The 72089-nt window shown below is 32.3% G+C and overlaps 3 protein-coding genes and 1 long non-coding RNA gene across 4 annotated transcripts; 2 read left to right on the top strand and 2 right to left on the bottom strand.

Annotated features, from left to right (window-relative positions):
* Positions 1–2788: 2788 nt before the first annotated feature.
* Positions 2789–7559, top strand: LOC131640911 (auxin response factor 9-like). Its single transcript, XM_058911270.1, has 13 exons — positions 2789–3417; positions 3573–3668; positions 4070–4126; positions 4238–4390; positions 4492–4576; positions 4701–4791; positions 4919–5083; positions 5162–5281; positions 5427–5499; positions 5589–5739; positions 6133–6701; positions 6786–6973; positions 7131–7559. The coding sequence occupies exons 1-13, from the start codon at positions 3292–3294 to the stop codon at positions 7261–7263; spliced, it is 2007 nt and encodes a 668-aa protein (XP_058767253.1). The 5' UTR covers positions 2789–3291; the 3' UTR covers positions 7264–7559.
* An 11073-nt stretch (positions 7560–18632) lies between these two features.
* On the bottom strand, positions 18633–20248 carry LOC131640919 (oxoglutarate-dependent flavonoid 7-O-demethylase 1-like). The gene is made up of 4 exons (XM_058911276.1): positions 19994–20248; positions 19622–19869; positions 19218–19542; positions 18633–19028 (listed from the first exon to the last, which is right to left on the bottom strand). Exons 1-4 carry the CDS (start codon positions 20246–20248, stop codon positions 18780–18782), a joined length of 1077 nt encoding a protein of 358 aa, XP_058767259.1. The 3' UTR covers positions 18633–18779.
* Positions 20249–21131: 883 nt separating this feature from the next.
* Positions 21132–22681, bottom strand: LOC131640920 (oxoglutarate-dependent flavonoid 7-O-demethylase 1-like). The gene is made up of 4 exons (XM_058911277.1): positions 22307–22681; positions 21986–22203; positions 21469–21793; positions 21132–21383 (listed from the first exon to the last, which is right to left on the bottom strand). The coding sequence occupies exons 1-4, from the start codon at positions 22562–22564 to the stop codon at positions 21132–21134; spliced, it is 1053 nt and encodes a 350-aa protein (XP_058767260.1). The 5' UTR covers positions 22565–22681.
* Positions 22682–44224: 21543 nt separating this feature from the next.
* Positions 44225–44996, top strand: LOC131640913 (uncharacterized). Its single transcript, XR_009295381.1, has 4 exons — positions 44225–44332; positions 44413–44462; positions 44580–44634; positions 44717–44996. It is a non-coding gene; the product is annotated as an uncharacterized LOC131640913 (long non-coding RNA).
* The last annotated feature ends 27093 nt before the right edge of the window (positions 44997–72089 follow it).

Here is a 72089-nt window from a genome sequence, read left to right as displayed (position 1 = left end):
GCTTGTAGCAATGAGTCCGGGGGTCAGAAAAGCTTGCTAGATGCTCTTCGACTCAAAAAGCAGTGAGGAGTCAGTTGGGGGGAATTCTCTGGTGAACCACTCTGGGTCATGTCACCTATAAGCGAATGGCGCCAAGTCAGGAATGAATCTGGTGCACCTGAAAAACAACATGTATTTTTCCATAGAAAACTCCATGGAGAGACCTTGGTCATTGGGTGTCATAGCAGCAAGACGATGCCCCTCACTAGTTCGCCTGCTGAAAGTAGTTTCTTACGCCTCATAAAGCTCGATCTTCAGAGTGTGACTGAAGGTGGCGTTTAGCCACAGTTGGAGCAGCCAAAAAGGGCCAGCAAGTAAGTAGTTACCTCCTGGCTTTTCAAGTTCAGGAGTCATCAGGTGAACACCTTCACTCAGGGACTCGTAGAGAGAACCTAGGAGCAGTTCGCTCAAGCAGATGTCACGACCCTGATGAAGTTGATGATCCAGGGAAATGAACCTCTTTGCCACCTTCAGAGAGCGACAATAAGAGACGCATTTCGAGAGCCATAGAGCCAAGAAAGCAATGTGCTCCTCATCAAAGACTGAGTTTGCCTTCTGATTATGATAACGCTCAATATACTTGGTGAAGCCAGCACTGTCTCTATCGAACTCAATGATGTTTTCGTCAGCAGCAATGGGTTTGAAGGATTCGCCAGTTGGTCGCAGGCCAGTAATGGCTGCAATGTCGAACAGTGTTGGCGTAAACATGCCACATGGGAGGTGAAAGTTGTTGATCGAACCTTCCTAGAAGTAGAGGGAAGAGACCAAAAAGTTGAAAAAATAGGTGGGCCCAACCCTAGAAAGTTGAATCAAGTCGAAGATACCATGTTGCTTCCAGATGCCACCTTTCACTTTCTCAATCTTGTTCAACCAAGCAATGAAGTCCTGTTTAATAGCAGGAGTAGAACAAAAAATCCTGATAGTTTTGTAGAAAGGGATGAGATCAATGGTTTTCTTTAGGAAGACAGGGGGTCTGGTTTGAGAGTGAATGGGAAAACATTTCTTTATTTTCTTAACATTTCTGACTTCATCAAGAATAGGACCCCGAAGGGCATGAGCATTGTTCTTAAGGAGAAAAGGGATTAAAACTTGCGAGCGGGAGATATGCATTTTTGCCTTCAAGTGCAAGAGGAGGTTCTAGCACAAATGGCTGCTGAAGGTGCAGTAAGACGTCACTCATGATAGAAACCAGAGGAGTAGTGTCAGGATTTTGGAGTTATTCAGCGATTTGGTTGGAGGTAGCCATTGAAAGTTACGAAGGTTTGATAAGGAAAGTAGCAAAAATTCTAGGTGCTTTGTGAGTTTTGAAACGGAAGCTTGAGGATATAAAGAGAGTGTAAAAAGGAAACTGAAGAAATGAGGAGAGTATTTTTACTACTAAAAAACTTAAAACGTTTAGAAAGAAAGTGTGAAAATTGTGGTTACATGGCGAACACGTGTCAGGTGAGTAGCAACTGATTGATGAAGGTGTTGAGATGGGGGCCACGTTTATCCTAGGAAGTTGAAGCTAAAAAGTAGGGAAATGGTTGCATGCTTGCAGACGTGACGTCTAAGGGAAAGGTCGTGATTAAGATGACGCCAGTACGCACTGAGAAAGAAAGTCTAAAAATGTCAATTTCTCCCATTCCAGTCGAAAAGGACATTTTGGGGGGCATTTTGTTGGCTGGGATTTTCAACAAAGACTAAAATCCAGCCAAAAGAAAGGAATCCTAAGGGTTCGACTTTGAGAGAGAAGTACCCGAGTCGACCATAACTCTAGTCGACCAAGAAAGACTTCATCAATAGTCAATTGGGCCTGAAAGCGCCAAAAACCCAAGACTAAACAAACAATTCTGTTCATGAGAGTAAGGCTTTTAGAGGGAAAGGAAATACGAATAGAGAACGTGTGTCTTCATGGAGGGAAGTTAGAAGGAAGGACGTGGAGTTCCAGCAGGTCGAAAACCACCATGAAGTAGTTATTTTTCTGTATTATAAATAAAGAACTTTGTACATAGTTTTACGGGTTCAAACTTACAAACACCTATACGCTAAACACTCAGAGTACCCAAGCGAACGAACGAAATGAGTCAAGCAAGATCTATGTATGTTTGAATCACCTACTTTTCCGCAAATTTTAATGTCATGTCATTTACATTCAAACTTTGTTATTTTCTTTGCATGCTTATGTTTAATTTTTCGTTTTGATCTTTCACAACCATTTGAAAAAACACCAATTTCAACGTTGAGAGTGTTTGGCACCGTGTCGAGCACCTCCTTTTCAAACAACAATACTTGAAAACTCTTGCGATAACTCTTTGAATCAAAAGCGTTGTTCTGAGATTCCCTAGTCTATCTCACAAAGTAACCTTTAAAAAGTTATTAGTGTTGTTTACCAATTTTCAAGACAAACAGGTGTATATTTGATACATATTTGAGCCATTCTAATAATGTTAATTATTTTTATTTTAAAAATGTAACGTTATTTCTTATAATATACATATGCATTATACAACCCAAAAAAGAATACATATACATTACTCATATTTGATTGGATGTCTTTACTTCATAGTACTTTGACTCAGCATATGCACTCACTCATAAGGTAGTAACACCTTACCTTACCTTACCTTACCTTACCTTACCTTACCTCCTCTTATTATTACTATTATTTATTACTAATATAGAAAATTTATCCATTAGAAGAGAAAGTCACCCTCTTTAAAGAGAAAGCATTACTTCACCTTACACTACATTTTCCCTAATGAAATAGTAAACAAACAGTATCCTGGTTTTAGTAGAGGACAGAAGAGACACACACAGTTGTGACACAACACTAAGAATAAAATATTCAACACAAAGAAAGAAGAAACAAGACATGGTCTTTTTTTGTGTTATAAAAATGGAACCAAACCAAAGAAGCTGTTATTATTAGTATTATTGTTATGTGTTGTGAGAGTGATTCACAGATTCCAACAAACGCCGTTTCCTTTCCCTTACACAAAGAAAGAAAGAAAGAGAGAGAGAGTGTGTGTGAGAGTCTGAAAGGTTCTGTAACGTTTGCAGAAGCTATAGCATAACAGACACGATTTTAAAAGCTGCTTCAATTGTCCCTCATAAAGCTCAATCATTCAATTCTCTTAAATTCAGACACCAGAACATGATGATGAGTACTTTTTTCATTACCTTGGAGTAATGGTGTGGTAATGATGATGAAGACTCAAATTTGATCAGATTGGTGAAAATACTGGGAAGCTTTTGGTTGGTTTAAGGTGAATGATGTTGAATTCTGGAGAAGATGAACTGTATGAACAATTGTGGAAGGCTTGTGCTGGTCCTCATGTTGAAGTTCCTCGTGCTGGACAAAGGGTGTTCTATTTTCCTCAAGGACACATGGAACAGGTTTGTTTTTTTAGTTTTTTGTAAATTTTTTGGAGGGTCATAGGTTATTGTCTGAAAATGTGTTAGGATGCTTGGAATTTGGATATGCTTTGATTCTGTTTTGTGTATCTTTTGTTTTGATGCTCTTTTTGCTTTATGTTTTTATGTGGTTGTAGTTAGAAGTATCAACAAATCAGGAACTAAATCAGAGGATTCCTTTGTTCAAACTTCCCAACAAGATCCTTTGTCGTGTTGTCAATGTTCATTTACTGGTAATTTTCTCCTTCATCCTATTTTTCTTTTCTTGAGGGTGAAATGTTCATCTGGGTTTTGTAGTTTCTAGGTTAATTTTTTCACTTTGGGGTCTAGTTCCTAATTATTGGTAATCTTCTCTCTGAGCCGTCTTTGAGTGCGTGTAAGACAGACTCGTGCACATGGTCTAAATTTGTCACAGTTAAATTGTATCTAGATAGGGCTTCATAAATCTATCACCGTTAAAACATAGTTAAATAGGATCTCTAATTGTTTTGTTATGGTTGATACGAGACTAACCTACATAGAGTTTCCAAAAATTTGAGACGGCTCTGTTTCTCCCACTAATTGTAATGATTAACTAGGTTTGACATGTTTTGGTGAGGGAAGAAGCTTGACTTGAGTTTTGATATGTTTATAGGCTGAGCAAGAAACAGATGAGGTTTATGCACAGATAACTTTGGTACCAGAATCTAATGTAAGGATATAGCTACAACTTTTTGATTCAGAAGTTTTTTTTTTCTTGGTCAATCTTAGATTGTTTTCTTTGATTGTTTGGATTTCTAATGGACTGATCGAATGTGTTTAGCAAACTGAGCCTACGAGCCTTGATCCTTGTCCTGCTGAGCCTCCGAAACCAAGAACTCACTCCTTCAGCAAGGTCTTGACTAATTCTGATACCAGTACTCATGGTGGCTTTTCTGTTCTTAGGAAGCACGCCACAGAATGTCTTCCGTCATTGGTATTGATACTATCTTTTTGGTTTTATTTTTGCTGAATTTGTGTTGACAGATCTAGGTTTCTTTGTTGATGTTTACTAAATTATGTCTGGTTTTTGTTTAGGATATGTCACAATCTACTCCAACTCAGGAATTGGTTGCTAGAGATCTTCACAATTATGAATGGCACTTTAAGCATATCTTTAGAGGTAAGTGACTTTTGAAATTTACCGATTTGTGTTTTTTTATAGACAGATGATATTAAGTTTGTAGTTATGTTAGTTTCTAGGGTTTTGAATCCTAAACCTTGCAAGTTCTCCCCGCTCTGTTTAGGTCAACCACGTCGACACTTGCTCACAACTGGATGGAGTACTTTTGTGACTTCCAAGAGATTAGTCGCTGGAGATACCTTCGTGTTTCTGAGGTATATGTTTCATACTTCTCTCGTTCTTAGTTTCCTTGGTATGGTTCAGAAGATCATATACCATAAAATCATACGAGTTGTCTGTTTCACTATGCAAACATTAAACTAAACAAGATTCTGTGTATAGAGGGGACAACGGGGAATTACGCGTTGGAGTGAGGCATCTGGCTTCTCCACAGAGCTGCATGCCTTCGTCTGTGATTTCCGGTCAGAGCATGCATATTGGTGTCCTTGCGACTGCGTCACACGCTGCTGCGACTCAAACTCTTTTTGTAGTATACTATAAGCCAAGGTAGAGCTTTTTCTTGTGAAAACAACTAGAATCTGTCTTTTGTTGATGAATCATGATGGGTGAATTTTGTTTCCTTAGGATGAGCCAGTTCATTATAAGTGTGAATAAGTATATCGAAGCTATGAACCAGAAATGTAGTGTTGGCATGAGGTTCAAGATGAGTTTTGATGGGGATGATGCCCCTGAAACCGACAAAAGGTACTAAATTTTATTGTAGTTTGCAACATGGTCTATTCATTAGTCATTATAAGTCTGTTTGAATAAACAACTTAATTAAGCGCTTATAGCACAAACACTTATCATATAAGTGCTTACGTATTAATTCTAAGACATGGTTCATCAGATTTTCTGGCACAATAATTGGACAAGAGGATATATCTTCACACTGGTTGAATTCAAAATGGAGATCACTCAAGGTATTCTTATTTGATTTTGCAATAGTCGACCTTATTTCATGTGATTGTATTGTATTCGATATTCATCCGTTCTTGTAACATATTCCCAGGTTCAATGGGATGAGCCTGCATCTGTTCCAAGACCTGATAGAATTTCACCATGGGAGATAGAACCGCTTATGGCTTCTGTTCCTTCATCGGTTCAACCTGCGGCTGTAAAATATAAAAGGCCTAGACTACCAAGTGAAATTCCAGATCTTGGTAAGGAAGTAGAATATCCTATATCCTATAATCGCCTTCATTTCAAATGAATTCCGACTCGGTTAAGGCTCAATTTTTAACATTCGTTTGACGTTTGGTCTATGTAGCTGACTTCACTTAGTAGGGTTAGGCTTAGGCTTTGTTTGGATAAACAACTTAATCTTAAGCGCTTATCATATATGTATTTGAACTTCTCTAACGAAAGATAAAATAAACTCAAACTCTTCTCGTATAACATATAAATTGTTCTCATTAGCTATCTGAAGAGTTTTTGGAAATAAGCTGAAAACAACTTATAGACTTATCATAGTTGCTTCTATAAGCTCTTTTAACCTCTTGGTGGTGGTTGTTGTCATTGTCGTTGTTGTTGACGTTTTCATTTCACTTTCAAAGGAGACACGACATTATGTGATTCTACTTACTGGGAACCTGGGTTGACACAATCCGATGTAACGCAAGTTAACGTTATGTCTGAAACCAAAAGGACTGAAAGTGTGCATATGTGGCATCATAAGCAAAATGACAATAGCAGCTGCAATGGTATATCAAGGAATCCGACAGACGGAAGTTGGCTATCTTCTCCTCACTCCAGCGGTCCTTCTCATTTGTGTCAAGACATGACCGACACTAACAAGAGTGTCACCGTCTCAGCTTGGCCTAGTCTAAAAACTCACTCAGAAATATTGAACAAAAATGATAATTTGATTGACCAAGTTGACAAGGAGAACAAAATAGAAACTCCTACAAGCTGTAGATTGTTCGGGATTGATCTTAATGATCCTCGCACAAATTCTCCGAATGCATCTGGAGTCACCTTTGAGAGATGCGTTGTCACTCCCGTGTCAAGAATTGAGGCTGACCAAAATATGTTTGATATCTCAAAGACTTCAAAAGAAAGGAAACAAGAACCATCTCCAATCGAAACACTAAGCAAGCAAATCAATAGCAGAAGTTGCACTAAGGTATATGACATATGTTATTTTCATAGTAGAGTTAATAATCTTTTATCTCATGGCCTACTCTGAATTGTTTCTTGTGTTCAAAAGGTTCAAATGCAGGGTGTTGCAGTGGGTCGTGCGGTGTACTTGACTGCGTTGGATGGCTATGATCAACTCATTGATGAATTGGAGAAGCTTTTTGACATAAAGGGACAGCTCCAACCGAGGAATAAGTGGGAAATCGTCTTCACTGATGATGAAGGGGATATGATGCTTGTTGGTGATGATCCGTGGCCGTGAGTATCTCTTTTATCTTTATTTATAGCAGAAAAAATACGGCCAATGCAGTTGAAACTGTAGTCGCAATTTAAAACCATGTTCACAATTATTCACATAACAAATCGTCGCGATTAACTAGAACACTACGTGCACGTTGGTATTATTATGTTGCAGGGAATTCTGCAATATGGTGAAAAGAATCTTCATTTGTTCAAGCCAAGATATGCACAAAATGAGCTCAGGGAACAAATTACCAATCTCATCAATGGAAGAGACTGTAATAAGCTCAGACACAGCTGAGACATGAAACAATTACTCTTGTCTTTTTCATTATTATTATTATTAGTCTTTAATGTTGTTGTTTGTTGCTTGTTTGAGTTAATGAATCTACTTCATTCCTTGCTATGCAAGTTTCATGTTACTAGATGTGAAACTTTGACTAATTGTAGAGACTCCACAACTTGAAGAAAAAAAACATGTTCTAATAAATTAAGTAGGTGAGGTGAAAATATTGGGCTTGTGGAATATGAACACATTTGTGTTGATGCATGTGTGAATGATGCTTGATGGACTTTTATCTTTGCAATTTAATGCTCATTGCCATTTGAGTATTTAAGTTTTTTATGGATATAAATTAGGTATCCTACCTTTGAAATACAAAAATCGAAAACACAACATCGACACTGACACGACACGTTGATATCAATGATAATTTAAAAAAAAAATAGTATTAAACGTAATTACAAATGTCGATGTTTGTTTTGGACACCGACACTGACACATCTTTTTCAGAGGTGTTTGTCCTACAAAGATTCCTACAATCTGGGGAGGCAAACTGCATGCCCGTCTAGCAAAAATCCCAAAAAAAAAGGTCGAGACAAGACGGGTATAGTTGAGGGTGCGGTGCTTGTAACCTTGGTCTGTCCTAAAAAAATGAGGGCGAGGCAGGGTGAGTCAGTAGACACTACACCTCTAAAACTTGAAAATTACAAAATTTTATGATTATACTCGCGTGCAGAAAAAGGCCAAGTAGACATATTAAATTATTAATAGATGCAGACCTAAAATTTTGGCCCGCTATACATTAAAATGTGCGTAAAACAAATTTGTAAGACGGGACAGAGCTCACGAGTCCTTTCCACCCTCATTATTTTGGGGCGAAATAAAATTTTAATCTAGTGCCCTCAACTATACCGGCCTTGTTTTGTCCCATTTTTACAAGATCTTGTATAACGATTCTAGACTACCTTCAACCAAATAGTGAAGAATTTTAATGATTTTATTACTTATTTATGTTTTTCCATTTGTATATTTGAATTTGAACTAGATGAATAGTTTGGAATTTATGTATAAGAGGTATTATGGTCCACTAGTTAACTGGTTCTCCTGACAAATGGGTAATGGGTTAAGACTGACAGAGTGGGGCAACCTGTAGATGCAGCTTTAAGACCCATACGTATCAAACTGAGTCAGCTGTTTGATTCATGTGACCTAGTTAGTACCTTTCATGTCTAAGATTTACAGATTGGGATCTTCAAAGATATTATAATGAGATTGTATTCAATTTGTGGGGATGATAATCTAGATTTTTAATACTGATTTTAAGATTTTAAAATATTTTATAAAAATTTTAAAATTTTAAAAGAGCCAATAAATTCTAAAATTTGAATAAAAATAGATAAAAACATATAAATGTTAATGTTAATTTTTTTAATAATAAACAAGTTTAATTTGAAGGCTTTATAAATAACATATTTTTTCAATACGAGTCCTTCATAATTTAGCACCTTTTTTGTTTATGCCCTTATTTTTTAATAACGCATTTATAGTTATGATTTTTGTGAATTGATAAGTGTAAAGATTTATCAGTAGATTCAATGAACTATATATTTTTTTTATGGGTCATGCTAACGAGTGCTCCAGGAGAAGCACTGGTTAAGCATTCCAAATTAAGAAAATATTCTAGATTCAATGCATTGAATACACCTAATCTTTTTTAGAAAGCTAATTATTTATATTTTCAATGCATTTAATATAGGGGTGTTCGCGGTGCGGTTTGGTTCGGTTTTGAGCATAAAAGTCATCCTAACCGCGAGATAAAAATGCATGCGGTTCGGTTTGGTTCGGTTAATTTTTAAAAAATCATCCAAACCAAACCAAACCAATGCGGTTAGGATCGGTTCGGTGGGCTGCGGTTTACACCATAAAATAAATATGTACTGAAATAAAAAAAGGAAAATAATTCATTCTTCCATACATATATTACATATATTACAATACCATTAAAAAGAAGTTTTTCATACTAATTACACCAAAATAATTCATTCTTTCATACATGTATTTTACACCAAAATTACTATCATATAAGTGTATCATGTATTTTACAGTACCATACTATATTACATATTTTACATATACTACATACTAAATTACTAATATAACTTCAGTTATTCATATTACATACTATATACAGTTTTTCATACTAATAAACTACATACTAACTAATAAACTACATACTACATATACAAGTATCAGATAACTTCAGTTCTAAATATTAATACAACATTACAACTTCAAGACTAAATATTATCAGTACTACATATACACCAAATGCTTCTCTAGAATGAGTGAGAGAGAAATCAGAGAATGAAGTTGAAATGTTGAATAGGAAGGAAGAATGAAGGAATAGTGATTCACGTGACGTGAGTGTACAATATTGCAATTGGATTGGAAATATAATAAATTAATTATAGAAATTCAAAAGTTTAATTAAATATGCGGTTCGGTTCGGTTTGGTTCGGTTTCGTGAAATGAAAACCGTAAACCAAACCGAACCGTGCGGTTCGGCCCAAAAATCATCCAAAATCATCCAAAATCATCCAAACCAAACGCGGTTTTTGCGGTTTCGGTTTGGATTGGTTCGGTTTGCGGTTTTCCTTTTGGATTGGTTCGGATACGATCACCCCTAATTTAATACATATATTTTGGGTAAACAATGTTCAACTTACCTTTTTAATCTCTTAACCAGTGCCCCTGGGGCACTCGTTAGCATTACCTTTTTTATTTTGTGAAAATTGTAACGAGGTGGTGTATATGTTAAACAAGTCTTATAACTCTTCTTCATTTTTCCTCTGTCTTCTCTCCAAATTCTCTATCTCTTATTTAATTTTACTCTCATTTATCATAAAAAAAAATTATAATCTAGAGAAAATGAGATTAAGAGAGATAGAAAGTAAGAAGAGAAATGAGAAAAAAATTGATAGAGAGGATCCAAAGTGCATTAAAACTATAAACTATAATTTAAAATTATAAAATATTATGCAGTCTCTAAATCAAATTTCTTTAAAAAGTACGAAATATGAATTATTTTTGCTGAATATTGAATAATCCTTTATTTAAATCTACATATGAGGGGCCGACCTATAAGATTTTAACGATACGATCACTTGTCATTTGGCATACAGTGAGCTAATGGTCACTTTAAGAGAAAGAAAGGACACCATGATGGTTGACCTGCAATTCTTAGTGGTTCCCTACAAAAGCATCTAAAACTGCATCTTGGACCGACCTTTCGTGTCAACTTTGGATATTATGGCCTCTCCAATCCTCATGACGAGCCGGTGATAATCTGCGTCGACTTATCTGCAACACGAAGGACATACAAGGTTTAACAATGAGACTAAAAGGGAAAAGATAAAGAGAATGCGATGGAAATCAACGTGACCTTCCTCGCCAAGCAATTGGCAAAAAGGGCGATCAAGCCACCAAAGGAAGAGACGGGCGTCCCCAAAAGGTACGGCGTGAATTATTCTAATTTGATAGGTGCAGAGGATGACTCCGAATAAAGGGTGAAGCTAGCCACAATGCGCCACACTCAGGAGAAAAGGTGCATCTTGAAATGTTGGAAGAAGATAGAGGAAAGACTTTAGGAAATGCAGACTTCAGGAAATGCATCCTGAAGTCTTTCCTCTATCTTCTTCCAACATTTAAGAGTCTCACTCAGAGATAGCTCCAACTCCTTCACCGTCTTGCAGGAGGATTCCAATTCCCGGTTAGCCTCAGCAAGAGAGACCAAAATTGTGGATAATGTCGATTGAGCGGATGTTAGAGCTTTATCTTTCTTCTTCGTCTCTTGCACAAGTGATTTCACCCTCTCATTTAACAAGTGAGGGTATTTGAAAGTCTATGCATCAATTCCTATCTCTCTCACAGTAAACCACTCACCTTGGTGAACTCTTTCGGATACCGGTCATACTCAATAGTAAGAGCATTAACGAACTTTCTAGGCACTTATTTATCTTTTCAAAGGTGGTCAGGAAAAAAAAAATTTCTCCCAAAAACACCAAATGCTAAAATAGTTGGCGTCCGACACAGTTGATATGTCATTTCCTCTAACTCCTTTTGCAAACACCCTCAATTAGGCAGAAGAGTTTTATCGAACTTTATATATTTCCTCCATTAATCATAGTCTCAATTTTACCCATTATTTTTATCTATAAAATAGCAAATAAAACTAACATTAAATGACCGGACCAAGTCCATCCATAGTAAAAAATCCACTCTCCCCATGGCTAGTCCTTAAACTTTCAATATATAAAATAATTACTTAATATAATGTTTTTTTTTACAATTTTTAAAGCTAAGTATAATAAAACCATATTTTGACAAATATTAAATTGATTAACTTTATAATCGATTAAAAAGACAATATTTAATAAAGTTTGTTACATGGTTTTAATAAATAACTTTGCATTTTAAAATGTATAAAAACTAAAATTTAAGTTAAAACTTAAATACTATTATAAATTTTAAGAATTTCTTGTATCAATTTTTGTTAAGCTTGTACGCATTAGTGTTAAATCTCTTAGAAAGAATTTACTGCCTATTATGATTCTACAAGACTCGAGAAATAGTCTCTTTAGTTACGCGCAGAGGATACCCGATTTATAACAAAAGAAGTTCTTTTAAACTTCCATATGTATTAGGTTGTATAAAATTTGTCTTTTAGTTCGAGTTGTATAAGAAAAGGAAATTCTTATTAACCTATCATAAAAAGTAGGCTTAAATGCAGTTAACCCCCCCCCCCCCCCCCCCCCCCCCCCAATTTACCAATTGCTTGATTTAAACCCCAAGATTCAATTGTTTGATTTTGAACCCTCAAGTTTGTCCCCTTTTGTATTTGATAGTTCCCGGGTGACATGTAGACTAAACTTCGCTTATGTGGTATTTTAAAAAATGAAGTGGTTGATGTGGCAAAAATACATTAATATTTGTTTTCTTCTCTTTTTTGGTTATTTTCCCTATTCTTATTCTCTACAACAAAGACTCCTCTCAAATATATATAAAAGTTTTTTCATTCTCTTTAGGGGTTCAATCATTCTCTTTCCTTCAACAGAGTTCTTTTATTTATCTAAAAAAAGATTGAAATTTCTGTAAAACTTTTTATATTCTTTTATGTTCAAAGTGGCTTAGATTTTGCTAGGAAGATAGTGAAGGTGGTGAAGAAAACTCTAATGATGTAGATGTTGATGCTGATAGTGAGGGGACAAAATTCAAAGATAGTGATTATGATAAAAACCGGGACTATACATATGTACTCCTAGATGAAACTCATAATCCAACTCAAGGTAGTCAAATACAACAAGTTTCTAATGTCCTAGCTAGATATCAATATAAAGATGGAGATGGTGAGGAATTAGATACCTTATATGAAAACAGCGAGAAAGAAGGTAGTAAGTCTAAATATCCCAAATTTAGATAAGGTGATGAGAATACCACATTTTAGTTAAGACAAACTTTTCCTACCATTGATCTTGTTAAAAGTGCTATCAAGAATTAAAAGTGCTATCAAGGTTGTTAATTTGTTTTGTTTGTTTAGGTATATCTTCTATTTTATTATGAGAATTTTTATAGTTGAAGTTAAATTATGATAATTGTTATAGCTGTCATTATTATAATTTTTTGTTTGCTTGTTTATGTAGTCACTCAAATATTTAATGCATCTAGGAGTTAGTTCAACATAAATGGGTAGAAAGAAGAAAAACAAATATGCATTGGGCACTCAAACATCAACAAGCCAACCTCAGTCATTATCTTTATTTTTAGACTTCTTTATTGGTGATTTTGGCCATAAGACATATGTTGAATCGTCATTGTCCTATCTTCTTATACTTTTTATTGTTGTTTTCAAAATTTGGCATAAGTCAAATTTGGCTAAAGAGTATGTTATTTTAATTAGCTAGTGGTCTATTTTTCTTTGTCATAATAATTTCTCATTCGGTATATGTTAAATGAAATATTTAAGATTTTTAAGATATTATGTTCTAGGTTTAACTAAATAAAAAGAGATGAAAAATATAATTGAAGAGAAGAAAAAAAAGGAAAAAGTAACAAAAAAATAAAAGGAAATAAAGATTAATGTACTTTTGTCATATCAACCATTTTTTTATTTTTTTTTAAATTTCACATAAGTGAAGTTTTGTCAACATGTCACTGGGGGACTATCAAATACAATAGGGGACATGACAACAAGCCCACATGAATAAGGTCTAAACCCAAATGGATGAAAGACTTTTAATTACAAAATAATATGCGTTAACTTTAATTATTATGTAATTTGGTTTTTTATTTTAACTGGGCCAAGCCCATTAGTTTAGTCCATGAAAACTTATGCTTGTATTCAAGGGTTGGACATCTCAATAGAATGCAGCAAATTATTCAGAATTTTATTATTTTGTTTGTTCTTCTTAGTTTTGTGCTTGTCCTTGGTAGAACCCTAGATCCAGAAATTATATTTGCTGAAACTTTTATATCAATTGGTGCTTTCATCTTGAATTCATGACCCCCCCCCCCCCCCCCCCAACCCTCAAACTCTAAAGAACTTGTAGAGGACTTTGTCCAAACAACTAACATCCATATTCACAATCCTATGACACAAATCTAGTAGCAAATGGATGAACGTTTTGACAAAACACATGCAGATCTGGAGCAGATTCACACCAGAATGGATACTGAAAACAAGTTTCAGACTCCAGATATGACAACATCATGAGTTTGCTTACAAAATTAGCATCTCAAAAGGAATAACAGCAAACTGCTACTGTTCACACAACCAACTCTTCAAGTATCACTCAAAATTAGCATCTCAAAAGGAAAAATAGCAAATTGCTACTATTCACACAGCCAACTCTTCAGGTATCACTCAAAACCCTCCTTCAAAACCTATGAATACCACCCCTATTAGTTCTGTATTTCACCCTATACACACACCCCAATGGTCAGCCATCTTCACACATCCCATTACAATCCCTTTACACTTTACAACACTCTCTCACAACCTACCATTGTCGCTCACTTCAGCTGCGGTCCGACCCACTCCCTCCACATACCATAGATTGTTTAACACACCACCTTACATAGATCCCCCATATTATACATCCCCTCCTGTTTCCACTACTACACAATCATTTACCCTTCCATAAGTCTCCCAAATTCCTTTTCTCCAAAATCACTCAGCTCCCGCCCTTCCCCCTTTTCGTACCTTGAAATTAGAACTTGCAATGTTTGATGGTTCTAACCCCTTGGAATGGTTGTTCCAAGTTGAGCAAATTTTCACTTTTTATCATTTACCCCCCCTGAAAACAGATTAGCCATAATGTCTTTTTATATGAAAAGTGATGCTTTATGCTAGTTTAAATGGATACATCAAAATCAATTATTGCTGGATTGGGCATCTTTTACTAAAGCGTTGGAATAACGATTTGGTCCTTCCACATATGTGAATCATCAAGCTAAACTATTCAAATTGAAACAAAGTCATTCTATTGTGGAATATCAGGCCTAATTCGAAAAAATGGGAAATCAAGTTATTGGGTTATCTCCCGACACAATCTTTAATTGCTTAATTTTAGGTTTGGCACCAGAAATCCAAAATGAAATCGCTATTCATAAACTGGTGTCAATATCTCAAGCTATTGGTCTTGCAAAGCTTATTGAATCCAAAATAAGTAATGCTAAACCTAAGTTTCAAAAAACTTTTTTCACTACCCTCACAGGGTCTAACCCTCCTGCCCAAAATGTTCCCAACCCTACAACTTCCACCAAGCCAACAAACCTAATCCAACCCAACCACCCAAACTACCTATTCGACGGCTATCTAATGTTCAGTTACAAGAGTGTAGTGCCCAAGGGTTATGTTTTAATTGTGACGAGAAATTTATCCATGGCCATAAGTGTGCTGCTAGAAAATTTGTTTTATTATTGGTTGATGATGAGGAATTGCCCACACCAGACCCCACTGAAAGTTGTGACGAAACTGCCATTACCCTTGAACCAGATGATACATACTTTCAACTACCACCTCAGACTTCCAGTGGCCAATTCTCTCCTAAAACCCTAAAATTCAAAGGATCCATCAATGGCCTTTCTGTTACTGTTCTCATTGACACAGGTAGTAAACATAATAAATTACAACCACACATAGCCCATCACCTCAAGATTACAACCAAACCAATTCCCAACTTTTCTGTCATGGTTCAAAATGGCTCTAAATTACTCTGCTCAGAACTATGTCCAAAAGTCTCAATCACAATACAAAAAACTCTTTTTTGATTCCATTTCACTTATTACCTATTGAAGGAGCAGATGTTGTCCTTGGTATGGAATGGTTGAGAACTCTTAATCCTCTTATGGCTAACTTCTCAATTCCTAAGATCTCATTCACTTACAATAAAAATGATATTACTATAACGGGTGACCACAAATCCCTCCCTTCCCTCCTTATGTAACCAGTTTTGTCACCTTATCCACACAAATTCAATTGCATCTATCCACCTCTTACTTTACCAACCAATACCGAAACCAGAAAACAATTCTCACACCCCAACCACTGATACACTTGAATCCTTGTCCCCCTCCCTTCCCAACCAAATTTCCACTATCATTCACTCCTATTCCAATTTTTTTGAACAACCACATGGTTTATCCCCATCTAGACCCCATGACCACCGCATTCCCATTATTCCAAACACACCTCTAGTCAATGTCAAACTGTATTGTTATCCTCATTCCTAAAAAGACGCGATGACCACAATCATCCAATACATGCTACATGAGGGTGTCACCAAACCCAGTAACAACCCCTATTCATCCCAATTCTTTTAGTTCAAAAGAAAGATGGTACTTGGCATTTTTGCATTGATTATAGAGCAATCAACGATGTCACAATTCGTGATTGTTTTGCCATCCCAGCCATAGATGAGCTTTTTGATGAATTAGGTTCGGGCAACTATTTTTTCTAAGATTGATCTAAGATCTGGTTATCACCAAATCCGGGTGACTCCGGAGGACACTCACAAAACTACGTTCAAAACGTTTGACGGGTACTATGGGTTCTTGGTGATGCCTTTCGGCCTAACTAATTCTCCTAGTTCTTTTCAATCAGCAATGAACGATTTGTTTCGACCTTACCTCCGACGGTTTGTGTTAGTTTTTGTTGACGATATTCTCATTTATAGTTCTAATATTTTTGATCATGACCATCATTTAATATTGAATTTAGAGTTACTTGTTTCCAATCAATTTTATACAAAATTATCCAAATGTGTTTTTGTTGTTCCTAGTGTTGATTATTTAGGCATATTATCTCAAGTGATGGTGTAACCCCAGCCTTGAAAAGATTCATGCTATACTAGACTGGCCAAGGCCTCGTTCGCTCACGGCACTCAGGGGATTTTTTAGGCCTCACCGGCTTTTATCGACGACTTTTTCGTCATTTGACCTCTCAAATGGGCTGCAATTTTTCAACATCCCAAAACCTTTCTTAAACCCAACCTTGAGGACAAGGTTCTTTTTGGGGTGGATAGTAATGATAACAAGCCCATACGAATCAGACACAAACCCAAATGGATGAAAGACTTTATCACAAAATAATATGCATTAAATTTTATTATTACGTAATTATTTTTTATTTTAATTGGGCCAGGCCCATTAGTTCAGTCCATGAGAACTTATGCTTGTATTTAAGGGTTTGACATCTTAATAGAATGCAACAAATTATTCAGAATTTTATTATTTTGTTTGTTCTTCATAGTTTTGTGCTTGTCCTTGGTAGAATCCTAGATCTAGAAATTATTGTTGTTAAAATCAAACAATTGAAATTTGCGGGGCCAAAATCAAACAATTGGAAAATTTGGGGGGGGGGGGGGATTACATTTAAGCCTGAATAATTAAATAAAGTTACTGATAGAGTGAATTGTCTTGAAACCCTCTCAAATTTAAAATAATTAAATATGATAAATTAAAACACCATTAAGAGATTTGGTGCAGATAAACTATTCAACTTTTTGAGATGACAAAGAAGTTGTGGCTTAAAAAAGTGTAAGTAGAGGTGTAAGCAGATCAGAAAAACCAATTAAACTGACAATCCAAATTAAACCAAACTGAAAAAGTTCGATTGCTTTTGGTTTGGTTCCAAAATCAAATCGAACTAATAAAAATTGAAGTGGTTGGGTTCGATTCTCGATTTTAGTTTTTATGAACTGTCAAACCTGTGAATCGAACCAATGGTTATAATTACGCTCTAAATCTTTAATTTCACCTATCATTAAGCCCAATCTTTATATCGGTCCAACTATTATTCTCCATCTTTATTTACGCTTCCTTCCTTTAAGTAAAACACGCCGTTAGAATCAAACTCCAAACATAGAAAGTATAAATCATAAGTCAAAAAACTTGCTCTCACCGAACTGCTGCTCTCACCGCCCACCAGCACTGTTGTTCTCTACCGTCGTTCTGATATGATATGGTCGTCTTCTTTGCGTTCAAATTCTCTTCGTTAGTTTTCATTTATTTTTACGTTTTTTCCTTTTTCTTCTTCAACAGAATTTCTTCTAGTCTTGTTACAAATCAATTAGTTTGGTTTGGTTCCATTTTTAAGAAATATTAAAAGTCGAATCAAATCAAGAAGATTGAGATATCATTCATTGAACAATTTTTTAAACAAAAACCAATCTAAACCAAACCGATTTCACTCCTTAAGGCTATGTTTGGGAGTTTGGAGGGGAATGGAGGGGAGGGCTTTGGAAAATAGAAAGAATTGAGTGAAAAGAATAAAAAGATTTTGGGTAGGAGGGTTTTGGAGGGTTTGATTTTCTTCATAACACCAAAAACTCTATAAAATGGGGGAACTCAAAAATTGTATTGAAGGAGGGTTTTGGAGGGCTTACATAAATTTTCCAAATATCTTTTAGGTTGTTATACTATTTTGAAAATTAAAAATTTTGTAATGATAATGACTCTTTTATCATTCTAAACAAAATCGTTTTTTAAAAAATTGTCAAATATTTTTCTATATTTTTTAAAAAATTCTTTTTCGGAAGTCTTCCCCTCCCCTCCTCTCCGAACTCCCAAACATAGCCTAAGTGTTAGCACAATTGGCCTTAAGTGGTTATTAATCTTAATAGGGGCTTAATACATGCCTATAATGGTGAATGCCTTTTCTTACTATACTTTGCATTCTACTTTGCAAAATTAGTACTACTCCGGCCTGATTTATAAGCAAAAATTTTCTTTTTAGGTTCATTGAATAATGAATGTATCTAGCCTACATAAAAGACAAGAAACATTCATTATTTAATGAACCTAAAAAGAGAATCTTTGCTTATAAATAACTTCTAAATACAAACTCCATGCTATTTGATATAAATGATATATTTTTTTTAATAAACATGATGATATTCGTTGAGCATTATGCAAACACAATTGTCAACAAGAAAATTTACAAACTTTCCAACTTTTTCTCTTAATTTGTTATTCCTCTATTACCTATTCCTTTATCTTTGCCACATCAGTGTGTGCTTTTCCCTCCATCTTTCTCTTTAAGGATTGCCTCAAATAATCTCCATACATAACTTTCTGGTACATCTTGGGGTTTTGAGCATCAATCATATGATCAAAAGGCTCAACCTCAACATCATCTCGAGGGAACAAAAATGTCGCATAAGATGTCCTTCTCTTGTTCTTATTTGTCACTGCTCTGTGCTCTACACTCTTATATTTTCCATTACTCCATATCTGCTCACATCACAAACGGATCACATGAATACATATATATCAAACACGACACAGACACTAACACTTAAATACATGTAATAATCGAAGAAACTAAAAATGATTGAATATAACCACATTTGTCTGTATCTATGTCAGACATAAAAATATGTCAGACACATGTCGAACCAAATGATTAAGACAAAAATTTACCTCTATCACATCGCCAACGTTGACAACTAGAGCATCTGATATAGGAGTAACTGGCACCCAATTTCCTTTGTGCCGAATTTCTAACCCGGGCACATCATCATCTTGCATAAGTAAAGTAATGGTGCCTGAATCAGAGTGTGGACTCAAACCTAGCACTTCCTCAGGTGCATTACAAGGAGGGTAATAGTTGAAGCGTAAACCTTGAAGTACTTCTTTATGTAATCCAACAAGAACATCCTTCTCCAACCCCATAATAACAGACAAAGAACTCAGAAGTTCGTCACCAACTCGTTTCACTTCACTCGAATAGGCCTCTGTTATCTCCCTGCATTACCACATGAATTCCATCAAAATCACAACATGTACATATATACTTCGAGATTGAAAGTGTAAAAACCGTATACTTGAATTCCTCTGGAGTTTTTGGCCAAAACTGAAGTTTTCTGAAGCGGTCGGGATAAATGAGTAAGAAGAGTGTATCTGTCCAATCAAGTGTCTGGTCTTCGGAAACAACGTAAGCATGTCCATAACCATGTACGTCGTTTGAGAGCATTGCATACTTGTTTTTCTCTTCTATTGGAAGCTTGAAAAACTCGTATGTGACATTTTTCATATTTTGCATGAGTTCTTTTTGCACACCATGATTCACTATCTGCAGAGAAATATATTTGAAATTTTAAGCAGCACGTGATGATTATTAGCTCTGTAACACCGATATTTCTAAAAAAAGTGTGTCAGTGTCGGTGTCAGAAACTGACACCAACACTAGTGATTACCTGAAAGAAACCCCACTCTTTGCATGCTAAGTCAAGTTTCTGTATCTCCTCGATATTCCCATTTGAAACCAGTGTTAAATCAATGACAGGAATCTCAGAAGAAAGGTGAGGCTTGTAATTTACTTTCTCCATTTCTTCTTGATTCCTCATGTATCTTATAGGAACTTGAAAAGGATTCATCTTCACCATTTCTTGAACATTTGGTACTGGTAAAGATGGAGCAAAAACCGGTGCTTCATCCATGTTGAAACTCATCTTTTGTTTGCTTGGTATAGATTGTTTGCTTTGAGAACTTTGAAAGGTTACAACATTTATGTAGTTTTTTTTGTGTGTTTGTTAGTCAAGGGAATCTTGAAATTCTTTAGAAATAAATATACCTCTGCCTAGTCAGTCCACATGGAAATTATCAAGTTTAGTAGTATTTTAATGTACTTGTTTAGGTTCTATCGAACCTATGATCTGGAAATTCCAAATGAAATAAACTTTAATTGCTTAGGTAAGCTGGGATATAAACAAATTGCCTCATATAAAGAAATCAAAATATAATGCAAATCGCAAACATATTTAAGGGTTTATAATAAGGTTTGGAGTAAGGTTGGCAAACGGTAGGTATGCCCGCCTACCTGTCTTGGGCGAGTCTAAAATCTTAACCCGTCCGGCAAGCAGAAACAGACATACCCCCAACAAGCCTGACCCGTTTTGCTACCCCTAGTTTGGAGATTCCAAATGAAAAAACCTCCAAGCCTTATGAGCTACAAAGACTTAATATGATTTAACAGTCCCACACCATCAACAACTTCACTCTTGAAAAGAACTTTATTTCTTAAATTGTCATATTTTCCAAACCAAATAGTCTTGGAAATTCACTAAACTGCCAAAATATCTAATTTGATAACAGTTTCAATTTAAAAGATCAAAGGAGCATTAAATTGGTAATGCAATCTTCCTTCATTTACCCCAAAACTTTGAACTTTGGATCACTTGGTAGCCATGTGAATTAACAAGATCTAAATTTAACTGACAAGGACTAATTTAGTACTTAGTAAATAGGCACAACTTTATTCATTAAGAATTATTCAATCAAAATTGACAACATGAAAAAGTAAACAAACTTGAGAGGGAACAGCTTTATTTTCCTTCAAAATTCATTTATCTTTGTCGCCCTCACATGTGTTTTTCCTGCTAACTTCTTATCCCGGACGTGCCCGAAATAGTCTCCATATGCGATTTCCTTGTACATCTTTGGATTTTGATCATCTATCAAATGCTCAAATGGTCCGATTTCAGCATCATCCCGAGGATACAAAAACGATACAAAAGTAATCCTTCTCTTGTTCTTATTCGTCTGTACTCTGTGTTCCACACTCTTGTATCTCCCATTGCTCCATATCTGTCATGATTACAAAAGCAAGATGAAACAGAAAAGTGACTCTATCTTTTGTAAGTATTCACTAAAGAAATGAATAAGTATCTACCTCTATTACATCTCCAACATTGATAAGTAAAGCACCTGGTATTGTTTTGATTGGTACCCAACCTCCTTTGTATCGAATTTGCGTTCCCGTTGCATTATCATCTTGCATTCCTACTATAAGAGTCCTTATATCACAGTGTGAACTCAAACCAATTACGTTCTCAGGCGCGTTACAAGGAGGGTAATAGTTTGCACGTAAACCTTTACATAATTCTTTATGTAGTCCAAGAAGAACATGTTCCTCCAATCCCAAAAGCAATGACACAGATTTGATAAGTTGCTCGGCGACTCGTCTAATTTCACTTGAATATGCCTCTATAATATCCCTGTTAAATATCACAAGAGATATTCAGTTAATAATCTCTGCTAGGCTCATACAACTACTGTGTTGAGCCAGTCCATATAGAACTTTGCTCTGACTTTAAATGGCTCCTCGTTAATGGACGGGGGATCGGTCCCCGAGATAAACTAAGATACTAAGATACTGTGTAACATAATAATATAACAAGAATACCTACTTCAACTCCTCAGGCCAAAACGGAAGCTGCCTGAGCCGGGTTGGATAAATGGTTAAGTTAACACGATCAGACCAATCAACCGGAGCATGGCCATAACCTTCTAAACCACCTGGAGGCATTGCATACTTGATCTTTTTCTCTATTGGAGATTCAAAAAACTCAGCTGCTGCTTCCTTCATTCTCTGCATCAGGTCTATCTCCACGCCATGATTCACTATCTGGAAAAAGTAATTGCATTACAAAGATACTAATTACATTGATGTCAACATGCTGAACTTATTATTACTAGAATATTTCAATAGCTTGGTCAGAATTGTGTACCTGAAAGAATCCCCACTCCTTACATGCTGTGTCGAGTTTCGATAATTCATCTTTGTTCCGATCTAGGAGTAGTGCAAAATCAATGACAGGGAGCTGGGATGTAAGTTGAGGCATGAAAAGTGATTTTTGAATTACTTCTTCACTTCTGGTATATCTTTGAGGAACTTTGAAAGGGTCATTTTTGACAGATTCTTGAATAAATGGAAAAGTGGGTGCTTCATCGTTCTTCTGAGTAACATCAGTTTCATTTAGACTCATCTTTGATATGCTTATGGTTGACCTTTTTTGGGTTCTGTGTTGATGGAAATGGTTGGTTTCGGAGATGAATGATAGGAGTAGCTGGATAGATTCGTAATAGCATTGGGAAAAAGAGAAAAGCTGATATGTTTTGTTTATTTATTACTACCTCGCTTTACTCGTGTTCTTGTCTTTTTCAATTATTTTTATTTAGATTGGACCATCAAAAGACAAATCAAAATAATTATAAAAAGGGTTAAACACTTTTTTCTCTATGTAATTTGAGGCGAATCTCAAAAATAATCTTGTAAAAAAAAACCACAGATTCTATTATTGTAATATGAAGATTTCCACATTTTAAAACAAAACAAATTAAAATTAAAATAAATTGTTTTGTTCAATTGAAATTGTCTTTGCATCTAGAATTTGTGCGCAGCTAACAACTATGACATCAACGTATACACGAGCTTCAATCAATGACCGGAAGCGCAAGTTCTGAGATCAATAGTAGTGGGCGGAAAGCTCCAATCTGTGGGCACCACCTTCCTATGCGAATTTTTATGTCGAAATCGAAGTCAAACCTAGGAAGAAGATATTGGAAGTGTAAAAATTGGGGGGATTACTTTGATGGTGAGATTGATGCACAAGTTGATGTTCCTGCTCCTGCTATTGATGATGTTCCTGCCCCTGCTACTGATGATGTTACTGCAGAGGTGGATTACTTTGATGGTGAGATTGATGCACAAGTTGAATCAATAGTGGCCTCTATAGAAGTTGAATACCAAACAAACCAATCATCTCAGATAGTGAATCCAACAGACCAAGAAAAAGCAAGTGGACTCTAAGAAGAATTGAAAACAGACCATGGATGTTTATGGCATTTTGACTGTAGACATATGGAAGTCTATTTTGCATGTTTATGGTATTTTGATTGTAGTCTATGGAAGTGTATTTTGTATGTTTATGACAGTTGGATGTTTAGTACCAATTGACAATGGTATTTTGTATGTTTATGACATTTGTAAGTTTAGTAACAACTGACAATGGTATTTATTGAGTCATGACAATTGCAATTTTAGTACCAATTTACAAGTTTACAAGTTTAACAATTTACTGGTTTAACAATTTACGAGTTACTGGTTTGACCATTACAATTTATTGGTTTACAATCTACAAGTTTAACATTTACTGGTTTACAAAAATACATACCAGTTATACCAATTTGCCATAGTTTTGTTGATTACAGACTAGTTACATTCTAATGCAGTAAAATACCAATACCATACCAAATATACCAAGTAAAACACATGGTTCCAATTTCATTCATTTCAATGTTCATACAAAGAGCATTACTGAATTAATACAATTCATAGTATTTCTACAACAAAATCTACTTACTACTAAACAAAATAGCAAAAAACAACCAAGATACAATAAGAGTGTGTGTGAGGGAAAAATGATCTTCTGATCTTTTGCAAACTTATGTTTCAGTTTCTCAATCTTCTTCTTGTTCATTGACATCTCAAATTCGTGTACGAAATTCTTCCCAAATTCTACACCCAACTTCCTCATAACCTCTAACATATTTTCACTTTCAGGTGAACATCCATCATACTGAGGATCTTCAAGTATTCTACTGTCAAGTTCATCGTCCCAATGAAATCCATTACAATCATCTTCCTTCTGGAAAGTATTGCAAAACCATTAAGATTATAAAAAATGAAATCTGGTAAACTATGAACATTAAACCCCATTAAGAACTAAGGATATGAAGAAAAGCGAACAAACCCCTCAATTTGTACACTTCCTGTAACACGCGAGGCCGAAGAAAGCGAGGGGTGGTTGCACCGCATGTAACACTCGAGGCCGAATATGGCAAGGAGTGGTCGCCACATCGGAATGAGAGGGACCATGAGGCTGTGCAGGTATGAGACTACATGGTTGAAGGAAAGCTTATAATGATTGATAGGTACTACCTATACCAACAAGATGCATCTTCTTTTCGGTAGCCTGTTCCATAAGAACTTCACAGTTAAGCGTGCTTGACTTTGAGCAATTATGGGATGGGTGACCTTTTGGGAAGTTTCCCGGAAAGCGTGTGAGTAAGGTCAAAGCATGCTGAAAAGACTCGTGTTGGTTTGTGGGGTCAGTCGATCATCCTGAAAGCAGTTTGGGGCGTTACACTTCCAATATCTTCTTCCTGGGTTTGACTTTGATTTCGACATAAAGTTTTGCATAAGAAGGTGGTGCCCACGTATTGGAGCTTTCCGTCCACTGCTATTGATCTCAATTCAACGACAATCTCAATTCAACGAAACAATTTATTTTCATTTTAATTTGTTTTGTTTTACATGATAAATAATGTTAATTGGATTAAATAATGAAAATAATTGGAATAAATTACACCTAACATGGGTTATACTAAAAATGCTTACATGGCAATGACAACTAGTGAATTAAGTAACCAAATTCACTAAATGTTTAAAATGTGGAAATCTTCATATTACATGGATGTAATCTGTGTTTTTTTTACAAGGTTGTTTTTGGGATTCGCCACAAATGGAAGGGGGAAAAAAGGTGTTTGACCCTTATAAAAACAAGGGAGCAACAACCTAACAACACCTCTAGTATGTCAATCTCTTTACTAATCCTCAAATATAAAATCAAGCAAATCGATAATCAGGTAACTCCAATTTATCTTTGTAGAATTCTTCTTTAATGAAATGAGGAACGAAATCCCACTTAAAAAATCTTGATTGTATGACATTGATTTGAGAGTTTATTTGCACACCTGATATCGTATCCATGTATTAAATATTTGAAGATGAGAAAACACAAGAAATAGGAGTCTAAACTATGTTGGTTTAAAAAAACCGGCATTCTTTAAGCGCAAAGTATATTGTTGGATAGGAATATGGAATAGAGCAACTGTCTAAAGAGGGTGAATGGATCCTTTTTAAAAATTGATTGATTTTAAAAGTGAAATATCATAGTTTTTCAATGCGGAAGTATTATAGTGAAAAATAGAAACCTTATGCTTTAATTAGAAATCAATCACAAATACAAATTCACAATTGACAAATATCCTTAAATATTTCAAAGACAATAACAAAAAGTTGCCAGCTATATTGAATTGATAAATTGCAAATTACACGAGATGTGTTCTTTAAAAAATTAACAATTATCTCATGAATCTAACACCACTAGTCTGCAGATTTTAATCAACACTAAAACACAAATAGGTTCCAATTCTAACAAAACCTAAGTGTATGTAATAAATCGCTATCAACATGAATTAAAGATAAACTACACTAAGAAATGATTACTTAAACATATAATAACCTACGAAAATTAAAATGCAAGAGAGAGAGAGAGAGGGTACAGCGAGATGTATAGTGGTTCGGATATATCGTCCTTGCAGGAGCCTTCTCTGCTCTCTAATGGTTTTCCATTGAAATTTTTTATTCCAATATGTTTTGACAAATATTACACGAGTTCACGCAATCACTAATCACAATAATACTGAGAAAAATAAATCTCCTATCAGGACCTTGACATGTATACAACATTTATGTCAATCTCTCTGCGAAATATTTATTCGATTCTCGCTTCTTGAATCTTCCAGCTTCCCCAATTTGCTCTAAGTCATCATGTGCGACAATCAACCTTGATCCCACCAATTTCTTAAGTGATGAAATGTTCGAAGATTAAGACTACCCTGTCTGCAAGATTCCACACATAACTACAAGGTAAACGTAGATAGAAGAACCTCCTTCTTTTCATTGGAATTTGTCCCCACCAGTCACAACAACCATAAGTTTGCAAGCTTCTTGAAAATATTTACGAAACCTTTAAGAAATGTTAGTTTCAAGACATGTCTCCCTCGACAAATACAAATCTCCATAATAAAGATATGAAATCAAACAAGAGGTTGAAGATGGAAGAAACTCTGTTTGTTAGAGGTTTTAAGTTTCCAAAAATGGAGGTAGTTTATTTCTCAAAATCACTTTAACTGATGTTGTGTTACTTGTGAAGAATGAGATGACAAAAGTAATTTATACGTGCTGGAAATTATGCATAAAAATAGGTGAAAATTGGTTGTTAGATTCGAGTCGAGAGAATTTGTTGATTTGAGTCAAATGAGGAAGTAGAGTGGAATAAGATCAACATAAAGAAAAGTGACAAATTTCCTGTGATTCGAGTCATGTTGTATCTCTGATTTCAGTCATGAAGGCTCATGATTTGAGTCATGTACAAAGCTTGATTCAAATCAAATTGGTCATAATCAAACAGGAAAAAGTGAAAAACCTTATGATTCGAGTCATGTAGAAAATGTGATTTGAATCGAATGAGGCAGTTGCTAACAAGAGATGTATGATTCAAATCATGTGCAACTTGTGATTCAAGTTTTAGTGTTGCATGATTTAAATCATATGTAAATTACGATTCGAGTCACATACACCAAAAAAAATTGTTCTCCTCTGTTTGACTTGATTCGATTCATAGATTGCGAGTGATTCGAGTCACACACAATAAATCCCAATTTTTCAAGTTTTTCAAAGTAGTTTGAGCTTTTACTTCCCATATAACTTGAACCAACCTCAAATATGATTTTTATTCTATTAACTCAAACAATTACTAAAATATGAACAATTAAATTATACATGCTAAAACTAATGCATTCAAAACTTAACCAAAGATGTGAAATTATGAAGGAGACTCAATAAATGATCGGAAAAATAGCAAGTGTACTACTTTCTACCGATGTAGTTTATAAAGTGGAAATTATCCAAGTATCGGTCTCAAGGATTGTTGTGGCAATATAAGTTCTATAATGATTCAATCAAACAAAAGAACCTGGGGATTTCGTTTGATGTTATATGAGAATGATTAAAATTATATTTAAAAACGATAAGAATAAATCACAAATTATCAGAGATGAGCATATTGCTAGGGGGTCGGTGAATGATTTTTCCTGTAACAAACTTGTCTTCTTAATGCAACAACATACGTTTATCAGTTGATTACCGGTTCTCTAGAGTATCTGATTCTAAGTCCTTAGTAAGAAGATTTTCTTGACATCTCTACCTAATTACTATGTCCATAGGTAATTATGGTAAGATCAAGTGTTCAAATAACAAGAATTCCGGTTATAATAAGATATCCCTAGTCCTAGGAGATATGGATTATCATATGTTCTAAATCATGTCAACAAGGAAATTACTGTCCAGTTAAAATCACTTATCAAAAATCAAAATCCGTTTTTCTGACGGGAAAAGCATTAGGATCAGAAAAAGAACAAATCAACTGAATAAAAACTAATATTGTTATTGCATCAATTCAACAGGTTCATCACAATTGAAATCAGGGTCACCCCCTAGCAATGGGGGGTTTAGCTACTCATAACAGAAAACAAAACTAAGATAAAATAGTGTTCATTACAGCAATTTTTGGATGAATCAATCTTTAGACGTGTCGTAGTCTTGAATCATGAAACTTCCGCCAATGCTGAGTTCTCCAGTCTTCAAAAATCTATTTTCTCCTCAAAATTCGTTGAACCTTCTTCCAAACGCGTTTTCCCCTTTTTATTTCTGTCTTTCTGGGCTTTTTAGAAGAGAAAGCCCAAAATATTACGCAGAAACGCGTGTGGGCACTCGTTTGGAGCAAGGAGACGCGTCCAGGGACGCGTGTTGCCAGAAGGGTGATTTTCCTTTGCATTTTCTTCACTTGAGACGCGTCCAGGGACGCGTGTGGCCAGAGACTGCAATTTTGGCCTCTAAGGACGCGTCTGGGCACGCGTGTGGGGGCAGAGACGCGTCCTGGGACGCGTATGAGCAAATACTCATTTTTTGACTCCCTTCTGGAGTGGGACGCGTCTGGAGACGCGTGTGAGCAGCAGCATGGTTCTCTGGCTTCCTGGTAGGCTTGGGGACGCGTTTGGACACACGTTTGGGCAGAATACATTTTCCTTAACTTTTACACATGTACAGAAATGCGTCTGAACAGTGCTCGATTCACTTCTTCGCCATTTTACCTGCAAAACACATAATATCTACCCACAAAAATCAGTAGTCTCAGAATTAAACCAATTATCCAGACAATTATAAAACAATGACATTTTATTGTAATTGGCTTAATTTAGTAACCAAACATCACAAAAACTAATAGAAATGACTGATAAAATATAGCAAAACTGTGACTGATCATTAAAAAATAGTTAACGGAACAAAAGCGTAAAGACAAACAACAAAAATGTATTAAGATTTCCCCCTGAATATATTAGAGATATGCAACTTAAAATTAAAGCACTCAAAAATAATTCACATTGTATATTAAATGATTCAACATTATAGTGAATTAATAGCCTTCAGCATTCAAATTTGATCCCTTTATATATGTCTTTGATATTTGATTTTCTAACCATTTGTCCTTAACAATCATTAACAATCATCTGCCTATTGGGAATACACTATCTATATGTAACCTTATTATTTCATTCCTTGTATTGACGGAATCGTCATGATGTGACCTTGAGAGATCATTCTCTATGGTGACTCTATTAGAACAAGATTTGTTCTGATCAATTATCTTAGTTTTGATGATAACAATAATATGAATTTTGCTTAAGATAATATGGTACTCTAATCCGATGCAATTTCCTTTTCAGGAAATATATAAAGAGTATGCATAATTCAGCGCTCAGAAGCTTTGTCTCAAAGGGTTCAGCATGCAACATCAGAACATGGTCTGGCAAGACATCAGAAGATGGTCGAAGCAGAATCAGAACATGGGTCTATGGAAGCATCAGAAGAACATGAGATCAGAAGCACTGAAGTTCTGATGGTATCACGCTCAGAAGCACTTCAAGGTCAGAAGATCAGAAGATGCTTTGCACCAAGCTATTTGACTCTGATGATATTCAAACGTTGTATTCACAAAACATCAGATCAGAAGGAAGTACAAGTGGCAAGCTACGCTGACTGACAAAAGGAACGTTAAAAGCTATTATAGGCAACGTCAGTAGACACAGCGTGAACAAGGCTCGAGGTAGTTGACAAAAGCGTATAACATTAAATGCGATGCTGTACGGAACACGCAAAGCATTAAATGCACTCAACGGTCATCTTCTCCAACGCCTATAAATATGAAGTTCTGATGAGAAGCAAGGTTAACGATTCTGAACAAAACAACTCATATTAACTTGCTGAAACTCTGTTCTATTCAAAGCTCAGAATCTTCATCTTCATCAAAGCTCACTACATTGCTGTTGTAATATATTAGTGAGATTAAGCTTAAACGTTAAGAGAAATATCACAGTTTGTGATTATAGCTTTTAAGAAGCAATTGTAATACTCTTAGAATTGATTACATTAAGTTGTAAGGAACTAGAGTGATCGTGTGGATCAGAATACTCTAGGAAGTCTTAGAGGTTATCTAAGCAGGTTGTAACTAGAGTGATCGTGTGGATCAGAATACTCTAGAAAAGTCTTAGAGGGTATCTAAGCAGTTGTTCCTGGAGTGATCAGTGTGTGATCAGAAGACTCTGGAAGACTTAGTCGCTGACTAAGTGGAGAACCATTGTAATCCGTGCGATTAGTGGATTAAATCCTCAGTTGAGGTAAATCATCTCTGCGGGGGTGGACTGGAGTAGTTTAGTTAACAACGAACCAGGATAAAAATAACTGTGCAATTTATTTTTATCTGTCAAGTTTTTTAAAGCTACACTTATTCAAACCCCCCCTTTCTAAGTGTTTTTCTATCCTTCAATTGGCATCAGAGCGCCGGTTCTAAGGTGCAAGCACTTAACCGTGTTTAGAAAAGATTCAGGAAGAGAAAAACGCTTCAGTAAAAGATGGCTGATGAAACTGCAAAGTCTACACCTGCATCTACATCTGGCTCTGCTGAGCAACACAACGGTAACAATGGTTATACTAGACCGCCGGTATTTGATGGTGAAAACTTTGAATACTGGAAAGATAAACTGGAAAGTTACTTTCTTGGTCTAGATGGTGATCTATGGGATCTTCTGATGGATGGTTACAAACATCCAGTAAATGCCAGTGGCGTAAAGCTGACAAGGCAAGAAATGAGTGATGATCAGAAGAAGCTTTTCAGGAATCATCATAAATGCAGAACTGTTTTGCTGAATGCTATCTCTCATGCTGAGTATGAGAAGATATCTAACAGGGAAACGGCCTATGACATATATGAGTCCTTGAAAATGACTCATGAAGGAAATGCTCAAGTCAAGGAGACTAAAGCTCTCGCTTTAATCCAGAAGTATGAAGCCTTCAAGATGGAGGATGATGAAGACATTGAAAAGATGTTTTCAAGATTTCAAACTCTTACTGCTGGATTGAGAGTTCTTGACAAGGGATACACCAAGGCTGATCACGTAAAGAAAATCATCAGAAGCTTACCCAGAAGATGGGGTCCTATGGTGACTGCATTCAAGATTGCAAAGAATCTGAATGAAGTTTCTCTGGAAGAGCTTATCAGTGCCTTGAGAAGCCATGAAATAGAGCTGGACGCAAATGAGCCTCAAAAGAAAGGTAAGTCTATTGCATTAAAATCCAATATCAAGAAATGCACTAACGCTTTTCAGGCTAGAGAAGAAGATCCTGAAGAATCAGAATCTGAAGAAGAAGATGAACTGTCCTTGATCTCCAGAAGGCTAAATCAACTCTGGAAGAACAAGCAAAGGAAGTTCAGAGGCGTCAGAAGTTCAAAGAAATTTGAACGTGGAGAATCTTCTGATGACAGAAGATTTGACAAGAAGAAGGTCATGTGCTATGAATGCAATGAGCCTGGACACTTCAAGAATGAATGTCCAAAACTTCAGAAGGAAAATCCCAAGAAGAAGTTTCATAAGAAGAAAGGTCTTATGGCAACCTGGGATGAGTCAGAAGATGATTCAGACTCTGAAGATGAGCAGGCTAACTGTGCGCTGATGGCGACAGAAGATGACGGATCAGAATCTACATCAGAATCAGATTCTGAAGAGGTATTTTCTGAACTTACTAGAGATGAGTTAGTTTCCGGTCTAACTGAACTTCTGGAATTCAAGTCTCAGATTAGTCTCAAATACAAAGAGCTGAAAAAGCTATTTGAATTTGAAACAAAGAAGCTTGAGTTGGAGAATTCTGAATTAAAAGAAAAACTTTTAAAATTATCCAATAATGTTGGACCTCCTTCTGATTCAGAAAAATCCACTCCTAGTCTAAACCATATTCTGAAAGAATATGATTTAAGTTTCAGGAAGTTCTTATCTAGAAGTATTGGCAGAAGTCAACTAGCTTCTATGATATATGCTGTGTCTGGAAACAAAAGAGTCGGCATTGGTTTTGAGGGTGAAACCCCATACAAACTTGAACCTGTTGATGAAATGAAATTCACATACAAGCCATTGTATGATCAGTTCAAGTATGGCCACTCCCATGATATTAGGCACACTTCACATGCTCAAAGTTTTCACATAACACACACCAAAAAGCATGTGACACAACCTAGGAAATATCATGAAACTCACATTAAAAATTATCATGCTGTTCCTCCTATTGCTTACAATGTTAAACCCAAGTTCAATCAGAACTTGAGAAAATCTAACAAGAAAGGACCCAAGAAAATGTGGGTACCTAAGGATAAGATTATTCCTATTGCAGATATCCTTGGCTGCAAAAAGGACAAAGCACAACATGTCATGGTACCTGGACTCTGGATGCTCACGACACATGACAGGAAGAAGGTCTATGTTCCAAGACCTGGTGCTTAAGTCTGGAGGAGAAGTCAAGTTTGGAGGAGATCAGAAGGGCAAGATAATTGGCTCTGGAACTATAAAGTCTGGTAACTCTCCTTCCATTTCTAATGTACTTCTTGTAGAAGGATTAACACATAACCTCTTATCTATCAGTCAATTGAGTGACAATGGTTATGATATAATCTTTAATCAAAAGTCTTGCAAGGCTGTCAATCAGAAGGATGGCTCAATCCTATTTACAGGCAAGAGGAAGAACAACATTTATAAGACAGATCTGCAAGATCTTATGAGTCAGAAGGTGACTTGTCTTATGTCTGTTTCTGAAGAGCAGTGGGTCTGGCACAGAAGATTAGGTCATGCTAGTTTGAGAAAGATTTCTCAGATTAACAAACTGGATCTTGTCAGAGGACTCCCTAATCTGAAATTCAAATCAGATGCTCTTTGTGAAGCATGTCAGAAGGGCAAGTTCTCCAAACCTGCATTCAAGTCCAAGAATGTTGTTTCTACCTCAAGGCCATTAGAACTCTTGCACATTGATCTGTTTGGCCCAGTCAAAACAGCATCTGTCAGAGGGAAGAAATATGGATTAGTCATCGTAGATGATTATAGCCGCTGGACGTGGGTAAAATTCTTGAAACACAAGGATGAGTCTCATTCAGTGTTCTTTGATTTCTGCATTCAGATTCAATCTGAAAAAGAGTGTAAAATCATAAAGGTCAGAAGTGATCATGGTGGTGAATTTGAGAACAGATCCTTTGAAGAATTCTTCAAAGAAAATGGTATTGCCCATGATTTCTCTTGTCCTAGAACTCCACAGCAAAATGGAGTTGTAGAACGAAAGAATAGGACTCTGCAAGAAATGGCCAGAACCATGATCAATGAAACCAATATGGCTAAGCATTTCTGGGCAGAAGCAATAAACACTGCATGCTATATTCAGAATAGAATCTCTATCAGACCTATTCTAAATAAGACTCCTTATGAATTGTGGAAGAATAAAAAGCCCAACATTTCATATTTCCATCCTTTTGGATGTGTATGCTTTATTCTGAACACTAAAGATCATCTTGGTAAGTTTGATTCCAAAGCACAAAAATGTTTCCTTCTTGGATATTCTGAACGCTCAAAAGGCTACAGAGTATACAATACTGAAACATTGATTGTAGAAGAATCAATCAATATCAGGTTTGATGATAAGCTTGGTTCTGAAAAACCAAAGCAGTTTGATAATTTTGCAGATTGTGATATTGATATATCAGAAGTTGTTGAGCCAAGAAGCAACGCATCAGAAGCAGAGCTTCTCAGAAGCAAAGAATCTGAAGATCAAGTATCAGCTTCTCTGGAGAATCTAAGCATTTCTGAAGAACCATCTGTCAGAAGATCATCCAGACTCATCTCTGGTCATTCAGAAGATGTCATTCTTGGAAAGAAGGATGATCCAATCAGAACAAGAGCATTCCTTAAGAACAATGCAGACTGTCAATTAGGTCTTGTATCTTTGATCGAGCCAACTTCTGTTGATCATGCTCTAGAAGATCCAGATTGGATAATTGCTATGCAAGAAGAACTGAATCAGTTTACAAGGAATGATGTTTGGGATCTTGTTCCTAGACCAGATGGATTCAATATAATCGGTACAAAATGGGTCTTCAGAAACAAGCTCAGTGAGAAAGGTGAAGTGGTAAGGAACAAAGCCAGACTGGTGGCTCAGGGTTATAGTCAGCAAGAAGGGATTGACTATACAAAAACCTTTGCACCAGTGGCCAGGTTAGAATCTATTCGTCTATTAATTTCATTTGCCACTCAACATAACATCACTCTCTATCAGATGGATGTTAAGAGTGCCTTCTTAAATGGTTATATAGATGAAGAAGTTTATGTCCATCAACCTCCTGGTTTTGAAGACTCTATGTCTCCTAATCATGTTTTTAAACTAAAGAAATCGTTGTATGGATTGAAACAAGCTCCCAGAGCTTGGTATGAACGCTTAAGTTCTTTCCTTCTGGATAATGGTTTCACTAGAGGAAAAGTGGACACTACTCTCTTTTGTAAAACCTTTAAAAGGGATATTTTAATTTGTCAAATATATGTAGATGATATTATTTTTGGAACATCTAATGCTACACTTGGAAAGGAGTTTGCTGAGTCTATGCAGGCTGAGTTTGAAATGAGCATGATGGGAGAACTCAAGTATTTCCTTGGAATACAAATAAATCAAACATCAGAAGGAACGTATGTTCACCAAACCAAGTATGTGAAGGAACTTCTGAAGAAGTTTAATCTTCTAGATTGCAAAGAAGCCAAAACTCCTATGCATCCAACATGCATCCTAGGTAAGGATGAGGTAAGTAAGAAGGTAGATCAGAAGTTATACAGAGGTATGATTGGATCTCTTCTATATTTGACTGCTTCTAGACCTGACATTCTGTTCAGTGTTTGTTTGTGTGCTAGATTCCAATCAGATCCTAGAGAATCTCATTTAACTGCTGTTAAGAGAATTCTAAGGTATCTGAAAGGTACTACTAATGTTGGCTTAGTTTACAGAAAATCTAAAGAATACAACTTAGTAGGATTCTGCGATGCTGACTATGCTGGAGACAGAATTGAAAGAAAGAGTACTTCAGGAAGTTGCCAATTTCTTGGAAGTCATTTGATATCCTGGTATAGCAAGAAGCAAGCAACTATTACTCTATCAACAACAGAAGCAGAATATGTCGCTGCTGCTGGTTGCAGTACACAGATGCTCTGGATGAAGAGTCAGTTAGAAGATTATCAGATATATGAGAGTAACATTCCTATATTCTGTGATAATACTTCTGCTATATGTTTATCTAAGAATCCTATTCTTCATTCAAAAGCTAAACATATTGAGATTAAACATCATTTCATAAGGGACTATGTTCAGAAGGGTGTTATATCTTTAAACTTTGTGGATACAGACCATCAATGGGCTGATATCTTTACAAAACCCCTGGATGAAGATAGGTTTAAGTTCATTCTGAAGAACATCAGTATGGATTTATGCCCAGAATGAGAAGATGAGAAGTTCTTACGTATGAGTATCTTCTGAAATGAATGTGGATTTTTTTTCAGAAGTTCTGATTGAAATCTTTTAGAAATTATGATTCGGTTATTACTAACGTTTCATTGTCTAAGTTGATTCAGAACCTCTTTTAAAGCAAAACAGCTGTAACGTTTTATCTCGGGATGGTAAACCTGTCGTTACTGTTCATGGATAAGCGCGCGTGCAGTTGAAGGGACGCCAACCATAGGTAACTGTGCTAGTCACCTCATTTGTCTTTATTATCTCTCCTCATGTCACGTAACATTAAATGCTATCCATCATTTGTTTCATTTTATTTTCTTTTAAATACTCTTCAAACGCTTCTCCTTCCCTCTTATATTTTCTCTATTACACTCTGTTTTTGTTTTCCTTCTCTATCTTTTGCATTCATATCAAACCCTAGCTGTTCATTATCTGCAAATCCATCATGAACTCTTCATCAAGCCCAGGAAACCATGAAAATGATCAAAACAAAAAGAGAAAAGCTGTTGAAACATCTTCCTCCAAACCCAAAAAGATAAAGATCACCTATGACCCTCTCAAGGTGAATCCATTCGAAGCTAAGTTATCTAGAAACTATTCTAGACGTGTGTTTCAACCCCCTGGTGAAAGCCCTCCATCATCTCCATCTTCTTCCTCATCTTTTTACCTTCAAGACTCAACTTCCTCCTCATCTAACCTTTCCTCTCCCTCAACCCATTCCAAAGAAATCTCTTCATTTTCACCTGCTGAGAATGTTGTCTCTGATAAAGATTGTGGAAGATCTGCATCAGAACCAAGTCTCCCTGACCCCTCGCCTGGAAGCCCAAGAAGTAGCCAATGATGCGTTTCACTCCTTCATGGCAAGGAAAACTGCAACTAATGACAGGGTTCAAGACATGCTGGCACAGATTTTGTCTTAGCTAGGGTCTTAGTCTTTGGTCTTAGTAGTTTTCTTTCCTTGTTGCATCTGCTTGTTAAACATCTTCTCATGTAATATCGTTTGATTATCAATGAAAAGTTTTCTTTGTTTTTACATTCCAGTGATTTTATTTGTCGTTTTATTCATCTGAATCTTTTGAAATATTCTTTTTGATGTTATGACAAAAAGGGGGAGAAGATAAATGATAAATGATTTGATTAATCTATCAGTTGCTGGGTAAAGCTCCCACATATGTACTAACAAGAACTGCAAGTTCTATATGGTTTAAGTGTTTTGCAGGTATAAAGAAGTGAAGAGAATCTTCAAAGCAAACACAAGAAGCAAAACCATAAGAAGTGTTATTCTGTAAAAAGAATAAGCTCATGGAAACTGAAGCAAGCTGAGTGCTGTCAAGCTTCAGAAATCAGAAGCAAGAAAGAAGAATGAATCAGAAGCACTGATAATAGAATTTGATCCATATTTGTCTATTTGCTCTGACAAAATTCTATTTGCTCTGATACATTATTTTAGCCTATATGGCTCTGATACATATCATGTGTTTGAATATACATTTTATGTTCTGACTCGTTCATGCTGACTTTTGTCGTTTAGTTTTTTGTTCTGTAACATTTCAGGATGTAGAGATGCTCTGATGATGCTCTGGTACATTCAACAATGTTCTGATACAAATCTAGCATGAAGTGATGTTGGTAGAAATTCAAAGCTCTAAAGCTATCCGAGGGAAGCAGAAATCAGAAGCTGTGAATGTTCTAAAGATCCAGAAAACTCAAGTTCTGAAGCTGTCCTAAATGGAAGCAGAAATCAGAAGCTGTGAATGTTCTGAAGATCAAAGAAATTCAAGTTCTGAAGCTGTCCTAAATGGAAGCAGAAATCAGAAGCTGTGAATGTTCTGAAGATCAAAGAAATTCAAGTTCTGAAGCTGTCCTAGATGGAAGCAGGAATCAGAAGCTGTGAGTGTTCTAGGGATCTAAAGAAATTCTAGTTCTGAAGCTGTCCAACGGAAGCAGAAGTCAGAAGCTATGAATTCTCTGAAGACAGAAGCTTATGTGATCGTCTCTACCGAAATAATCAGGGAAGTCTTTTATTAAAGTTCTTCGAGTATTTATTTCAGGGGGAGATTATTTATCTCAGGGGGAGATTGTTAATCTCAGGGGGAGACATATTCATATGCTTATGCTATAGCTGTGTAATTTGTCTTTTGCCGTCTGCTCTTTCTGATCGCAAATTCATATCATTTATATATGTTTTTGTCATCATCAAAAAGGGGGAGATTGTTAGAACAAGATTTGTTCTGATCAATTATCTTAGTTTTGATGATAACAATAATATGAATTTTGCTTAAGATAATATGGTACTCTAATCCAATGCAATTTCCTTTTCAGGAAATATATAAAGAGTATGCATAATTCAGCGCTCAGAAGCTTTGTCTCAAAGGGTTCAGCATGCAACATCAGAACATGGTCTGGCAAGACATCAGAAGATGGTCGAAGCAGAATCAGAACATGGGTCTATGGAAGCATCAGAAGAATATGAGATCAGAAGCACTGAAGTTCTGATGGTATCACGCTCAGAAGCACTTCAAGGTCAGAAGATCAGAAGATGCTTTGCACCAAGCTGTTTGACTCTGATGATATTCAAACGTTGTATTCACAAAACATCAGATCAGAAGGAAGTACAAGTGGCAAGCTACGCTGACTGACAAAAGGAACGTTAAAAGCTATTATAGGCAACGTCAGTAGACACAGCGTGAACAAGGCTCGAGGTAGTTGACAAAAGCGTATAACATTAAATGCGATGCTGTACGGAACACGCAAAGCATTAAATGCACTCAACGGTCATCTTCTCCAACGCCTATAAATATGAAGTTCTGATGAGAAGCAAGGTTAACGATTCTGAACAAAACAACTCATATTAACTTGCTGAAACTCTGTTCTATTCAAAGCTCAGAATCTTCATCTTCATCAAAGCTCACTACATTGCTGTTGTAATATATTAGTGAGATTAAGCTTAAACGTTAAGAGAAATATCACAGTTTGTGATTATAGCTTTTAAGAAGCAATTGTAATACTCTTAGAATTGATTACATTAAGTTGTAAGGAACTAGAGTGATCGTGTGGATCAGAATACTCTAGGAAGTCTTAGAGGTTATCTAAGCAGGTTGTAACTAGAGTGATCGTGTGGATCAGAATACTCTAGAAAAGTCTTAGAGGGTATCTAAGCAGTTGTTCCTGGAGTGATCAGTGTGTGATCAGAAGACTCTGGAAGACTGTCGCTGACTAAGTGGAGAACCATTGTAATCCGTGCGATTAGTGGATTAAATCCTCAGTTGAGGTAAATCATCTCTGCGGGGGTGGACTGGAGTAGTTTAGTTAACAACGAACCAGGATAAAAATAACTGTGCAATTTATTTTTATCTGTCAAGTTTTTTAAAGCTACACTTATTCAAACCCCCCCTTTCTAAGTGTTTTTCTATCCTTCAGACTCAACATAGTAGGTCTTCTACATCTGGGCACAAGTGATAAATTCTTCATATGGGCACGCATGGTCACTTTGTGTTGAGTATACATGGTAATGTCTTTCAGATTATAAATGATGATGTTTTCCTTTCGCATAAATGATCATTGCTCTATCAGGGAGTAGATGATCATTTCTTCTATTTAGGCACAAATGATCATTTCTTTTAAAAGAAAAAAATAACGTTGGTAGTTGAGATTATATCAAATTTTTTTAAAAAAATATTTATATTTATAATAAATTATTTATGTTGTGATTAGTTACATAATAAAAATAGTATTATTACTTACTTAATTTTTATTAATCTTTTTCATTGTTGATTTATTTATTATTTGAAATTTTTTTATTCATTATTTAGTCCTATCATATTTTTCACATTCCAAGAACATACTATTAGTGTTACACATTGATATTTAAAATTTTACTTTTTTTTTTATCGTTCCTCGTTACATTTAAGATTTAATATGAAACCATTATTCATTGATTAGGGGTGAAAAACAGCATGTCCGCTGTGTTTTAACTTTTAAGTTCACCTTGCAAAAACTCGCAAAAAAAAAAAGGACGGAACGGGGCGTGAATAGTTAAGGGTGTGGGCCAAAAACTTTGGCCCGCCTCGCAAAAAAATGAGGACAGAGTGGGGAATGCCCGCGGGCTTTTTCACGTTTTAGGTCTAAAAATGTAAAATTTTATGTAAAAGTTCGTGCTCGCAGAAACCCGCAAAAAAAAGGAGCGGGACAGAGCGGAGATATTATAGGTTGAGAGCCTAAAATTTGTCTCGTGCCGCAGAAAAGTGCCGGCAAAATGGACATGTCCAATGGGTCAGACCCGTTTTGCCATCCCTAATTATGATACTTTAATTAAATAATTTTTATTAGGCTTAAATCGTCATTTGGTCCCTATAAGTTGGCGTGTTTTTTATTTTCGTCCCTATATCTTTTTTTCTTGGAAATGATCCCTCAATGTTAAAATCTTTTTTTACTTTAGTCCCTAAAGTTAAAATCCGCAGGAAAATCCGAAGAAAATTTCGCAAGAAACCTATCAATTTTCCAGCGGATTTTAGTTTTAGGGACTAAATCCAAAAGAAATTCAATATGTAAGGACTTTATTCAAGAAAAATAAGATACAGAGACCAAAATCATAAACACGCTAACTTACAGGGACCAAAAGACTATTTAAATCTTTTTATTATATATTAGTATTTAAAATTTTATTTTTGATTATTCATTTATGGTTTAATAAATATAAATTTGTCAACATCAACAATATATTTATAATTGTCATGAATAATAGTAAATAGATATGGATGTTCATTTTCCCCAATCTTTCTATATTCCTTAACTCCTATAATTTAAGTTCTTAACCTTTGTGTATTTCTTGAGTTAATGGTTGTTATTGGTCATGTACTATAAATATAGATCATGTTGCAATGTTGAGGTAACTTAAAGATGATAATACAAGATTACTTTCTCCTCTTCTTTTTCTCTCATTCATCTCTCCTTCATCTCTATATAGTTTTATTTAGTTCATAACACGTTATCAGCACGATACTCTACAACGCGAGTGATGATATAGCCAGGTTCTACGTTATTTTTCTAATCTTAATATATTTGAACCAATATAATATAATTCATGATTTATTACTATTTTTTTCTTCATATAAATATGTTTATTTTTTATATATTTTGTAGAGAAATTGATTTACCTTGTACAATAATATTAGATTTCTTTGATCATTATTGTTAAATTCCGGAAGAATTTAACATTAAAGCAGTTCTATATGTTTTCCCGGAATTAAATTTTAACACATAAAAGTGTTATTTTAATATTCAAGTATCCTGAAAGATTGCACAAAGAATAATTTTTATTGGCCATTGTTTATGGAAATAGTTTGTGATGTGATATTTGTAGAACTAAATATTAATATTAAACTATCTCCAAATTATTGTTCAAAGATTAAGTTTAATCGAGTATTGTGTTTATTAATAATTGATGAATTCCAGAAGAATTCAACGTTCAATCACCTTTAAAAGGTCGCATCTATAATATTATTGAATCCTAGAAGGATTTCATAAAAAAAAATTGTTGTATCGATCTAAAAATTCATAATTGATTATATGCTCATTAAAAGATTGTCATTCCAGAAAAATGACACAAATAATTTTAACGCGTCCCAGAAGGATGGTTATATATATTTTTAGATTATTGTTTATAGCAAATTATTTATATAGTTCCTATTATCAAGCATCCCTGAAGGATTATAAATATTATTATTTTTATTATTAAAAGATTTGGGATTGAGTTCCTGAAGAACTACAAAATGTGGGATTGAGTTACTGAAGAACTACAAAATGTGATTGAGTTCCTGAAGAACTATAAAAAAAATTATGATTGAGTTCCTGAAGAACTACACAAAAAAAAAACCTCTCTTAAACTAATGTTAAGATATCTCAGGAGGATTGCTTAAAGAATTATTTTTCTTAATCGATGTGAATATTTGTGACATGACTTTGAAGGTTTTTTTTTTTTGAGCTTCCTAGAAGGATTATGCAAATAGTTGTTTCTTTTTATCACTACGAAGATCATTTGTGATATATAATTTCCGAAGAGTTAAAGTTTTAAAATAAGGATTTCTCACACCTTAAAATGTTGTATCTATAATATTAGAAGAATTTCATCATGATATTAATGAATCCCGGAAGGATTGTATCTGTTATGTTAAAAATTTGAAAAATTATTGCATCACCTATATTATCAAATTCTATATGGATTGGATCAATAATAGTGAAATTCTGAAGTATTACAGAAGGATTTCACAAAGAAATTTGTGTGTTTCAATGTAAAAAAAATTGTAATATACTCGTAAAATGTTTGTCATTCCAGAAGAATGACATGAGTGACTCTAACACATCCTAGAAGGATAACTATATTTTTGGATTATTGTAAGTTTCTAGCATTTGGCTATGTTAAAAACTTATTAAATTTGTTTGAGTATAAATTATTTCATAATTAGAATTATAAATCTATATATTTCATCTATATGTAAAAAAAAATTGTAATATACTCATAAAATGTTTGTCATTCCAGAAGAACTAGTGTGAAACCCGTGCCTCCGCACGGGTTCTGGTGTGGACCGGTTTTATGTTACCAGTTAGAATATGGAATTCAAAAATAATATAAAAAATTAAAATAAATTATAAAAAAAAGATAAAAAAGAAGTCTAAGATTAATATATAAGTTAAAATTTAAAATATTAAATGTGTTCCAATATAATATAGGAGTTTTTTATAAACCACTAATATTTAGGTTTTTGTCGGCCACCTTGAGTAATTCATAATATTTTTAAAAAGACATTTTTTTGAACAATAATTATTATTTTTCTGTATATAAAAATATGTTTTCCTGTATTTATTTCTCGTATGTAAATATTATTTTTGTTTTGACATTCTTTATAAAATTATTGGAATCAATAGTAAATTTATTCCCGTATATAAATTTTAATTTTTTGAATTAATAGTAAATTTATTCTCGTATATAAAAAGGGTTTGCCAAACAGAACCTTATATATTACAAAGAAATGGAAAAAAATTATGTTCAATAAATTTATTACAATTATTTTATTTATTGATAGATTAAAAATATAATTAGTTTGATGAATGATAATATCTGATAAAGTATTTGAAATATTTATTTTACTCATAAAGTCTAATAAATAAATAAATAACAAATAATAATAAAATAAATAAAATATAACCCTAAAATAAATATGATATTCATCCCTATCTAAAATAACAAAAGAAACCAAACAAAAACATGATATTATTATGTCTATGGGTATATTTGATAGTCACAAAAACAATTGGTCAAGAGAAAATCAACATTTAAATAATATTTTTTATTTAAGAAAATTCAAATCTTCTTTAAATTCAAATTTAAATTGTCCTAAGAGGCTACAGTAAGATGCATAGTAATAAATCTCATTACAAATTGTACGTTCACACGGGTGGTGTGGACCGCGGATATGTCACTAATTTGTCGTGAAAATCTTAAATTAACAAATAAAAATAAATACTAAATTGGTAATAAAATATTTAAGTATCCAAATATAACTATATTATGTCAATTCTACCCTTATTTTAGAATTCATGTAGAATATATATGAATATATATTGTGATACAATTAAAAATAATTATCTCATAATCATTTTGAAGTTGCAATAAAAAAGCAAATCCTTATAATTACTAAATTTAATAATAAAAATATTTTAAAATTGTTGCATTAAATATTAAAAACCTATTTCTAACTATTTTATTGTTATATTTATTTAGACATGAAAATTCCAACTAAACAATTAGTATCATATAATTATTTTTTATTTCTAAATATTTACCGTAAAAAATTATCTCTTAATTCAAATTTGAATTCAATAAAAATATGTAAAATAATATTTATTGAGTTATTTATTTGTTATTAAATCTACAATGGTAAAAAAGATTTACATCTAGAAAATAATTGAAAGTCAATTTTTCACTATTTATCATCAATGATTATCTATCCATTTAAATTTTACTTTGTCTCTAAAAGTTTTAAAGTTTAGTTTCTCACTATTAATTATATAAAAAATGTATATATTCTACATTTAAAACACCATTACTCGTTATTTAATATCAATAATTATATATAATTCAATTCTAATTCTAATTAGTGCATATTTAAAATTTTGAAACCTTAATCATTACTATTTATTATAAATATTCATCTTGCAATTAAAATTTTAACTCTACCATTTCTATCATTTAAGAAACGTATAACTCTATTTTTTTGCAATTTATTGTAATTGAATATTTTAAATGTAAATTATAACTCAATCAAAGTATGTCAAATAATATATTTATATATCTACAATATAAGAAAATTAATTGTTCTGTAAAATACCGATTTGCCCCCCTACTTCATGTTGTTCCACGTGGACAGCTTGCTTGCTATGCTTTCCAATATACTACATGCTATCACGTTTTTCCTGAACAAAGCCAAATCTACAAGCTTTTCAAAATATTTTAATTTATATCTTTTCACGTAATCCCCTTCTTTTTTCTCACTCTTTATCTCTTCTCCATTCCACTTTCTCTTTTATGTGATTTATCATTTTCTTCTCAAATCTCCTTCCCTAAACCCTAATCTCATTTCTTACCACTTCCAAATTTCATGTCGACGGCGCCACTATCACCATCACCGTCGTCACCGTGTCTCATCTTCTGTTTATGTCTTATTGTAGTCAACACAACAAAATGTTTCAATGATTCACATTATTGTAAAAGGTAAAATCTTTAAAAGTATAAGATACAAATTTTTGTGGTTTTTGCTTCTTGCGGTTTCATCTTTTATTTACTTAACATCACTAACATTGTTTTTATAGTTTTCGTTTCAGATATGTTCTTATTCTTCAGATCTGGGGTTTTGACTGGTTTTGTTATTATTGTAGTCGAACTTTTGAAATTGAAGATGAAAATGGAATCCATGTGATTCTTCAAATGGTATGTAAACATTTAAGTAAATGTTTTTGTTGTAGTTAAACAAATTTTCCTATTTCTGACGCTAAAATTTCATAAACCAGGATGATATAGAACTATTTCAAGATGTCATTCCTTAGAGATTCTTCAAAAGGTAATATTTATTTATGGGTGTGCGATTCGGTTTACGGTATGCAAATAAATTGGATTGTGATTTTAGGGTTTCATATATTTTTTATGATTTCTTCTCATTTAGTGTTTGTTGTTTCAGGTTTGGTTGTGTTGCCTCGCAACGAAAGATGAATGGTGTGGGAATCGGTTTTACGGTGGTGCATCGGTTGAATTGAGCGAGTCGGTCTTGGTGTCTCTTTTAGGGTTTTGATTTTCATTTAGTGTTTATTGTTTCAGGTTTGGAGCGGGCGCAAAAAGAGGCTTTGAAGAGATAGGATGATTGCAGTTCGAGGATCTTCCGTCTTCCTTTTCTTTCTGTTTATATTGTGTTTCAAGTATGGTTCATTTACAACAAGTTTCATCACAACCATCGGGTAATTGGTTTTGTATGAACTTACTTATTTTAAGTCTTCTTTGTTCTTCTTTGACGTTCCTCCGGCGTATGTAACTGAAATACATGCTTCTTTAGCTTATGGTAATGGATCTGAAAATCTAGAAGAGAATATAAAGGGCTCACGTGTAGAGGTTGTTTCAATAAACTTTTTCAAAGAAACTTTTAGTGATTTAGATAATTTAGTTAGATTCACATAAGCTTTTTTTTGGGTTATTTGTTATTGTGACTACTTTGTTGATTATTAGGTTCTGCTGATCTGGTTTTTACTAACTAAAGCAATCATATGTATCAGGTTTTTAAAGATGGAAAGAGATTTAATGCAGAATGGTTCACGACCAAAATTAATAACTTTGGAGAATGGTAAAGCACATGTATGCTACAATAAAGGTATTTTTTATACTCTATGCTAAAAAGATAGAATATTGTTTCAATGACTTACTGCAAGATAGAAAATAAATAAGATCTCATTGAAGAAAGTGTGAAAGCTGATAGTTTTAAAAGTGTATTATATTTTCGTTGACTTCATTTAAGTAATTTGATCTCTATCTTTTGTTTGGAATTTCAAATATCGAGATAATTGTTTTGACTTATATTTTTGTTGATCATTAATTTAAGTAGTTTGATCTGCATCGAGATAGTGAGGTGGGAGTACGTATTGCAGCATATGTTCGGCTGCTGCGTGATACTGAAACATATGTTCAGCATATGTTGGAACCTTATCACCCTGAAACGCTTGGAGTATGTAGTTATGTTGCAGGTACATATGATGCAATTGGAAGGTACTCATTTTTTGTGTTTGTGCTTCTGTTAACGAAGTTTTTTCATTGTTACATTATATCAACACTTTCAATTTACAAATATATATTTCAAAACAGGTTAAATGTTTTTGTGTTATAAACTAATAGACTTCCTAATCAAGTCATGGCACTCATGAGAAATAATAACTGATTTATTTGGAGCATCATAATATGAAGTTTCGGGTTTCAATTTCGGTGTGGATTTTGTATAATTTTTCTTCAGTTGCTTCGTCGTCGGTTCTTCATAGTTTGTTACATCATGTCATGACATTATGATTGGTTAGTTCCTATAAAACGTGTATCAATTTCCTAATGTGTATACATACCTTACTATGTACACTTTATAAATGATTTTTTGTTGGTTTACTTTTCTAACTATTTTCTTCTATAGACTATATTTACATTTAAAATTTTATAAATGATAATAATCGTCAGAGATGTTCCGTCTTCTCTCGCTCAAACGACTAACGTTGAAACAACATTTAAAATTTTGGCCTCAATGATTTAAAGGAGACCCTATATTTTCCACAAGATGCAGGTATCAAATTAGAACAACTGACTGTAGATCAATAACACGAGATTGTTGTTATTTTGACAGAATTGTTGGACTTCTTGCCTCTATTAATTCCAAATCAATGCCTGTTTCAAATTTATTGGCTTCTTTTTCAAATTTCTGGTTTTTTGCAAGTGTTGAAGATGTTGGTATATCATGATATATCTAAATGATGAAATCTAATTGGACTACTAATTGTACAGGGATGGATCTGCTTCTTCTCACAAATCCACTATCAACTTTCAGAAAATATAGGCGGCAGAGAGGAGGCTCAGACCTAGCCTTGCGCGAGGAGATGCGGCGCTTTAGCGGTGGAGCGAGGCGTGCGCGGTTGATGTGGAGTGTGCGTTGTGAGGAGGTCGCGATGACATTGTTGCTGCAGTGTTTGAGGAATTTTCGGGAAGAAGGTCGCTCGTCGGAGTCACGGTTCAAACGCTTTTAGTCTTGGATTCCTTTGAAGCTACTATTTTCTTCTCTTTTTTATAAGTTTTTGTTTGTTCTGATACAGGCTTGGAATGTGTTGATTGACCGTTATTGTTTGAGGCAAGTTTTCATGGTGAATATTATGAGATGTAGTGATAGAGAATGGTCTATGGTTGGATTTGTATTGAGGTGTGACAATCCTGGTAATTTTTTCGTGTAACAGTTCAAGGTGAAGTTATCGAACAATCATTCGGAGAGGAGCATTTGTGCTTTAGAACACTTCAGCGTTTCACTGCAGCTACTCTGGAACACGGAATGTATCCTCTTGTGTCACCAAAACCAAAATGGTGTTCCCTTTTGAATAATATGGTTGTCATTGCAAAAAAGAATATCACTCAATTTTTTCCAAGAACCTCGCTTTGTTGAATACTTACGACAAAGAAAGTAACATTTGATCTCTCAATCTTCACTTATGATATACTTGGAGTCATAAAATTAATCTATTTTTTGTTTATATTCTGAGTCATAAAACTAATGAAAAAACTTTCAAAACTGCATTAAATAATATGAAAGATGTCTTCTTTGTTTTACCATGAAAAAGTTATTATTGTGCTTTTGTATTAGAAAGGTACTAACCATACACTTTATTATGTTGATTTCTGCATTCATTCCAATATAAGGATGTATTGGCTAAAGAGCTTTCAACATTTCCCATTTATTCAAATGTATATATGACTACATGGTATTTTTTTTGCATCCCATTGTATATCCTTGATAATAGTTATGTCTTTTATGCCAAATTTTGTCAATGACATATTATACATTCTGTTAAGTTGTTTCATCCTTCTTTGTGGCCCTAGCTAACAAGTTCACACAAGCATTATGGCTTTGAGGTTATTGTGAAATACTGTCTTAAACTGCTATTGAAAAGTGAACATTGTATTTATTAAATTGTTCTTCAATATTGAATATGGTTTGTTTTTCTTGTCTGATAAAGGTAATGTAGCTGCTCTCGATTGGTGAGACTTATTTATTTACTCCAGGTAGGTTTCTACAAGATCAAATTTACAGCTTATGCCATGATCAAATTTGCACAGACATGAAAATATGTTGATATCTTTTTATATGTTAGGGAAAAGCTAACATGTGCCCCAAGGGCACAAGTTAATGAGATATTTATAAAATTTTTTTATTGTAACGCGTGCATTCAATGAATCGAAACTTTAAATATGACTTTGTTGCATTTAATTACATTTAAATTTTTCTAATTATAGTATCCTTAACATGTGCCCTAAGGGCACATGTTAGCATGACCCTATATGTTATGGGACATTTTATGACACTTATAACTTTTTTAGGATGAGTGTCCGAATAGGATGTATTGAGAACTAATATTTCAGTTGATGTATATTTAATGTATGACAATTGTTCTATATTTTATTTAATTTTCTTTTCTTTTTTATAGTAAATCATTCTAATGTAGTGGTAGATATGGTATTATTGGACATGTTTTATTGTTTATGATTTAAAATAATCTACAAGAAAGTTATATGTTGTGTCAAATACTAAAATGTCTCTATTGCTCCTCTATTGCGTCACGTGGATGGTTTCTAATTCACAAATAAATATATCTAATAAAATACATTTTTGTACCAATCAAATCAATCTTCACATTGTCAATACATTCATAAGATTATTAAAATATTTTATCTCAATTTTCTCTTTCTTCATAAATTTCAAATTCAAATAATATTCCTCTACTCCTAATGAGTTAATATATCTTCCTATCTTTTATTTTTATATTCAAATATTATTTTCTTTTCTATATTCATAAGATTTCTCTTTAATTTTTCTCATACTTTTTTCATTCATAATTTTCTTAGCTTCTATTTTTTATTACATTTTTTAGTTTCTATTATTCACATATTTTATAACAAAATTATATTTTGTACTACAAGGTCTTATTGATTTAAATGTTTTTACGGGTACCAGTCATTTTTTTTATACATTCAATTAATTATTTTTTACGGGTACCAGACATTTTTCTAAACATTCACTTATTAGTTGCTCACAGGTACCAGCCATTTTTCTATACATTCAATTATTATTTTTTAACGGATACCAAATATTTTTCTATTAAAAAATACATCTGAAACAAATGCGCGTCGCATACCAGAACCCGTGCGAACGCACGGGTTTGTTACTAGTTAATATAAGCAGTCAACTTGATATGTTTTAGGAGATATAATTGGCGGAGTAAAGAGAAAAATAAACAATTGTTTTAAATAAAATAATAAATATTTATAGTTGTGTAACTTATCATGTTTTAATTAATATTAATAAATAAAATTTATATCCCAATAAAGCTGTATATCATTACCCAATAAAGGTGCATAACATCAATTGTCTAAAATAGTGTCTATCCTATCTACTTTAAAGAAATTGTACAAGTGTAAAGTCATGAGTACAATATGTTATTTTTATATTAAGTATATGTACTTGGGCGGGTGTGTCGATGGGATGAGTTCAAAATTTTGATCCGCACCGGCCGAGAATACTTGTGCCAAATTATTTCTAAATGTAAACCCTTACAGCTTCTTACTGTTGTAGTACATCACTGTTAGTTGAATTTTCCACGCCAAAACTTTTTGTACATAGCTAGGTACTATTGTACAGTTTTGCACAACTTTAAAACCTATACAACATTTCCAAGATTAATAATAGACAAAACTCCCAACAAAATTTGCAATAAAAAAGAAAATACTTAAGAAGCCATTGAGTTGTAATATGGTGGGTTCTACTTTTTAAAATTTATCGCATTCCATGCCATATATCAATCAGTTTTGTGTGTATCATGACTAATGTTACTTAACTAAATTACCACAATCAATATCATATATCAATCATTGTTCTACAAATTACATTCCTTCCATCAATATTAACCATTTGCTTGCCATAAAAAACAATAATATGTAGTATATAGAGAAACTAATGTCAATCAACCTATATTTAATTTTTTTTCCTTTCATTTTTATTCATAATATACTTTTTATTGTACATACGGTGGTTTCATCTCATTTTAATCAAATTGAACGTAAAAAAACCAAAATTAAATTCGTATACAAAATTAAAATAATTTAAAATAGTAATTAAATTCATAATATATATATATATATATATATATATATATATATATATATATATATATTAAATTGAACATAAAAAAACAAAATTAAATTCGTATACAACATTAAATACAAACAAACTATATTTATAATAATGATCAATAACTTATTTACAATATACTATAAAAAGTATGATCCTTGAGCATTAGAACTTTACAGCTTTTGCCTAAAAATTTAATTATTTATTTCTTTTGTGAGGTCACATAAGTTATGTTCAGAAAATAAAAAAAGATCATTGAGCATTACAACTTTACAGCTTTTGTTTAAAGAATTAATTATTTATTTCTTTTGTGAGGTCACATCAATTATGTTCAGAGTTCGGAGAATAGAAAAATACAGATTTTATCTATATAGTATAGACTAAAGCCTATTGCACAAAATTTATATTTTAAAATTATATTGTAATGTTTTGTTTACCTCTCTCATTTTGGCGTGACTCTTTTTCTCTCTTCTAAATTATTTTTCTCAAATACAAATGATGTGTTTTCATCTTCTCTTCAAGTTCATCTCTTCTTATTATGTTTTTAATCAATTCTACTTTTATTTATTTTTCTTCTCCTCATAAAAGTATATAACTTTTTAGTTTCTTTAATTTTTGAAACAATCTTTTGCAAAAAAAATTCATATCTAGACTGGCATCTCACTTTTATTTTTAGATCTGAATTCACACGTTTATTTATTTAATTTTCCATCTTTTATATTTGAATCTATTTAGTTATTTAATTTTCTATTTTTTATATTTGAATCTATTAATAAATTAACATGTTTGATTTATTATTCTTTATTGTGGAAAGAAAAAAGTGTGAATAAGTTATTACCTCTTGATGTTTAGTTTTGTTCCCAAAATGAAAGAAAAAAAATGCAAATCTATCAAATGAATATTAAGACTCAACAATGGCACAATCTGGTTCAATCGAACCGCACAATCCGTAAACCCATAAATCTATAACCCCTCCAAATTTATATTTTTTATTTGTTCTACTTCTAATTTATATTTGGGAAAATACCCTTTTTCGTCCATTAACTTTACCTCGGGGTCCAATTTGGTCCCTTAATTTTTAAAAAGTTCAAATTAATCCTTTAAAGTGGCATTGTAATATGCTGACATGGCATTGTAATATTCTGGAGAGAGAGAGTCTGTTTGTGTTGTTGTTGGAACACACAGAGAGAGACAGTGACACACATAGAAAAAAAATGAGTTTTTTCATGTCATTTTCTTTTGTTGAGATCTGAAAGATCATAAAAAATTTAAAGAGTGATTCCATATTGATTCTTGTTTCCAGTTTTAGTTTCTGCAAAATAAATAAATAAACAATTGAAGGATAGTGAAAAAGGGTTTTTGAATCCATAGTTATGACACGCTTGTGCTTGTGGAATGGTTCAGATACCTCAGGTGAATACCAAAATTTTCTACTTTTCACAAGGTCATGCTGAACATGCTAACACAAACATTGATCTGAGGGTTTCGGTTCCTTCGCTGATTTTATGTAAAGTTGTTGATGTTAAGTTTATGGGGATGATGATGGGATCTGAGCCATAGCACGGGGGAAAAGGGGAATAGAAGAAGAATAAGAAGTGAAAGGAAACAGAAGTGCAGCGAACGAAAGAAGCCCGTCACCTGAGCCATCGAATTGGAGATAGTTTTTCACTTCCTTTTCGTTTCTTCGATTTTATTTTTGTTGTTCATGGAGTTGTTCTTTCTGATTCAACTCACCTTCACTATCACTATAATGGGATTGTGTTGAACACAATCATCAACCCAGAAATACAAAAATTCAAATTGGGGATTTTTCAATCGCAACCCTAAATCACCAACACTGGGCAATTACGACAACCCAGGTGAACAAAATTTGTTGAACACAATTGAAATTTCTGAAAGGCTTCAACTTGATGAATTCTCGAGGGTTTCACACTCCCACAATGGTTGAATTGAACCTTGAAAGCTTTAAAATTGAAAGATTGGAGAAAAATTAGCAAAAAATTGAAATGAAGGTTAGAGAGATGAAGAGTTCATAAGAAACAACATGAGTTTTTAACATGAGTTTCTGGGTTAATTAATAAGAATTTCTGGTTTTTGTTGGCATGGAAAGGAAGAAGATGATGACTATATGCAAACCAGAATGCCACATATGCAAAAGTAAACACCGTTAGAGGAAAATAGACGAAAAAGACGTAAATGAGACGGTTTAAAAAATTAAAGGATTAAATTGAACTTTTTAAAAATTAAGGGACCAAAATGGACCCCGAGATAAAATTAAAGGACTAAAAAAGGTATTTTCCCTTTATATTTTGACTTTTGAACTCCTCTTGTTCTTTCCTCTTTGTAGAAATTAAACTAAACTATTATTTCATATTTGTATATTTCTATTTTGAGATAAAATGTAAACTTAGAGTAAACTCTTTTAATCACATTTGGTAAATAAAAGAAAAGCACAATGAAAATAGTGTTATATGAGTAAAGGATATTGATAATAAAAAATAAAGAAGAACAATAATTAAATCTAACCCGTTTTTATTCTGCATCTTTGTAATTTTATTTTCTTGTCTTGAAGATGTTTGGAAATCTACATTGGATATTTTCTGAAGAAAAAAAATCATAAATAATTGTTAGAATAAGAACTTGATGACACATAGTTGAAACAAAAATCAGGTTTCATTATATTAAAAATTAAGAATTTTGACAAATATAACAAAAACACTATATTAAAGATAAAGGATTTCAGAAAAACAGATGCATGAGAAAAAGAAGCAAAAGAAGGGTTATCCGATCAAACTCACCTCATTGTCACGACAATCATCTCGAAATGTTCTTTAGTATTGGTTATCACATTCCATCGGTGGTGGACTTTAACTGCAACCTTCCAAAGCTCCTTCTTGTCGTTGATGTCAAAAACTGTCTCAAAAGATCTTAGCATTAAAACCCGATAAAAAACGCAAAGGATAAAACTTAGATGAAGAACAAATATGGAAGAAAAGGTTGTGAATAGAGGAAGAAATGAATTTTGTATGCAAATGAAGTTGTGAGATAAAGATGGGATTGGAGGGAGAAATAAAAAGTGTGTTGATGTTGTTGGGAGAATGAGCGGATAGAGGCAAAATGAGGGAAGTGACAATCACTTTTTCAAAAAGCTGTTCCAAAAAGTATGCATTGGAAAGGTGAAAAAGTTTACATTTGGTTTCAATTTAAGTATGTAGTAGTACTAAAATTACTAAAAAATGTATGTAGTACTAAGAAGCAAACGAAATATAGCAAAATGAATAAAGTAATAGTTAGATTTTGACCAAGTCAGATTTTAGTTAGAAAAAGTAATTATTAGACACTTTTTAACCCCAAAAAGAAGATGTGGAGGATTTTAATCAAATGGTGTATTTGGTATTTCCAGGTACATCTGTTTTCTTATTTTATAAATGACATGAGTGACTCTAACACATCCTAGAAGGATAACTATATTTTTAGATTATTGTAAGTTCCTAGCATTTGGCTATGTTAAAAACTTATTAAATTTGTTTGAGTATAAATTATTTCATAATTAGAATTATAAATCTATATATAAATTTTATATTTTATATATATATATATATATATATATATATATATATATATATATATATATATATATATATATATATATATATATATATATATATATATATATGATGATATAATTTTAGTGATATCATTTTGTATGATTTTGATAATTATATGATAATATGTTCATATCCAAGTGTATGATTAAAGTGTTAAATCATGAGATATTATTAGGATATCAATGTTTGCGGATACAATTTCTTTATTCACATTATTTCTAAATATTGATATTTTAACAAGAGAATTAAAACATTGCAATCTATTAAAGAATATATCAATAGTCTAAAGTTGCTACATATTTTAAAATTGTTATAATAGTGCTTAGATTTCTCATATAAATTTTAATTATACTATTCTTTTCTTTTTACAAGTATAGTGTATGGATGACATTTGTTAGTCTATCTTAATGGCACACGAAAGTAAGCTCTTATTTTGATAGAGTTGAGATTCGAATGAACTTTAAATCTTTATATTTTCTTTTTGTGTGTTTTCTTTATGTCTTGCCAAATATTTTCGTCATAGATAATTCACATGAACTATATCGGAGGTATTGAATATCTTTGTATTACACAAATGAATTTGGACATAAAATGTATAATAGAAAAGCAACCGGCTTTTCCCTCGGGCTTGTACTACACTTATATTAGTACAATTTAAGCACATGTCATTGTAAACCAGTAGTTTAGAAATTATAGTTAAATGTGTCGTTGGTAAAACCGGTTGGGTCATCTCGGATATAATATGATGCGAATAATTTGTATTGAAGAACCAGAAGTTTCTTCAGTCCAGTCAATTTTTGTGTGTTTCTAAAGGAAAATAAAAATTTGAGAAATTGCGATTTTATAACATTAATTGTTGCATCGACTAAAATATCATGCATATGTCTCTACTCACAATCAGAAGTTTGTGAAATTATTTTCTCAACTAATTAGACTAAGATCTTGTTTTCTAGATTTATTTAGAAATTCCTGTATAAGTATTGTCGCACGCTCGCGAAAAATGAACAGAGTCGCCACCAATATATTTATCCCATAAGGAAAAGGAATACCAGGAAACCTAACAAAGTAAGGAACAGGGTCTTGCGACCAGAGAATCAAGGTACGGGAGTCGGTTACGCAAGGGGAAGGTATTAGCACCCCTCACGCCCATCGTACTCGATGGTATCCACCTATGTTTGTTTCTATCTAAAGGGTGTGTACTATGTCTATGTCTACATGCGAATGAATGCAAAAGGAAATACGGGGAAAAGAAGGAATTATTTACAAATGTGCTCGTTCAAGCCCCGCGACTTGATGCCTACGTATCCTTTTCAGGAATCAGAGCGCCGTAGTTCGGCTCCATAGTTTCTGTTTGTTTTTGTGTTTTTTAGTTGGGCGGAGTTAACGCTTGCGCTCTTGCATAAGGGATCGACCTAGGATGCAATAGATCGGAGATAACAATGCCCTTAAGAAAGGAGAGAGAAGAGAGAGAGTTTGAGCGTTTCGAGGAAATCCCTAAAGCAAGGGAAACTCGAGTTGCTCTATGGTTTGTGTTTTTTAGAATTTGGGAACTTACGCCCGAATGGAACCCTAAAGCAAGGGAAATCCAGGCACTCGAATGATTCCCTAAAGCAAGGGAGATCCAAGCTTCCATCCCCTTTTTAATGATTTTCACTTTGATTATTAGTGTTTTAAGTGTTTTCTTTGTATTTTTTTATGGGGATTTTATTTGAGTATTTATAGATGTTTTAGGTTGTAAAAGAAAAAGAAACTAGCCTAAGTAAACTAGCCTAATATGAATGGGAATTTCTACCTAATATTATCATGGTTTCTACCTAAGGTTAGGATTTAAAAGAAGCATGAAAAATAAAGCGCTAAGTAGAATATTGAAAATAGCATGAAAAAGAACAAGTCAAAATATAGCACAAGAGTGAATTAAAAGTACTATTATTTTTTATGGTTTTTATGAAAGAAATGAGTTCAAGAGATTAATGCCAAAATTAACCTAAAATCTATTTATTTTTATGAGCTTTTATGTGAAAATTCTAAGGCTAAAATTAATTCAAAAAGTGACCTAAAAATATAACAAAATTTATTATTGATTTTTATGAAGGAATTTCTAAAAGAAATTAAAAACTAAACTCTTGACACACTACAAAATCTATCAAGTTTTAATTGATTTTATTGCTTTTACCACTAAGAAAAAATAAGATCAAAACTATGTCAAAACTAAATCTAAAATGAGGGAAATGGGCTCAGGGTGGTGTGAACTCAGAAATGATAGTGTGAAAAGTAGTGGGGCGCAGGGCCCATCCAGAACTGGCCCAATGGTGATTTTTTTTATCAGTGAAAGAAGATGGTATACGGGCCTACGGGGGGTACGAATAACAGTGTCAGGCCCAGGAGCTTATTTTTGTAGTAACAGATTTTTTCAGCAAAAGATGATGAAGGGCCTAGGGGGGTAGATTCTGCAGAATGGCCCAAGGTCATTTTTGTTTTGATCCATTTATTATTCCATTTGATTTTAGAAAAATAGAAATTGATTAATAAAAATAACAAAACAAAAAAGAAAAGATTGAAAGCACAAAGGGATTTAGGGTTCGGTGTGACCTTTGGGGTTCTTCACGAAGAAACTTTCTCTTTGTCTCAGATCGTGAACGGCGCCGGAGGCCTCCTCGACCTTCTCCGATAGACACCACGGCGGTGATTTCTTTCCCCCCTTCCCCGTTCGTAAATGGCGCAAGATATCTCTTCAACCTTCTCCGATCTCGTCTCTCAACTGTCGGAGCCACGAACTTGATAATAATGGAGAAAGCAATCCAAATAATGCTCCACGAGCTCAGATAAGCGCTTGTCCCTCTGCTTTTCGTTCTCCTTGAATTTTGCGAATGATTGATTGTTGACGGTTGAATGGACGACTTGTAGGTTGGAGACGCGTTGCGAGGTTGCGACGTTGTTGTTGAAAACGACGAAGATGATGATATTTGTTGAAGCAGGTTCAAGGATTCTTGAAGAGTTTCAGAGTCGGTGGAAGCGTCGAGAAGATTGGAGGTGAAGTTTGATTGCTGACTTGCGGTGGAAGAGAAGAGGGGACGCCAATTACTTGAACGCTCGAAATAAACGCTGATGAACGATGATATTTTCCAGGTGAGCTTCTGATGCTTCTATTCTTAGCCACTTCTTCTCCTCCTTCTACTTCTTTTTTGTTTGATTTTCTATGGATTCTGCAAGTTGTTCTTGCGTGAGTTTGAGGGATGAAGATGACGAAGGTGATGGTGTGGAGAGTGAGGCGAAGGTGATGAAGGAGGATGAATGGTGAAAATGGCGTGTGTGTGATTGAGGTGAAGGTGATGAATGAAGCGGAGAGAGTTCAGAGAGATTGGAGAGGGATTGAAGGAGGTGAAGAAAAGTGGAAGGTGAGAATGGTTATGGTGGTGAATGAGCGTGTGAATTTGCAGAGAGTGAGAGTGATTGAGAGGTGTGAAGTGAACGTGTTCTGAAACTGATGGTGAGGAGTAGTTTATATAGGGAGAGATGGAGATGAATTCAGTTAGAGGGAAAGGGAGTGAGAGCCGTTAGATTGTTTGAGGTAGTTATGAAACTGAGGGTGAGGATTTAGTCGGTTAGAGCTGTTTAGAGAGTTGGAAAATTTGGTTAGGAGTTGGTTATTTCTGTTATCAGTTACTGATTCTGTTAGTTGTTAATTTGAAGTTATTTGATAGCATAGTTAGAAGCGGTTGGGAATGTTGGACTGTTAGTTTGAATGATAGTTTTTTCCTTGACTTTGAGTCTGAATTCCCTGTCCCACTTGGTCTGAATTTGATATTGAATTGCTTTGGATTTTCTTTGAATATGTATGTGGAATATATGGTATGCTGTATGGTGCTGATCTGATTTGGATGGTTCGAATGTTTAATGTACAGGCTGCTGGTATGTGGAAGTCGCTGGAAATTACTATGCTAGTGGTTAGGGAGTGTTTGTATGTTTGGACATTGGGTGCAGGGCTGGTTAGAAGTTGGGTTACCATGGGCTGAATTGAAATTGTACTTAGGAATAAAGCTCCAACCTGTAAGTGGTTTTTTTCTCATTTTCTGTTAATTGCGAAAACTGAACTGTTAGTTAAGAACATGTATGATAAGCTGCCCTGATTGTTGTGTGTAGATTATGAATGAAAGTCGTGGCATTTTGAACTGTGTACTGGTTTATGGTAATTGTTAAGCGATGATGATGTATGGCTGAGTCGTGGTTGATTTAAGTGTATGTATGAGATTATGGCTGGAATTTGAATTGAATTTGTGGTTAAAGTATATGGTAGTTTTGGAATGATCCCTGAGCTGATTTTTGTATTTTGTTTGTGAACTGTTATGAATGTATGCTGGACTGTTGATGTGAACTGATGTTGAATTTTATTGAATCGTCAGTGCTGAACCGTTAGCAAGATAAGTGGAGTTTTTGTTAATGTTATGTTGGTTTTTTTGTTATGCAGGGCTATATATGGATCTGTTTGTGGTTAGTTTGAAGAATGGTCATGAAGATTATGAATTATGCAGCTTGCTGCAAGCTGACTACAGGGTGTAGTGTGGACCGAATAGTGGACTGTTTTGAATGTGCTGTTTTCTCATTTTATGCAGGTTATGATCGTGCAGAGTCGAGAATTGAATGTGCAGCAAGTCTGTTTTGTGTTGATAACGGCTTTGATGCGGGCCTTCTTCCGTTTACTTATGCAGGATTGCGTGATCAATGTAGCCGGGGCTGAAGTGAATTTGTATATGTGACTGTTAGAATTTGATTTGAAGTATGATGCAGGGACAAACTTTGGCTCATAGAAACATGGCCTTAGCAATCTAGAATCTAGGGACATGTCTCGTAATTTTTCCTGTAATTCTCCCCCTGTAATGACCATCCATGCATCTTTTGGACGTGGGTCCGTGAATGACATTTTCCATTTCTTGTATAAACTTTGCTTTTAATGGAATGATGTAACTTTGAACAGGAATGGAATTGATTGAACTTGGATGATAGCTCTTGAAATTTTGAATGGATTTTGAATAGGACTCAATTGGTCTTGAAATTGTGTATGGTTTTTTCTTTACCCACCTCCCTATGGGGGTTACCCCCAGCAAAAATCCCATTTTACCCCTGCTTCGGAAATGCATTTCCGAAATATTTTTTTTTCTAAATTTTTTCAGACTTCGGAAGTGCATTTCCGAAAAAATTCCAAAAATTGGGATTTTGATTACTTCGGAGATGCATCTCCGAAAAAACAAAAAAAATCTAAAAATTCCAAAAATTAATTTTAGGATTTGAATTAATTTATATATTATAAATTTGATATAATTTATGAGTAATAAATAATAATTATATATTTTGATATAATTTATTAGTTATGAATAATAATTATTATATATTTCTATTCTGATTCATATTTTAAAATTTAAAATAATTTTAATTAAAATAATTAAAATAATTTTACTTACAAAATGAGCTATAATTTTTTATTTATATATTTATATATTTATAATAATCATTATGTATTTACAAACAAAATTAAAAAATGAGTGTTTTAATTTATATATTTATATAATAATTATAATAACTATTATATATTTATAAAAATTATTATATATTTATTTATTTATATAATAATTATTATATATTAATTATAAATATATTTATATATTTATATAATAATTATAAAAATTAAAAAAATGAGTGTTTTAATTTATAATAATTATTATATATTTATATATTTATATATTAATTATTATATATTCATATATTATATATTTATATATTTCACTTACAAAATTAATAATTATTATTATATATTTATATATTTCTATTCTGATTCATAATTAAAAATGAGATAATTTTTTATTTAGTTTAAAAAAATTAAAAAAAGATTTTGTCTTAATTTTATTTAATGAATAAATTTTATATTTAATTCTATATAATTCAAAATTTACTTATGGAATTAAAATGTTTTTGATTTATATAAATTAGTAAAATAATTTTTAACTTTCAAATAGTTTAGGATGTTTTGATTCACCTTGATTTTATAGATTCACCTTCATTTTATTGATTCACCTTGATTTTATACCTATTAATTGTATTGATTCACCTTGATTTTAATTTTTTTAATAATTATTAATTATTTCGGAAGTGTATATCCGAAACATTCCAAGACCAATTTGGTCTTGGAATATTTCGGATGTTCATTTCCGAATTCTTCCAAGGGGGTGCGTTCGGAGATGAACTTCCGAAAACACCACATTTTCTGAAAAGTAACTTTATTTCGGAGATGCATCTCCGAAATCAATATTTTATATTAAAAAAAACACGTTTTCGGAGATACATTTCCGAAAACACCTTTTTTAACAAAAAAGTACCTTTTCGGAAATGAACTTCCGAAACAAGGGGTAGTATGGTAAATTCACCAGGGGTGGGCAAGAAGGTTAGGAGGTGGGTGAAGAAATTTTCATTGTGTATTCATACACGTGGCTTGATGAAACTTGCTTGATGTTTGAATGAATCAATGTTAAATTCGTATCACACTATTCCTTGGAAAGAACTTAAAATACTTGCTTGGATGCTTTGAAACCATGCTAGCCTATATGCTAAGAAATCCAACCAATCATTCAAAAATCATTCACCTTTTATGGACTTGGGCCAAACCTTGCATAGTCACTGCTAGGATCCATATTCAAACCAATCTCACTGAACTTTTAATTCAAATGCTCCAATTACCAGCAAGTTGTTTTGCAATAAGCGAGTACTTTGAGAGAATAGTCTTTTAGCTTAGTAAAGAAAGGATCCACAACATCCACTTCAAAACCTTAATTCCATAGTCCAATACTCAAAGAGAAATCAGATGAACCACACTTGAGTGAAGTAGAAGTCCTAATTTCCAAGATCCTTAATCTCCAGTTAAATTCAATGATTAATGATGCATGATGCGTTAGATGACCTAATGGAGGTATGCAAATGAGATGCGAAGCTTAAACCAGTTAGAATTAAAAGGGGTAGGACAAATTTGGGGTATGACAAGTATCACATATATTATTAAAATTGATATTGAATATCATATAATATATGTTCATAAAAGGAAAATGGACCCGAAGATCCATTCTTTAGACGTCTAAAGTTAATTATATGATTGATACTTATGAGATCATAAATTCTAAATTATATATTTGAAACACCCAAAGTATTATATTAAGATATTTATTTGCATTAAGCCAACAAGATACTATACTATATCTTAGTCCTCCCTAATTTATTCTAATACTTCTCATCTAAGTGAACATTTGGATGTGTTGTGTATATTCCAATTGCTCCAATATAATACATTAAGATGAGTCATGAAAGAATATTGGAAAAATATAATTAATATGAATCTCAATTTTGAGAATATAATTTGAAAAAATAATCAAATACTTGATTGCAGCCCAGTAGGTTGATTATCACTTGATAAATTAATTTTCTCAATATTAAGGGGAGGGAATAAGCAGCTGAAATCATGAACAAGAAGTTCAATAGAACAGATGAAATCATGAACAAAAAGTTCAAATGAATAATTTAAAATAAATTGTTGTCTTGATCCTCGTACAAATCAATATGAACCAAAAATTCAAAATATTATTCATTTGCAAAGTTTATGAAATAAATTATCAGCGGATAATACTCCACTCAAAGTGGATTCTCCTATTGGATAATATAATATTGCAAATGAGTTGTTGTGGCACCTGAAGCATGGTATGAAAGTCGGTTCCAATGTTAAAAGTCCTCTATTAAGAAAAGAAACTAAAAATGACCCAAGTGAGGATATGAAAATGCTAAGAGCACTTTGATCTAAAATTTTCAGTTCTAGAAGAACAAATCAAGTACTTGAAATATGAAATAAAGAGATCTTGATAAATTATGTCATGGATAAAATGGAATGGAACCGAAATTGAGATAACCAAATAAAGTCAGTATTGACAATGTCTTTGTATACAATATAGCGCTAAAAGTGATCAATGATAACAAGGATCATGAGTCAAAGTCTATTAAAGATTGTAGACTAAGTGAGAATTGGCCAAAATAAATATATTCAATTGAAGAAGAATTAAACTCACTTTAAAAGTGACTCACTTCTTGACATGTAGTCCGAACACCTCAAGGTGTGAAACTAATTGGATATAAATGAGTTTTTGTGAAAAAGAAAAATAAGAATGATATAAAATTTGATTTATTGCTCAATGATTTTCACAAAGACCTAAGATTGATTTTGATAAAACATATTCACCTGTAGTGGATTCAATCGATTTTTGATGATTAATTAGCCTTGTAACATATGAAGGGCTTAATTTGAACATGGTGGATGTAATGACATCTTATTTATATGGTTCACTTAATAGTGACATTTACATAAAACTCCCTGAAGGGTTCAATATACCAGAGGCACGTAATTGTGGATCTCGAGAAAACTACTACATCAAATTAAACAAGTCTCTCAATGGGCTGAAAGAATCTGGATGCATGTGGTGTAATCGCCTCTGTGAATATTTACTAAATGATGAATATACAAATAACTCAATTTGTACTTGTATTTTCATAAAATGATGTGGAAAAGAATTTGCAATAATAGTTATCTATGTGGATGACATAAATATTATTGGAACTCCTGAAGAGCTTCCAAAAGCTATAAATTACATAATAAAGAGTTTGAGATGAAGGACCTAGAAAAGACAAAATATGTCTAGGTTTGCAAATTGAGAATTTGGACAAAAGAATATGTGTACATCAAGAAGGCTATATAGAAAAGTGTTGAAATACTTCTATATGGACAAATTTCACATGTTGCCTACTCCAATATGGTTGTTAGATCAGTAGATGTGGAGAAAGATCTTTTCAGACCTCGAGAAAAGGATGAAAAATTGCTTGGTCCTGAAGCACCATATCTCAATGGAATTGGAGCACTAATGCACCTTGCTAATTATACACATCTTGATATATTATTTGCGGTCAATCTATAAGTAAAATAAAATTATTCACCTACACAAAGATATTGGAAAGAAGTCAAACATATACTTCGTTATCTTAGAGATGCAGGTTACTTGTCAAATCCTCACAATGGTAGATCAGAAATAGGTTATTTGTTTACATGTGATGGTACAACCATTTCATGGAGATGCATAAAACAAATCATGACAACAACTTCATAAAATCCTGCATAACTATTAGCACTACATGAAGTCACTTCGAAGAAGACATTTTAAACAACGACTACAAAGAATATTGTCACACATATAAATGTTTGCATGATGGGGAGAAATACATATGTTTTGAGCTTTTTTTCCCTTCACCATGGTTTTGTCCCACTGGATTTTTCTGATAAAGTTTTTAACGAAGCAATTCACATTCAAAGGATATTGTACTCTTTTTCCTTCACTATAATTTTTTCCACTGAATTTTCTCTAGTAAGGTTCTAATGAGGCATATCCTCAATGAACATCCAAGGGGGGTGTTATGAATAATAGTAAATAGATATGGATGTTCATTTTCCCCAATCTTTCTATATTCCTTAACTCCTATAATTTATGTTCTTAACCTTTGTGTTTTCACATGTTGCCTACTCCAATATGGTTGTTAGATCAGTAGATGTGGAGAAAGATCTTTTCAGACCTCGAGAAAAGGATGAAAAATTGCTTGGTCCTGAAGCACCATATCTCAATGGAATCGGAGCACTAATGCACCTTGCTAATTATACACATCTTGATATATTATTTGCGGTCAATCTATAAGTAAAATAAAATTATTCACCTACACGAAGATATTGGAAAGAAGTCAAACATATACTTCGTTATCTTAGAGATGCAGGTTACTTGTCAAATCCTCACAATGGTAGATCAGAAATAGGTTATTTGTTTACATGTGATGGTACAACCATTTCATGGAGATGCATAAAACAAATCATGACAACAACTTCATAAAATCCTGCATAACTATTAGCACTACATGAAGTCACTTCGAAGAAGACATTTTAAACAACGACTACAAAGAATATTGTCACACATATAAATGTTTGCATGATGGGGAGAAATACATATGTTTTGAGCTTTTTTTCCCTTCACCATGGTTTTGTCCCACTGGATTTTTCTGATAAAGTTTTTAACGAAGCAATTCACATTCAAAGGATATTGTACTCTTTTTCCTTCACTAAAATTTTTTCCACTGAATTTTCTCTAGTAAGGTTCTAATGAGGCATATCCTCAATGAACATCCAAGGGGGGTGTTATGAATAATAGTAAATAGATATGGATGTTCATTTTCCCCAATCTTTCTATATTCCTTAACTCCTATAATTTATGTTCTTAACCTTTGTGTTTTCACATGTTGCCTACTCCAATATGGTTGTTAGATCAGTAGATGTGGAGAAAGATCTTTTCAGACCTCGAGAAAAGGATGAAAAATTGCTTGGTCCTGAAGCACCATATCTCAATGGAATTGAAGCACTAATTCACGTTGCTAATTATACACATCTTGATATATTATTTGCGGTCAATCTATAAGTAAAATAAAATTATTCACCTACACGAAGATATTGGAAAGAAGTCAAACATATACTTCGTTATCTTAGAGATGCAGGTTACTTGTCAGATCCTCACAATGGTAGATCAGAAACAGGTTATTTGTTTACATGTGATGGTACAACCATTTCATGGAGATGCATAAAACAAATCATGACAACAACTTCATAAAATCCTGCATAACTATTAGCACTACATGAAGTCACTTCGAAGAAGACATTTTAAACAACGACTACAAAGAATATTGTCACACATATAAATGTTTGCATGATGGGGAGAAATACATATGTTTTGAGCTTTTTTTCCCTTCACCATGGTTTTGTCCCACTGGATTTTTCTGGTAAAGTTTTTAACGAAGCAATTGACATTCAAAGGATATTGTACTCTTTTTCCTTCACTATAATTTTTTCCACTGAATTTTCTCTAGTAAGGTTCTAATGAGGCATATCCTCAATGAACATCCAAGGGGGGTGTTATGAATAATAGTAAATAGATATGGATGTTCATTTTTCCCAATCTTTCTATATTCCTTAACTCCTATAATTTATGTTCTTAACCTTTGTGTATTCATTGAGTTAATGGTTGTTATTGGTCATGTATCTATCATATAAGACAGTTCACACACTTCCTCATCTCTAACCTATGCCACATCAGCCTCTCTTCTCACAAAATTCCACATCATTCCCTTCTCATTGTGTGTTGCAGCAGTTGTAAGGATTGAACTTTAAACCTCCAACCTCTCATGATCTTGCAGTTACAGATTATTTACTTTCTCTGGCCATTCACGATCCAAACTGCTTACAGCACTAATGACCTCATATAATGCTTTGCATATTTATCAACCACTTTCATTCTTCTTCTTTCCACGTTTAATTCAGTGTGCTGTGAAATTGCATGATCATGTGTGAGTCAGAGGGATCCTGATTGAAGATTTGCGTTGGGTTGTATGTATGTGATGGTGGAAGACGTCGGTTATGGGTGGATCGCGGCCATAGCCGCTGATGATGGTGGTGGTCTACATGGGTTATCACGGTTTGAAGCGCCGTGGTGTGGAGGTTATGCGTGGTGTCGGAAATGTTGGTAGTGCTCCAGTGTGTTTCCGGATCTGTTTTGATTCCTTCGACACCACTGTTTTTTTTGTTTTTTTTCTCTCTTACTCTGTTGTGTTGTAACTTGCAGGCTGCATCTCATAATAATGCTTATAAGGCGAATTTATTTTTCTTTTCATTTTCGTTTCAATTCTTTTATTAATGATTTGTGAGGTGTTTTCATTCCATTTTATTGTTCAGATATGTATTTTTTTGTTATTTTGTTTTATAAATTCCATCTCTGTAATATTTTCTATATTAATCATGGATATTTTCTATATTAATCATGAATGTGTTATTTGCGTGATATATGATGTTTCTTATTTCATGTAGGGGTGGCAAAACGGGTCAGGCCCACCGGGTCGACCCGTTTGACCCGCCATTTTGGGCGGGCTGGGCTGAGGTTTTCGGCTCGGTACCTTAAGTTGGCCCGCCCCGCCTAACCCGCTTAAAAAACCGGGACGAGGCGGGGCGGGGCGGGTTTCGACCGCGGGCTTTTTGTTAAAAAAATTATTTTTTATTTAGAATTAAAATTTAAAATAACTTTAACTATAAAAACAACACTCTTCTCTTAGAATTATATTGATTGAATTATACAAATTGAATTATAATTGTAACGTTCTTTCTATAACTTTCTAATACATGTGTTGATTGGAAAAACTTGAAATAAAAGAAAAGTTGTATAACATGCATAATTATTAAGTTGTTAATACATTAGCTTACATGTTTTCTTTAGAAATAGATGTTGATTTTAAGAAAAGGAGGGATTTGATGAGTCTATAAGTGTGACAAATTTTGGATTTAACTATTAAGGAATCGGTTAATATAAAAGTTTATATGAAGTAATTAGTGAGAAAGTTAGGTGTTGATATTTTATGCACTACTATTTTATGCACCGTGATGTATTATGCGGTGTAATTGTTATCACTGTCTGTTTTATGTAAATTCTTAATTGGATTTTTTAGTAGTTAGTTTTTAAATAGGATTAAAGTGATATGTATTATTTATTTATTTATTTTGATACGTTTTTTTATTGTGGTTGAGTTTATTTCGTTATTTTTTTGTTATAATTGATCTTTATTTGTTTTATTTTTTGAACTGTTTGGACTTAAGATATGTTGAAGTTCTATTGTGCGTTTTTAAAAAAAATATTTTATCGACCTTTTTGGTTATAATTTTTTTTTTATAAATTATGTGTTAGTTTTTAAATAGGATTAAAGTGATATGTATTATTTATTTATTTATTTTGATACGTTTTTTTATTGTGGTTGAGTTTATTTCGTTATTTTTTTGTTATAATTGATCTTTATTTGTTTTATTTTTTGAACTGTTTGGACTTAAGATATGTTGAAGTTCTATTGTGCGTTTTTAAAAAAAATATTTTATCGACCTTTTTGGTTATAATTTTTTTTTTATAAATTATGTGGTAAATCAAATTGTAAAATAAAAAAATAAATAAAAATTGGCGGGCCGGCCCGCCAATCCGCCAACTCGTTAGTAAACGGGGTGGGCATGACTTTTGAACTCGGACACCTAAGTAGGCCCGCCCCACCCCATTTTTGGACGGACTTAAACGGGGCGGGCCTAAACGGGACGGGGCACCCGCTTTGCCACCCCTAATTTTATGTTTCTTTTTTATTCAAGGGCAATGCCAGGGGCGGATGCACATATATCAATTTGGGGCTCAAGCCCCCACCAAAATATAAGTATTTATTTAAAAATATACTATTAAGTTTTCTAAGCCCCCATTAAATTAATCATACAGACTAATATATACTTATTAGATGTTTACAATTTTAGCATTCCAATATTTTTATAATTTAATTAATATAAACTTTTAAAAACTGATTAAGAATTATTGCCTTTATTACTTTTAATAAAATAAATAAACAATAAAAATAATATTTTATTAAAATTTTAAAATAAAGATAAATTCACTTCTAAGAATTCATATTTGACTATTATTTATTTTTAATAACTTTTTAGACATTCCTATTCTCCAATCAAAATCTTCATATCTCATCTCAATTTTTTTTTAATCTTTTAAAATCATAAATATTCTCTAAAAACTACTTTTTGTTTTTTTTCCAATTTCTCTTACTATTTAATTTTCAATTTTAAAATTTAGTTTTATTTGCTTCATTATTGATTAGTTTTGTTTACAGCCTATTAAAGTTGATATTGAATAAAATTTAAAGTTAAAATTTATTATTTTAATTGATAAAAATTCTCTTCAATAACAGTAACTTGGTAGAAATAATATTTTATATTTATTTTGGGTTTTATTAATAAAAAATTTAATGATAATTTAATGGCAACTACATTAGTGAAAAAAAGTTATTTATTATTTTTGAATAATAAAATATGCAATTATATGGAAGACAAATAATTGAATTATTGATTAGTTTCATATAAGTTGACAATAATATATTTAATAGTGTTAATGAAAAAATATTGAATATGTAAGAATATAAAATTCAATTGAAACAGTTGTGATTTATATGTTTTATGTAGAAAAATTTGTAATTTTTATTTTAAATATATAATCTAGTATTTTTTTTTTAGCCCCGGCAAGGAAAATGTCTGGTCCGCCGCCACTGGGCAATGCCATCAACTACCATTGCTGGAAGAAGTGAAATAAAGAAGTGGAAGAAGTGAAGTCTGAAATATTTGATTATCTTAATAGTGCTGAAGATTCTTTGTAGAAAATATTTATGAATGCATTATAGAAATCATTTACTCAAACCCTTGAAAATCAGATAACAAGGAGTAGCAAAATCTTTTGTAACAAAGAAACCATAATAATTGAGTTTTTTTCTTTTACTTTATCATGCGAAATATATTTATCCATTTTTATTTGATGATTAATGTTTTAAGTGTTTGTCCTTAGATGTTTGGTCATATGGATTGTTATAGACTAACACTTAATACACAAACTCATTTGTCCCTATATATATATATATATATATATATATATATATATATATATATATATATATATATATATATATATATATATATATATATATATATATATATATATATATATATATATATATATATATATATATATATATATATATAACAAATTTACTAATGATTGAAATATTTTTATAATTAATGACAAAAAAATATTTATATACAAATAACTATATTGATTAAATTAATTTTATATACGAGAAAAAATAACTATAATTATAAATATTATTATTACACATTTAATATAAATTTATAATATTAAAATCATTGATTGATTGCAATTTTTTAATTTTGATTTAATGTGATTGTAATTCTTTAACTTCTTATACACCTGTTTTCTTGATATGGAAATTGTTTGATGAAGTAATTGGTATATTATTACAGACTTTAATTTTTTATACTTTAAATGCAAATGTTAATAAATAAACTTCATTGATCGATTGAATATTATCTTTGAGCGATATTTATATTAAATCTTAATAATTATTGAAATTATAAATATTATAATATGTAAATAACATAATATTTTATATTAATTCATAGAACTAAAGAATATTTTATTTAGGTCAAATTAAAAAATTAAGTTTATCAATATATATATATATATATATATATATATATATATATATATATATATATATATATATATATATATATATATATATATATATATATATATATATATATATATATATATATAGGGCATATCATATGAGAATGCATTTTTTATATGAGAATGTGAGAATGAATCTGAACCATTGGATTTTAAAATAAATGGCGGAGATTATAGGTGAATCTTTTTTTTCTCTCTCCTACATTTTGAAATAAATGATGTAGGAGAGAGAAAAAAAAGATTCACCCATAATCTCCACCATTTATTTTAAAATCCAATGGTTTAGATTCATTCTCACATTCTCATATAAAAAAGGCATTCTCATATGATATGCCCTCATATATATTTATATATTAAAATTAATTTTATAAATTAATTTTATAAAATATTATTAATATTTATTTATTGTAAGGTCTAACAAAACAAAATATAGAATGTAATAAAATATTACAAATTAAAAAATGTATACATAATTTTAAAATGTATATGTAAATAGAATCAAAGAATAAAGAAAAAATTTGTATATTAAACATTTAATGGTAACATAAATGACAATATAAATGATAAAATAAAAGAAAATAACTATTGTTAGAAATTACTTATATTACTACTAACACAAAATAACTTATCAAATATAAGATCAAAGACAAGATTTAAAAAAAAACTAAGATATAGACCAAATATCTCTTATTTTATGCCGCCAATATACACAAAATATACGAAAAACCATCAAGCAATTTAATATCATCATTCTTCATTGTAATATTTGCTATGAGTTTTTTCAACAAATTTTTATAACATTAATATCAAAAGATCAATTTACATTAATGTGTTGCTTATATATATATATATATATATATATATATATATATATATATATATATATATATATATATATATATATATATATATATATATATATATATATATATATATATATATATATATATATATAGTAATAAAATAGAAATCAGTTACAATCAATTAATTAATTTCTTGCTTACACAAAAAAAAAACAATCAATTAATTTAATTATCATAAATATTACTCTACATTTTTGTTTATGTCTTTTAATATTCTTTAAGTACTTATTTAATTCTATATGTTATATTAAGAGTCACAAATATTCTTTAATATTTTTTATGATATATTAAGAATCATAAATATTTATCAATATAAATCTCCTACACTCTTTTCTTACCTAACACCCACTATTAATTTAAATCGTGAATATAGTGATATTAATTTGATAAATATTTGATACTAACATATATGGTTGTATTAAAAAAATAAAAATAAAAAATTAATATAATTCTGTATTACTAAAATTATTAATATAAATTCTGTCAAAAAAAAATTATTAATATAAATATATAATACTAATATATAGTTATATTAAGGATTGTGACTATTATATAGTTATATTAAATTTTTTATTATTATATAATTATAATAAAAATTATAATTTATATAAAGATAAATTATTATTATATAATTACAAGAAGATATAGTAGTAGAAAATATTTTTTCAATAAATTTAGAGACATATTATTAATTTTATCAAAGGTGTTAACTGTTTTCAATAATAATAAATAATTATATTAACAAAAACCATTGATAAAATATTCTACGATAAAAAATATATAATAATAATAATAATAATAATAATAATAATAATAATAATAATAATAATATAATATAAAACTATTTGTTTCATTTTAAAGATAATAACCATGAGTATATATTTTTTAACTATTAATATAGTTATTTAGTAATTCGAAAAATATTTTTATAGGCTTTAATTTGTATATTAATAATTAATTAAAAAATACAAAACTCTAGCAATAAAATTATTTTATGTTAAAAATCTCTATTAAAATTATTTAATTGGTAATCAAAATTCATTAGATCGAAAATTAATCTTATCCATTAATTGAATCATAAAATAAAATAAATATAAATTAGTTACAATCAATTAAATTAATCATCGTAAATATTAATTTAAATTTTTGTTTATGTCTTTTAATATTCTTTAAGTATTTATTTAATTGTATATGTTATATTAAGAGTCACAAATATTCTTTAATATTCTTTATGTTATATTAAGAGTCATAAATATTTATTAATTTAAATCTCCTCCACTCTTTTCTAGACCTAACACCCATATTACTTTAAACCGTGAATATAGTTATATTTATTTAATAAATATTTGCTACAAACATAAATGGTTGTTTTAAAAATAACAATTAATTAATTAATTAATATAATTTCGTACTAACTAAATTATTAATATAAATATATAATAATAATATATAGTTGTCTTAAGGATTATGACTATTATATAGTTATATTAAATTTTTTATTATTATATAATTATAATAAAGATTATAATTTATATAAAAATATTTTATTTTTTTAATACAAGAAGATATAGTAATCGAAAATATTTTTTGGAATAAATATAGAGCCATATTAGTAGTATGATAATAAATAATTATATTTTAGTTATAAAATAACAAAAAGCATTAATAAAATATTTTATGAAAAAAAATCTACAATAATAATAGTAATATAATAGAAAATATATTTGTTGCATTTTAAAGATAATAACAATGAATATATTATTCTAACTGTTAACAAAATTTGAATATTAACGGGAACACGAAGTTACTGATGATTTTTTTGAATGTTAACATAAACATTAAGTTACTGATAAATTTTTTGAACATTAACGAGAACAAATTTGGAATATTAACGAGAACACGAAGTTATTTATCAAAATAATGAATATTAACGGTAACAAGGAGTTACTGATAAAAATAATAAATATTAACGGGAACATGAAGTCACTGATCAAAATATTGAATATTAACAAGAACAAATTTAGAATATTAACATGAATATGCAAATAGTGATCAAAATAATGAATATTAGCGATAACATGAAGTTACTGATCAAAAAATTAAATATTAACGGAAACATGAAGTTACCGGATAAAATATTTGATATTAATGAGAAAATGAATTACTGATCAAAATATTGAATATTAACATAAACATGAAGTTACTGATGGAAATATGGAATATTAATGAAAACATGAAGTTACTGATCAAAATATTGTATATTAACCGGAACAAGAAGTTATTGACCAAACTATTGAATATTAACGGGAACATGGAGTTATTAATTAAAATATTCAATATTAACGGGAACCAATGTTAGTAAGTTGAAAGTAAATGTGAATAAGTTTATTGCATTGGACAATCGACATTGTGTTGTTTGTTCTTTATGCAGGTCACATTTTGTTCTACTATTGATAAAACATTAATAATTTAAGTCATATAATTGATCTTTCCAATTTTTATTGCATATTAATAAATAACTTATAAACTTTATTTTCTTTATTACTTTTTATTTTTAATATTCAATTTTTTTAATAT

This window comes from Vicia villosa, unplaced genomic scaffold (assembly GCF_029867415.1).
Source record: "Vicia villosa cultivar HV-30 ecotype Madison, WI unplaced genomic scaffold, Vvil1.0 ctg.003394F_1_1, whole genome shotgun sequence".
Taxonomy (NCBI): Eukaryota; Viridiplantae; Streptophyta; class Magnoliopsida; order Fabales; family Fabaceae; genus Vicia; species Vicia villosa.
The sequence above is the reverse complement of the archived record's forward strand: the minus strand, read 5'-3'. Positions and strand labels throughout refer to the sequence as shown.

What these genes read in the sequence shown, in the direction of transcription:
- LOC131640911 (XM_058911270.1), top strand. Translation starts at nt 3,292, where the DNA reads ATGATGTTGAATTCTGGAGAAGATGAACTGTATGAACAATTGTGGAAG. An exon ending in CTTTAAGCATATCTTTAGAG is followed by an intron (nt 4,577 to 4,700) that starts GTAAGTGACTTT and finishes CGCTCTGTTTAG; the next exon opens with GTCAACCACGTCGACACTTG. An exon ending in CAAAATGGAGATCACTCAAG is followed by an intron (nt 5,500 to 5,588) that starts GTATTCTTATTT and finishes ACATATTCCCAG; the next exon opens with GTTCAATGGGATGAGCCTGC.
- LOC131640920 (XM_058911277.1), bottom strand. Translation starts at nt 22,564, where the DNA reads ATGAGTCTAAATGAAACTGATGTTACTCAGAAGAACGATGAAGCACCC. An exon ending in AGGAGTGGGGATTCTTTCAG is followed by an intron (nt 22,204 to 22,306) that starts GTACACAATTCT and finishes TACTTTTTCCAG; the next exon opens with ATAGTGAATCATGGCGTGGA. An exon ending in ATGTTGGAGATGTAATAGAG is followed by an intron (nt 21,384 to 21,468) that starts GTAGATACTTAT and finishes TAATCATGACAG; the next exon opens with ATATGGAGCAATGGGAGATA.
- LOC131640919 (XM_058911276.1), bottom strand. Translation starts at nt 20,248, where the DNA reads ATGAGTTTCAACATGGATGAAGCACCGGTTTTTGCTCCATCTTTACCA. An exon ending in AAGAGTGGGGTTTCTTTCAG is followed by an intron (nt 19,870 to 19,993) that starts GTAATCACTAGT and finishes ATTTCTCTGCAG; the next exon opens with ATAGTGAATCATGGTGTGCA. An exon ending in ACGTTGGCGATGTGATAGAG is followed by an intron (nt 19,029 to 19,217) that starts GTAAATTTTTGT and finishes TGATGTGAGCAG; the next exon opens with ATATGGAGTAATGGAAAATA.